A 72089-nucleotide genomic window follows, 5' to 3' on the forward strand; every position below is an offset into this window, starting at 1 on the left:
TCCCAATCACATATTCACATGTCGTATATGTTCATCAAGCTATTGGCATTAAGTACAATTTACATTTCAAGCTATTTTATGGATATTTCATAAGTTTAAGATTTGGTACTTTAATTTCTCTAATAGATTTGGCTAAGATGCAATAACAATTTGGCTATCCTTTTTTCATAAAATTTATAGGTTTATGTCTTATGTTTATTTTGGCTTTGGAATCACTCAATTTGCATGTGTAACTCAAGTTATAGTCATTTTACCAAAACTGGTCCAGCGACCAATTTCAGGTTCAGGACATTCCAGAGCAGGGCAGATTTCTGGAACTATTTTATCAAGCCATTTTGGGTAAGTTACAATCAAAATTTTACTTCATGTTCTTCATATGAATTGTTCCCCTTTGTCTCAGGGTTATAGAAGTTCAAGATTACTCAATTTGGGCTTTTGTAGAGTGAGTTATGGCTAAATTTCCAATCCTGGTTCACAAATACATTATCCTGTGATTTCTAGGTTTCTAGGTTTTTGGGTCAATTTGCACTCAACATTTAAGTGTCCTACACCCAGAATCTGGACAGAGTCTCTAAAACAAAGTTGTAGGCCTATGTTTTAGGTTTCCATATCATTTTGAATCATCTCAATTAGATTTATACAATGAAAATTATGCCCTAATTACTACACGAAGGTCACAGGGCATTTTGCTAGAATCGCAGGGAATTCCAGTTTCAACCTTACAGATATTTTCTAGGATTTTGACCTATTTATTATTAGAACTAGGCAGTTTGTTCTCCATGAAAGTTGTTCTATTACGTCTCAACTTTCCAAAAAAATAAAAATCACCTCATTTGAAGTTTCCTAGCACAAGTTATGCTCATTTTGGTGTGCATTGTTCATTTAGTCATTTCTCAAGATTCTAGATTTTCATTTCCATATTCAACTCAGAATTTAAGTGACTTCCAGTAAGTTTCAGGCCAAATGTTTTGCATAAAAAATTTAGTATTTTGTCTTATCTTTAATTTGGCTTTAGTTTCATATCATTTGGAGTAGTCTAGCTCAAGTTATGAGCAATTGAACTCACTGGACTCATGTTGTCCAAGAGTAGTCCGAATTCAGCACTTCATATTCACTCAATTGGTTTGCCATCTCATTATCATATCCCAACATTTACACATCCAATAACCATAATATATGCTCAATTTTAGTAAATAGGTCACAAGCAATAAAAACCCTAATTTAGTTGAAACCCTAACTTAATTTATCGTATACTTCAAATTCATGAGTTTCTATCGCACTAACCTTGTGCACAAGCTTCCAATCAACTTCAATCCACCTCCAAACTAGCCAAAAAGTTGATCCCCAACTTGATCCAACCTTGGCTGAAAATCTCTCCTTCAATTTCACCCATGATTCAAGTCAATTTCCATAGGAAATTTCATAATCACATTTAATTCCACTAGCTAATAGCTATTTAAGCACAAAACACATCTTACCTTGATTTGACCAAATTTTCTTTTCACAAATCCTTCCAAATTCCTCGAGTTTCTTGTTGGCTTTATTCAATTCAAGGTTCACCTTAGTGTTTTCTCTCAATTTCCTAAGGAAAACATGAAAGAAATCAAGTGGATCAAAGCTTGGAATAAACTTCAATGGTGGGAATTTGAGAGAAAGAGAGAGAGAGCAAGGGGATAGCACATTAAAGGAAGAAGATGCAGATTTTATTTCTAATTTATGGATATTTATATTATTTAAATGTATAATGGCAATTTTGTAAATAAGGGAAATGATAAAGTTGTAAATAAGTTAAAATTCCAAATCATTATAATTTGACTTTTTGTTAATCATAGTTAATTTTTCTAATCTTGATTAATTTAACTAATCTACCTTCATTAACTTATTTTATCTCACTTTTGGTTAATTTTGAACTCTTAAATTTGATTGACTAAATTTTTCCCTTATCAGGTTTATGTTCATCTTTTCCCAATGAGTTACCCATTCCTGTGACTTGTGCTCATTTAACCGATTTGTACTCCACCTTTTTTATTTTTCTTCAACCTTAATTGATTTTTATTTAATTTATTTATGACTCCTCACTCTAGTTTTAGGGTGGTTCCAGACATTCTAGCTGTCCAAAAAGACCTTAGTCAGTGAAACAATAGAACGTATGAAACTGCCTACAGTGAGGATGTTACAGCTCTTTCCCTCTAAAAAGAAATTTCTTCCTCGAAATTTACCTGAATCAAACAACTGTGGGTGCTGTTGTCTCATGATCTCTTTGCTCTCCCATGTTGCTTCCTCTGCTTTGTGATTTCTGCATAATACTTTCACTAGTGGTTTGTGATTTGTGATTTCTTGTTCCTCAGCTCCTTATTTTCATGTGCCAATGTCACACCCTACCCCTCTGTAAGGCATAACATGATCCCGTAGTATACCTCATGAATTACCAACTCCGTCTACTGATAACCCATTAAATACACTACAAGGGATTTTAAAAACTTTTCTTACTTCTTTTACAGTGGTGGGCACTATTTACAGGTGTTAAAAACCTTTTTGAACTGAAGTGATAAAACTAACACATTTGAATTATTTGGAATTTCTGTAAAAATTTTTGGTAGAGTGCCATCTATATTTTGGATAAAACAGTTCTTCAGAAAAACCTGTAAAAAACACTTCAATATATATTTCCAAATCTCAACTCCAACATGTTTCTCAACACAAATCCACAATAATTTTTCAAAGACTGAGATACAAGAAATATAATACAATTTTCACAAGTCCAAATAACTCATAATTTATTTTACAACTTTAATGTACAATTTTAATTTACAACTGCTCAAAACCAAGAACACTATATACATACAGTGAATATACATTACAATATAAAATGCAGAATATGGTATACTCAATATACTCGATGATTTCTCGCTGAATGTACTAGCAGCCTAGTCTCCGCCTGTCATCATTTCTACTGCGATAAAGAATGCAAAGCTATCGCTGAGTAAAATTTACTCAGTGGTGCACAATAACAATTTGAAATGGGATATATAAATCTTTTATTGACAGTTCACAAATCAAATGATTCACAATTCCATTTCACAATTTACAAAATTCACCTAACACAAATTTGATCAAGCAATTGAATAATACCGTTTTGCAAATCAATAACACAATTCGATCAAATAACTGAATGATACCGTTTTGCAAATCAATAACACAATTCGATCAAATAACTGAATAATACCGTTTTGCAAATCAATAACACAATTCGATCAAATAACTGAATAATACAATGTTGCCAATCGATAACATAATTTAGGCCATGACACAATTTTTCCACACATGCCGTGTTGTACACCACGACAAGACACACTCACCCCAGTAATCGAAATCAATGAGGGAGGAAGCTAGCTGAATAATGAGTACTCATCCACACTCACCTCAGACTGGCAAGTCAAAGAGGGAGGAACATAATCACACTCACCCCAGACTGATAAGTCAAAGAGGGAGGAATATATCAACAGTGTCATGCCAAATGTGAATCAAAACAATTTCAAATCACAATATTTCATACAAACCATAAATCACATTTTATCTCAAAATTTCCATTTGCAAAGTTGGCAATATAATAAGTTCCAAATAATATTCCCAAAACCAAAGCAATCAAAACTTATTCATAACTCATTTCTCTACATAAATTTGCTAGTAAAAGCAATGAATATAAAAGTATTGTGCACGAACACAATTTAAAACTATAATGTTGAATTAAATTTTTAAGTAGAAAATGAGAAGTCAAACTTATTGTGCACAAACACAATTTAAAATAATAACATAGAAATAATCATAATTTATTTCAATTGAAAAATTCAGAAGAAATACTTATTATGCACAAACCTCTAATAACTGTCTCTTGGCTCTGACTCAGTGTTTCCTTCCCCTCCCTGAGTCTTTGCTAACTGAGAAACACAATTTGAAGTGTTTCAGTACTCATTTAAACTGTCTCTAACGATAATGCTTGATAATTAATTCACTGAATTCATTTATTCGCTTAGTCAACCTACTATGTCGACCCTTGGTACATTCTAGGTAATTTAGGTTTTAATGTCATTAATATGTCACATTCGATAGTCTTTTAGGGTTGGTACATGTTACCAAATTCATTTCCGTGTATACTGCATTTTCTTGCGATTTGCTGGATTCTGGGATACTAGTTTGACCTAGTCGGACGACCTAGTTCCCTCGATTTTCGGGTTTCGGTCAAAACTCCAAACTTGTAGATCTATGTCTTACTGCACACGGGGCAAATTTCAGGTCATTCTGAGTTATGTAGACCAGGTTATGATCATTTTACTATTGCTGGTCAAATTGCACCAAAATTGGTCACTTTAGGTCACTTTAGGTCATTTTAGGTTCGGCCAGTTTTTGGACCCGAAATTGTGCAAGCTGTTTGACTTACTTATGGTCATTTCTGGGCTTTGGTGTCTTCATAAGACTTGTAGATATGGGTCTTAACTATTCATGGTTAAAATTTCAGGTTAATTAGACCTGTTTTGAGTGAGTTATGACCTAAAAACTAACTGCTTCCCAAATGGTCAATTTTCAGGCCTCATTTGCACTTAATCCGGATTTGGTCATTTTTCAAGCTACCTTGCAAGCAGAATTTTGGCAAGCTTCCTTCATGAAAGTTGGCACATTTTGTGCCTAGTTTCACCTCCAATTGGTCTCATACCAATTGGAGCCACACACTTAAAGTTATAGGCCTAAAACACAAACTGCCTTATTGCAATTCTTGCATACATATCAAACATCACTTTTAACACTCACCAAACTTAACATTCAAACTAATTCTGATTGTACCATGACCTAAACATAATTCATAACACATTATAGGTCATTTTGGCAGCTTACAATTACATTCAATGTGCACCAACAGGTGCAGAATTTGCCCAACTAAATTTACAACAATTTAACTCCATAACCAAGCTCATTCACATATCCAACCTTCACACCACTATACATACATTCAAACTGCCATAACAATCAACACATTTTAACATTATTATTCCATAAACCAAGCATGAATTTCAGCATTCTTCAAGGGTTAGCAAACTGCCACAATGGTACATTTACATTCCATTACTTTCCAAGCTTAAATTTCATTTTACATTTACATATACTAAGTATACATCACCTAAACAATTTCCTACACAATATACATTTAATCAATCATTTAATTCACCATTTACAAGCACAAATAACCTGCCTTCAAGGTATTTCCATGGCTGCCAAAATTACACATTCCCATTCAACATCAAACCTCAAAAATTTCTTCATAATTCAAACACCCATAACATGCTTACAAACTTTAACAAAGTAATATTCAAAAACTCAAACTTACCTATGGATGAGACTTCTTAAATCTTCACCAAAACTTCTTTTTCTTACTTCCTACATGCTGCCCATGATGTGTAGAACAAGTTTAATGAAGAACAATTGGAGAAATTATGGCTTGATCATTAGGAGTGGAGCTTGCATGCATGGTGTGGCCATGGTGGACAATGGAGAGAAAATTCAATTCGGCAAAGTGAGGATTTGAGAGGAAGAAGAAGACATTAGTGGAGTAATCTGCCCACTTAGTGAATTTTTAATTCCCATAGTGCTCCACTCATGCTAGGATAATCATTTAATAAGTTTTAAGTGATAATTACTCCATTTACACTCCATTTTTGTTATTTACATTAGGTACCACTAAATTAATTTTTTCATTATATTTTCCAAGTGTAATATTATTTATTTTTAATGGACATTTAGGTCAAAAGACAACTCGGGGTGTCAAATGACCACAATGCCCTGTTCGGGTTGCATTCCCGATTTTTCGGTAACACCGGGTTTTGTCCGTTTTTCGATTTCTCACTTTTCTTTGTACTAATTATTTGATTTTTCTTTAATATTTCTTATGATATTTATACTTCAATAGGTGTCTCTTTAAGTCTTAAAAATATTTTTCAGGGTTCCCCGCGATCCAGGTCTAGTCAACGGTCCACGCCGTGACTTCCCGGTGCAGTCACCCATCGCTAGGGTTCTCGGCTCGCTTAACTTAGTTGCATTTCTTTACTATTATTTTTCCTTTATTTTTCTTGTATTTTCTTTTCTTGTATTTCATTATTTAATGTTTCCTCACTCATATCGAAGTGTAGTTCTAGGCATTCTAGCTGTCCGGACAACACTGGTCACCGGAACAGTAGAACACACTACCGAACTTAGGGGTGTTACAATTCTCCCCCCTTTAAAATAAATTTCATCCACGAAATTTTTCCCAATAGCCATCTTACAATAGTCATACGTTTATTTTCTCCTTTCTATATGATCGTATAATCTTCTTTCTCTCGAATTTGTATAAGACTTTTAACAATCTAATACAACATTTAATTTGTTTGTATAACACCAATCTCCTCTTACTATTGTCCTCTCTAATATTTCGATTCATGTCCCTTCTTGAATGACCCTTGAGGTCATGTTAGAATCATTTATCTAGTCATTGGTCCTCTGACCATTCTAGTCCATAGTCTTCTTGTGACACCCCTTACCCGTGTAAGTAATGCCACACGGTGTACCGGCACACTCTAATATACCTTAATTATTTTATACCATGCTTTTGAATATAATTTGTGAAATATACTTTATTTAAGCCATTTATCAAAATTATTATTTATTTGAGGTTCCGAAAATTTTAAAGAAAATCCGGCGGAGTACCGGCTAAAAATGGAGAAAACAGTTCTTCGGAACCTGTTAAAAACACTTCCAAATAATTACCAAACAATCCCAACTTCAATTTATCAGCAAAATCTCAATATTAAGATCTCAATAACATTTCAATTCCAGTTCTCAATCATCCATCACATGTGATGATTACATATAAATCACAAGTAAACATTTACTTTTCCATTCACAAGTACAATTTTCATAATTTACATAAACATCAATATACATTACACAAGTTTAATTACATAGGAGAAAAACAAAGTTAAGTTACAAAATGTCAAAATGACACCTAATGTCCTACCAATGCACCGCAGAAGTTGAGGTGACACGGACATCGCGTGCAGTGCAGGATGGACTCACCCACCGTGGTCTACCGGGCTCACGATCTGTATCTCAGACTCTACGCGTGGCAAAAGCAACGCGTTAAGCAATAATGCTTAGTGGTGCAATAATATAATAAAAGAAAATAGCAAGAAATTAAATGTGTAGTGAATGTGTACGTTTTATTTGTTTGGTATTTGTATATCATTTACTTTGTCCACTTTTATTCATTTGGTTGCCCCAAGTAACCTACACTAGATGACTGGACTGGATAACGGGTAACCGCACTGGTATCTAGTACTCGGGCCGTCACACCATCGGTCACATATGCATCTCTCGGCAAATGTAACTAACAAGTCAGAATAATATTAGGCACGAGGCCAAGTCTCAATATAATGTCAAAATGGCTAAAAGCCATAAAATCACGGAATGGCATATTGCCATGTGCAGTACTGCTAACTGAACCCTATTGGCATGCCAAACTATCCAAACCAATCTTGTTAGGTATACTAGGGCATTCGATACTTTAAAATTCTTCAATCTTTGAATTTCAAGTTTTGGTGTTACTATTCACCTCTATGGTCAACTAAAATGTTGACTTTTAGGTAGAAATTAGGTACATTGGTTTTGGCACTCTCAACATACCACATTTTGTGTTTAAAACTTGTTGGCATTGAGCGTTAATACCATTTCTAAGCATTAAACAAAAGGAGCAGATTTTTCAGATTTTGTACCATAACTTTACTGTTCCATTTGGAACTGTTACAGTGGAAATTTGAAGAAATGGAAAACATGAAAGTTGTTCCTTATTTTGTCTAGTTGAATTTCTTTTTTTGAATCACTCCATTTGGAGTTTTGTAGCTCTAAATATGGTCCAAAAACCACAGCTGGCCGGATTTCCATTCTGCAGAAATTACCATATCTACAGTAACATGAACAGTGACTGCCACTACCATTTAGGTTAGGTTCTGGCCATAATTTGGGGTAGGTTTCTTCATGAAAGTTGTTTGTCTATGTCTTAACTTATTGCTGTAAAAATTTCAGGTCAATTGACAAAATCTACAGTGCGTTATGGCCAAATGAACAGTTACTGTTCATTTGGTCAATTCTGCAAGGGCTGTTGCAGTGTGTTCGGATTGGGGCCAAGTTTTGGTCCTCTTACTTTGGTCTTTTGGGCATGGTTTCTTCAGCAAAAATGTGCCATTATAAGCCTAGTTTCATGTACAATTGGCCAAAAATCAATTGGACCTACACAGCCAAAGTTATGGCTGTGCAAGTGGACTGAAATTTTAGTCACTCTGCTGCACTAAGAAGGCAGCCTACACATTCACTTGGCTATACTATTTTTCAGTCCAATTCATGGTCAACATACCTAAAATGGTCACTAATTGACCCTTATAATGTTATTTCACAATTTCATAAGCTAAATCCAAGTTTCACTTCTCAAAACCCTAATGTCTAATTTAAATTACCCATAAACCTCAATTAGCACACTAATTCAACATCCATGCATATTCATACCTTAAACATCATTTCTATCCATTCTAAATTCATTAAAACAATCAACCACATCCTTCCTTAGGGCTGCCAAAAATTGAAGATGCCCTAACACATATAATTTACTTCAAATTCTTACAATTTCTTAACTTAAAATGATGCTCTAACAAGGATTAAAGGAGTGAGAGTGAAAGGATAGCACTAACCTCACTTTAACCTCTTGTAGGGCAGATTTCTTCAAGCTAAAACTTCACTTTCCTTCTTCTTCTTGGCTGCCAAAAGCTTCCCCAAGTGATATGGTCAAGGTTTAATGAAAAGGGTTAGGGTTTAGTGGTGTAACAAGGTAGGAAATTAAGCTTGCTTGATTGAACATCAATGGAGGGAGGAAGAAGAGAAACTCACATTTTTGGCTGAAGAGAAGGCAGCTGGTTTTTGGTCTTCCTTGGTCTTTATTTAGCCCTTTTATTAGTTAGTCAAATGGTTACTTAATGGTGATTGGTTGGCAATTTTAAATGACATCATCAAGATGTCATAAATGAGCTTTTCTTTGATTTTTCTTTTCTTTTCATCACTACTCAATTTCAATTTAATTTCTAGTAATGTTTATTCATATTTTATGTCATATTAATTATTTACTCAACTGGAAAAGTCGGCCAAAAATCACCTCTGAAGGCGAAATGACCAAAATGCCCTCCGTTTGGCTTAACGGGTCAAAATTGTCTGTACCGATTGAAAAATTTTTCTAGGTATTTTCTTGGCATTCTAATGCCATGGGAACCTCAATAACCCTTCTCTGGAGTCCCAAAAATTATTTTATAATTTTTTCCCCGGGTCTAGGGCTCCTCGTTGCGAGAACCGTAACTTCCCTCTGGTTACCCATCGCTAGGGCACCGGCTCGTTTAACTTGGTTGTATTTTATTTCAAAAATTTTTACTAAAATTTTCTTATTAATATTTGAGTTAATTATGATTCCCGACTTTAGTTTAAATATTTTTTCGGACGTTCTAGCTGTCCGGACCGACACCGGTCACTGGAACAGTAGAATGTACGGAGTTGGTACAGGGAGGGTGTTACAACTCTTCCCCTCTAATTTAAATTTCGTCCTCAAAATTTACCTGATGCAAACAGTTGAGGGAACTGTTGCCTCATCATCTCTTCACTTTCCCAAGTTGCCTCCTCGGTGTTGTGGTGCCTCCAAAGCACTTTCACCAGTGGAATCTACTTGTTCCTCAACTCTTTTACTTCCCGAGCTAGGATTCGTAGAGGTTCTTCTTCATATGTCAAATCCGGCTGTATTTCAATTTCTTCTCTGGAGATGACATGTGAAGGATCTGAGCGGTATCTTCTGAGCATAGACACGTGGAACACATTGTGGATCTTGTCCAGCTCTGGTGGTAAAGCTAGCCTATAGGCCACTGGACCCACACGTTCAATGACTTCATATGGGCCAATGAACCTAGGGCTCAACTTACCTTTTCTTCCAAACCTCAACACTTTCTTCCACGGTGACACCTTGAGGAACACTTTTTCGCCAACCACATATTCTATTTCTTTTCTCTTCAGGTCGGCATAAGATTTCTGTCTGTCTGAGGCAACCTTTAAGTTGGCTTTGATTGATTTTACCTTCTCCTCAACCTGTTTCACCAGGTCTGGCCCTACCAGTTTGTCTTTGCCCAATTCAGTCCAGCACACTGGAGTTCTACATTTTCTCCCATACAGTGCTTCATATGGGGCCATTTGAATGCTAGCTTGGTAGCTATTGTTGTATGCAAACTCTGCCAGTGGGAGGTATCTATCCCAACTTCCCTCAAACTCAATGACACAACTCCTCAGCATATCCTCAAGGACCTGACATATATTTCATGTTATTGTTATCATTTCCATTCAATATTTGTATCAATTTCATTGGTTTCAATTGTTTACCTGGATTATTCTTTCTGATTGCCCATCCGTCTGAGGATGGAAAGCTGTGCTGAAATGGAGTTGTGTACCTAAGGACTCATGCAACTTCTTCCAGAATCTCGATGTAAACCTTGGGTCTCGATCAGATATGATGGAAAGTGGAATTCCATGTAGTCTAACTATCTCACTGATATACAATTCTGCTAACTTCTCCAGTGAGTAGTCAGTCCTAACTGGCAGAAAGTGTGCTGACTTTGTTAATCTATCAACTATCACCCATGCTGCATTATGTTTCTTCCGGGTGAGAGGTAGACCACTTACAAAATCCATGGTGACCCGATCCCATTTCCATTCAGGTATGCGTATAGGCTGTAGCAAACCTAATGGAACTTGATGTTCTACCTTGACTTGCTGACATGTCAAGCATTTAGTTATATAGTCAGCTATGTCTTTCTTCATACCAGGCCACCAATACTGAAGCTTCAGATCATGGTACATCTTTGTACTTCCTGGGTGCATAGCATATACACTGGTGTGTGCCTCTTTTAGAATACTGGCCTTCAATTCCCCATTATCTGGTACACACAGTCTTCCCTTGTAATACAGACACCCATCTGCTTTCACCTCATAGTCAGTTGCTTTTTCTTCTGAGATTTTGCTCATAACAGCCCTTAGCTTCTCATCTGCCTTTTGCCCATCTAAAATCTGCTGTAGCAGGTTTGGCCTCACTTACAACTCAGCCAAAATAGCTCCATCTCGAACCAAAGATAGACGGGCATTCAATGATCTCAAGGCTGTCATGGATTTTCTGCTCAAAGCATCTGCAACTACATTTGCCTTCCTAGGATGGTAGTCAATTACACAATCATAGTCCTTCAAGAACTCAATCCATCGCCTGCTCTAAGGTTGAGCTCCTTCCAGGTTGGCTAGTATTTCAAGCTCTTGTGGTCTGTGTAAATATAGCACTTTTCACCATACAAGTAATGCCTCCATATCTTCAGTGCGAAGATAATTGCTGCAAGCTCTAGATCATGGGTAGGGTAGTTCTGTTCATGTGGCCTTAACTGTCTGGAAGCATACGCGATCACTTTCCCCTCTTGCATCAATACACACCCTAACCCATTATGTGAGGCATCACTGTAGACCACGAAGTCTTTTCACGACACCGGCTGTTAACACCGTGCCTCTGTCAACATAGCCTTCAACTTCTCAAACTGGTCCGACACTTGTCATTCCAACAAATCGACATTCTTGTGTAACAACTTGGTCATTGGAGCACTATTAGGGAAAATCCTTCACAAATCTTCAGTAATACCCACTAGCCCCAAGAAACTTCGACTCGCTTGTATTTCGGGAGGCTTCCATTCCATCACTGCTTCTATTTTCTTGGGATCCACCCTAATCCCATCAACTGACACTATGTGTCCAAGGAATGCAATCTCATTCAGCCAAAAGTCACACTTGGACAACTTAGCATACAGCTTTTTTTCTCTCAGGGTTTGCAGAACAATCCTCAAATGCTCATCATGTTCTTCCCTGGTCTTGGAATACACCAAAATATCATCAATAAAGACCACTACGAACCGATCTAGGTATGGATGGATGATACGGTTCATAAGGTCCATGAATGCCGTTGGTGCATTAGTTAGGCCAAAGGGCATCACCAGAAACTCATAATGCCCATACCAGGTCCTGAATGCAGTCTTTGGCACATCTGCATCCTTCACCCTCAACTGATGATACCCTGATCTGAGATCAATCTTAGAAAATACTCCTGCTCCCTTCAACTGATCAAACAGATCATCAATTCTAGGCAACGGATATTTATTCTTCACCGTCACTTTATTCAACTGTCGGTAATCAATGCATAGCCTCAAAGTCCCATCCTTCTTTTTCACAAACAGCACTGGAGCTCCCCATCGTGACACACTGGGGCGTATGAACCCCTTATCAAGCAACTCTTGCAACTGAGTTTTCAACTCCCTCAATTCAGTGGGTGCCATCCTATAAGGAGCAATGGAAATGGGTGTTGTACCCGGCAGTGTCTCAATAGCAAATTCGACTTCCCTTTCTGGTGGCAATCCAGGCAACTCTTCAGGAAATACCTCTGGGAAGTCTCTTACTGTGGGTATGTCACTCAGGTTTGGCTTAGCCTGCCTAGTATCCACCACGTGTGCTAGGTAGGCTTCACACTTTTCTCATCATTCTTCTTGCAATCTGGTCGAGATGACATTGGACAAGAAATCATCCTTTCCCCACAATCGTGATCTCATTACCCTCTCAAATTTTTAGAGAAATTCTCTTCAATTTGCAATCAACTATTGCACGATGACGTGACAACCACCCATTCCCAAAATCACGCCAAACTCGTGGAAGGGCAACTCAATCAGTTCCGCCAAGAATTCATACCTGAATCCTTAACGGGCAACTCTTGTATACCTTGTTCACCACTACATCGTGACCCAATGGATTAGTGACCGTAATGTCTTGGTCACTCTCCTATTAGTATCCCCTTTCTACGGGTAAGTTGATGCAAATGTAGGAATGAGTGGATCCTGGATCCACCAATGCATGCACAGGTGTAGTGTAGAGGAAGAATGTATCCCTGATGACGTCCGGGGCATCTTGCTCCTCCTGAGCTCTCAGGGCATAATTCCTGGCAGTGGTCCGTTATCCGCCTCTCTGGCTCGGATGCGAGCCTCGTGATGGTCCCACTGCGCCGACCGCCAGATTTTCTACCTCTCGTGGTGCAGAGCGTGTCTTTCTCGCTTGTGTTGGAGCAACAGTAGTAGTTCTGCGTGGACAGTTCCTCACCGATGCTCTGTTGACCCACACCTCAAGCAGTGCACCGCCACTCTCCAACACTCCCTTATGCCATTTCTGACAGTGTGGGCACGCAGAAGATGCTGGGGCTGGTCCCCTGAACCCCATCCCTGGAGAGCTGCCCACTGATGGTGTGGACTGGACTCTCCTAGGGGTGAACTGTGGCCTAGGCCCCGAGACCGACCACTCGTGGCTGAACCGAACTCTGTGCAGGAGGACCCTTGAACTTCTTCCCAAATACAGGAGCTGAACTAGACTGACCCGGGCCCCTCTTCTGCTATCTATCCCTTCTGGTCTGCTCACTGATTCTCACTTTTTCCACCTTTATTGCAGCTTCCACTAACTTGGTAAATTCTGTGATTCCCAAGGCAGTGAGCTGGATATTGATGTTGTCATTTAGTCACTCTACAAATCTCTTGCAACTTACATCTTCTTTATGGACAATATCCCTTCCATAGCGGGTCAATCTTACGAATTCCTTCTCATATTCGCCACCGACACCGTCGCCTCAGGTTAATAAACTCTCTTCTTCTCTCTTCCAGGTATACAGTACCCACATATTTCTTCTTGAATTCAGAGAGGAAGAAGTCCCAAGTTACAGCTTCTGGTTGCACTTCACTGGACACAGTGTCCCACTACTCATATGCATCATCTTGCAAAGAAAGATATGGCGACTTCGTGTTTTGCTCGAGTGCGGTGGAGTTGTTTTAGGACTCACTGCCTGCTCAACCAATTCTACCGCAATGCAGTCATCTTCTCTCTTGCCATAGAAATCCACCGCCCCAAACTTTCTTAGCCTTTCCAGTGTGATTTACTGTGGAGCCGGTGGTGGTGGTGTCAGCCGGCATTACCCGGCCATTTGTCTAAAGAAGTCGGCCATTTGTGAAACATGGCTCGTGGAGGCCGAAAGGTGCTCGCTGAGTCGGGAGCAGATTCTCTCATGCCCCAGCCTCACCGCCGCAGTGGAGCATGACTCTCCACTTCCTCCTCAACGGCTCTCTGAGATGAAGGGTCCATATCCTATTCAAAATAAGAAAGATAAACAGATCTGCGTTAGTGTCACCTCGACTCTTACAAATGCAATGCATGGTATGGACTCAATCTAGGCCCAAAAACGCCTAAACCAGGCTCTGATACCACTAAATGTGACACCCCTTACCCGTGTACAGTATACCCGAGTAAGTAATGCCACACGATGTACCGGCACACTCTAATATACCTTAATTATTTTATACCATGCTTTTGAATATAATTTGTGAAATATACTTTATTTAAGCCATTTATCAAAATTATTATTTATTTGAGGTTCCGAAAATTTTAAAGAAAATCCGGCGGAGTACCGGCTAAAAATGGAGAAAACAGTTCTTCGGAACCTGTTAAAAACACTTCCAAATAATTACCAAACAATCCCAACTTCAATTTATCAGCAAAATCTCAATATTAAGATCTCAACAACATTTCAATTCCAGTTCTCAATCATCCATCACATGAGATGATCACATATAAATCACAAGTAAACATTTACTTTTCCATTCACAAGTACAATTTTCATAATTTACATAAACATCAATATACATTACACAAGTTTAATTACATAGGAGAAAAACAAAGTTAAGTTACAAAATGTCAAAATGACACCTAATGTCCTACCAATGCACCGCAGAAGTTGAGGTGACACGGACACTGTGCAGAGCTGCAGGATGAACTCACCCAGTCTGTGGTCTACTGGGCTCACGATCTGTATCTCCAGTACCTACGCGTGGCAAAAGTAACGTGCTAAGCAATAATGCTTAGTGGTGTAATAATATAATAAAAGAAAATAGCAAGAAATTAAATGTGTAGTGAATGTGTACGTTTTATTTGTTTGGTATTTGTATATCATTTACTTTGTCCACTTTTATTCATTTGGTTGCCCCAAGTAACCTACACTAGACGCATCGGATCGATAACGGGTAAACCGCACCGGGTATCTAGTACTCGGCCGCCACACACCATCGGTCACATATGCATCTCCCGGTGTAAAATGCGGCTAACAAGTCAGAATAATATTAGGCACGAGGCCAAGTCTCAATATAATGTCAAAATGGCTAAAAGCCATAAAATCATGGAATGGCATATTGCCATGTGCAGTACTGCTAACTGAACCCTATTGGCATGCCAAACTATCCAAACCAATCTTGTTAGGTATACTAGGGCATTCGATACTTTAAAATTCTTCAATCTTTGAATTTCAAGTTTTGGTATTACTATTCACCTCTATGGTCAACTAAAATGTTGACTTTTAGGTAGAAATTAGGTACATTGGTTTTGGCACTCCCAACATACCACATTTTGTGTTTAAAACTTGTTGGCATTGAGCGTTAATACCATTTCTAAGCATTAAACAAAAGGAGCAGATTTTTCAGATTTTGTACCATAAATTTACTGTTCTATTTGGAACTGTTACAGTGGAAATTTGAAGAAATGGCAAACATGAAAGTTGTTCCTTATTTTGTCTAGTTGAATTTCTTTTTTTGAATCACTCCATTTGGAGTTTTGTAGCTCCAAATATGGTCCAAAAACCACAGCTGGCCGGATTTCCATTCTGCAGAAATTACCATATCTACAGTAACATGAACAGTGACTGCCAGTGCCATTTAGGTTAGGTTTTGGCCATAATTTGGGGTAGGTTTCTTCATGAAAGTTGTTTGTCTATGTCTTAACTTGTTGCTGTAAAAATTTCAGGTCAATTGACCAAATCTACAGTGAGTTATGGCCAAATGAACAGTTACTGTTCATTTGGTCAATTCTGCAGGGGCTGTTGCAGTGTGTCCGGATTGGGGCCAAGTTTTGGTCCTCTTGCTTTGGTCTTTTGGGCATGGTTTCTTCAGCAAAAATGTGCCATTATAAGCCTAGTTTCATGTCCAATTGGCCAAAAATCAATTGGACCTACACAGCCAAAGTTATGGCTGTGCAAGTGGACTGAAATTTTAGTCACTCTGCTGTACTAAGAAGGTAGCCTACACATTCACTTGGCTATACTATTTTTCAGTCCAATTCATGGTCAACATACCTAAAATGGTCACTAATTGACCCTTATAATGTTCTTTCACAATTTCATAAGCTAAATCCAAGTTTCACTTCTCAAAACCCTAATGTCCAATTTAAATTACCCATAAACCTCAATTAGCACACTAATTCAACATCCATGCATATTCATACCTTAAACATCATTTCTATCCATTCTAAATTCATTAAAACAATCAACCACATCCTTCCTTAGGGCTGCCAAAAATTGAAGATGCCCTAACACATATAATTTACTTCAAATTCTTACAATTTCTTAACTTAAAATGATGCTCTAACAAGGATTAAAGGAGTGAGAGTGAAAGGATAGCACTAACCTCACTTTAACCTCTTGTAGGGCAGATTTCTTCAAGCTAAAACTTCACTTTCCTTCTTCTTCTTGGCTGCCAAAAGCTTCCCCAAGTGATATGGTCAAGGTTTAATGAAAGGGGTTAGGGTTTAGTGGTGTAACAAGGTAGGAAATTAAGCTTGCTTGATTGAACATCAATGGAGGGAGGAAGAAGAGAAACTCACATTTTTGGCTGAAGAGAAGGCAGCTGGTTTTTGGTCTTCCTTGGTCTTTATTTAGCTCTTTTATTAGTTAGTCAAATGGTTACTTAATGGTGATTGGTTGGCAATTTTAAATGACATCATCAAGATGTCATAAATGAGCTTTTCTTTGATTTTTCTTTTCTTTTCATCACTACTCAATTTCAATTTAATTTCTAGTAATGTTTATTCATATTTTATGTCATATTAATTATTTAATCAACTGGACAAGTCGGCCAAAAATACCTCTGAAGGCGAAATGACCAAAATGCCCTCCGTTTGGCTTAACGGGTCAAAATTGTCTGTACCGATTGAAAAATTTTTCTAGGTATTTTCTTGGAATTCTAATGCCATGGGAACCTCAATAACCCTTCTCTGGAGTCCCAAAAATTATTTTATAATTTTTCCCCCGGGTCTAGGGCTCCTCATTGCGAGAACCGCAACTTCCCTCTGGTTACCCATCGTTAGGGCACCGGCTCGTTTAACTTGGTTGTATTTTATTTCAAAAATTTTTACTAAATTTTTCTTATTAATATTTGAGTTAATTATGATTCTCGACTTTAGTTTAAATATTTTTCTGGACGTTCTAGCTGTCCGGACCAACACCGGTCACCGGAACAGTAGAATGTACGGAGTTGGTACAGGGAGGGTGTTACACTTCCTCACATTCGTAATATTTCTTTGTTATATTTGAACCAACTGTTCGAATTTTTACTTCTATAACTCTTTTTATTTGTCAATATTCTATAACTTACTTTCTTTTGTACTAAACTATAACCTTTCGATATTCTAACCTTTGAGTTTTAGATCCCTAAGTAGGATTTTCAAACTTATTTCTAACAATTAAATTCTGTCATGGCATAACTATACCAAAAAAGATGCCGTTGGCAACTATTCTTATCTAGGTGTACTATCAGGTGGTACGTAGCTCTACACAATAATCTCAAGTCGATCAGAATCTGCGACTACGGATAAACATCAAGAACATTGCATAGTTACTACGATACATCCCAATAGATCAAATTTTCCTATCTTTTATCCTTTTCCAATTTACTAATATCCCGAACTTATTATGATTACAATATCCATTAACAATTACTAACAGTGACATTCTTGCCCTCATCTAGAGCAATTCCATTACTGCATCTTACTTTTACGTCCTCTTGCCTTACATTAAGTAGGCTCGCCAATTAGCTTTATAATTTATGGTGTGTTAGAAAATACTTTTCGCCAATAAACTCTTTCAAAACTAATTTCACTTATTATCACAATCCTTATTTTAAAGGGCTAATCACTAATGCATCAAAATTTATTCCCCTGTAAAGGAATAACAATAGAACATATAGTTTTAACACTAACATAAAAGTATGCAGACCCCAGGTCAAACAATACATATATATATCTTAGTTACTATTTGAGAAAGTACCAACAACAATATCAAAAGTCTAAGTCTCTTCTCTCTACCGTATAGCGTATACTCCAGCTGGAGCATCACCCTGTTTTGGCTGATTCACAATACTCTGACTTCTAAGTGTACTACCCCTACCTCTACCTTTGCCTCTACTAACTGATGGTGAACTCTTTGGGGTAGAAACTTGGGTTGATCCCTTTGGTGTAGTAAATGATCCAGAACGACCTGGATTTACACAATCCCTAGCAAAATGGCCAGTCTCTCCACAGTTAAAACATGCTCCTACGGCTCTATAACATACCCCACTATGTGGTTTACCACAAGTTTCACAAAGTCGATCCGATTGCATTCACTGGTTTCTGTTGAGTTTCCGATCGGATCGAGGTGGTTTCATCCGGATGATCTATCTCTCTGGACTTCTTACTATCTCTGTTGTATCCCCAAAGTTTGCCTCTTTCCAGTAAGACCACTAGAACTCTGTTCTACTGACTTTCCCTCTTTTTCTGTCTTCTCTGATTTCTTTTTCTCAGAAGCTGCTTCAGATTCAATTCTTTCTAATTCTAGTGCTTGAGAAATAAGTTCAGAGAAGTTGTTATGTTTGAATCCGACCACTTGTAATCTGATACTAGGCTTCAAGCCGGTTTCAAACCTCTTACATCTCTCCCTACTGGTAGAAAGTAGACTTACTGCATAATGGCTCAGGCGGAAAAATTCCCTTTCATATTCAGCCACCGATCTACTCCCCTGTTTCAGACTTAGGAACTCTTGCAGTTTCTAATCTACATAAGCATCAGGGACATATTTTTGTCTGAATTCCCTGAGAAAGTCACTCCAGGTTAGCACTGCAGGTTCTACCAAACTGTGGGGAATGGTTTTCCACCAGTCATAAGCATCCCCCTGTAGCAAAGATACTGAGTATTAAAATCTGAGCTCTCTGTGCAGTGCAGTTTCTTGAATACCCTATCCATCCTTTCTAACCACTATTCTGCCTCTAGAGGATCTACTGTCCCCTTGAACTCTGTAGGCCCATATTTCATCAATTTGTCATATTGTCTAGTAAAAGACTGTGGTTGTACCACTGGTGTCTGTATTGGGGCTTGAGTAGGCACATTACCAGCCATTTGTTGGAACATTGCAGCCATCTGCTGAGCGAACTGAGCAGGGAATTGCGGCAATGCGGGGGCTGGTGCTGCTGAACCATTGACATTATGTAGGGCTGGGGCATCCCCTTGCACCTCATCCTCTATAGATTGATCGATTGAACGATCACCCTCTTCCATAGTCAATGCGAGGATCTTAGACCTCCTAAACAAATAACACAAGTAGATTTCCTCCCGTTAGTGAATATTTATAATGTAATGTACTGTATGTATCAGACAATGATATTGAGCAGTTGTACTATGAAGAAAGAATATTCAAGTAACATGTGAAAATAGAATTTAAAAAAAAACTAGCTCTGATACCACTAAAACATGTCACACCCTACCCCTCTGTAAGGCATAACATGATCCATAGTATATCTAATGAATTACCAACTCCGTCTACTGATAACCCATTAAATACACTACAAGGGATTTTAAAAACTTTTCTTACTTCTTTTACAGTGGTGGGCACTATTTACAGGTGTTAAAAACCTTTTTGAACTGAAGTGATAGAACTAACACATTTGAATTATTTGGAATTTCTGTAAAAATTTTTGGCAGAGTGCCATCTATATTTTGGATAAAACAGTTCTTCAGAAAAACCTGTAAAAAGCACTTCAATATATATTTCCAAATCTCAACTCCAACATGTTTCTCAACACAAATCCACAATAATTTTTCAAAGACTGAGATACAAGAAATATAATACAATTTTCACAAGTCCAAATAACTCATAATTTATTTTACAACTTTAATGTACAATTTTAATTTACAACTGCTCAAAACCAAGAACACTATATACATACAGTGAACATACATTACAATATAAAATGCAGAATATGGTATACTCAATATACTCGATGATTTCTCGCTGAATGTACTAGCAGCCTAGTCTGCTGCCCTGTCAGTCTGTCTACCTGCGACAGCAATGAAAAGCTATCGCTGAGTAAAATTTACTCAGTGGTGCACAATAACAATTTGAAATGCGATATATAAATCTTTTATTGATAGTTCACAAATCAAATGATTCACAATTCCATTTCACAATTTACAAAATTCACCTAACACAAATTTGATCAAGTAATTGAATAATACCGTTTTGCAAATCAATAACACAATTCGATCAAATAACTGAATAATACCATTTTGCAAATCAATAACACAATTCGATCAAATAACTGAATAATACCGTTTTGCAAATCAATAACACAATTCGATCAAATAACTGAATAATACAATGTTGCCAATCGATAACACAATTTAGGCCATGACACAATTTTTCCACACATGCCGTGTTGTACACCACGACAAAACACACTCACCCCAATAATCGAAATCAATGAGGGAGGAAGCTAGCTGAATAATGAGTACTCATCCATACTCACCTCAGACTGGCAAGTCAAAGAGGGAGGAACATAATCACACTCACCCTAGACTGATAAGTCAAAGAGGGAGGAATATATCAACAGTGTCATGCCAAATGTGAATCAAAACAATTTCAAATCACAATATTTCATACAAACCATAAATCACATTTTATCTCAAAATTTCCATTTGCAAAGTTGGCAATACAATAAGTTCCAAATAATATTCCCAAAACCAAAGTAATCAAAACTTATTCATAACTCATTTCTCTACATAAATTTGCTAGTAAAAGAAGTGAATATAAAAGTATTGTGCACGGACACAATTTAAATCTATAATTAGGGGTGAGCATTCGGTCGGTTCGGTTCCGAACCGAACCGAACCGAAATAACCGATAATCGAAAATCCCATAAATTGTAAACCGAACTGAACCGTTTATTGGAGAAAAACCGAACCGAACCGAACCAATTATTATCGGTTCGGTTCGGTTCGGTTAATGAAAAACCGAAATTTCAATTTTTTTTCAAATGCCAAACAGACCTGCTTGACCTGTAAATTGTACATTTGCATTTGTTCACACTTCATGGTATACAATTCATATAAAATCAATTGTGTAGCATCAAATAAACAATCAATTTAATAAAATGTCACTATGCCAAATAAACCATAAAATAAATAAAAGTATAAAACCACTAAACCAAATAATAATCCAAGCATCAAATGCCAAACCATAAAACAAAACATAATTGAAATAAAAGCTAAAATAACCACAACCATACTCTAAATACAATCCAGTTCAGTTATTATTAAAATCCATAAAACAACATAATAATAAAATACTAAATCTCCAACAAGATAAAAGCTAAATACAGTCCATATTAAAATCCATCAAATAACAACAGAATTAAACATAATATTAAAATCCATCAAATCTCCAATAATTTGATTTTGAGCGATCCAACCAAATCCAAAAACATGCTCTAATGAAGATGCAACCGTCAATAGCATTGGGAACCTACACACAAAAAATAATAAAAAAAAGACAATTGATATATAATAATTAATGAAAGCATAAAATAATGTAAAACTTTAAACAATCAAACTTACATCTAAGAGTTAAGGGTAGGGGTTGAACAACTTGATCCCCCTAATTGAGTTAGGCCAACACTTGGCAGTACTGAAAATTGAATTATATAAGGGGAAAAAAAATCAATCCATATTGAAATAAAAATATTAAAAGATAAAAATTATCTAAATACATGTATTTATTACATACCCTCTTCAAACTTTTCAAGTTCCTCTAAATCTTCCTCAATATTTATTGGACAATTTGAGGAACGTGTCCAATCTTGTGCACATATCAAAGCTTCCACAGTGCAGGAGTTAAAGAACTCCTAAAGGGATCTAGTACTCTCCCACGATTACTAAAAGCATTCTCTGATGCAACGATTGAAACTGGACTGCCAATATATCTCTTGCCATTTTTCCAAGGATGGGAAATCTCTCAGAATTGATTTTCCACCATTTTAAGATATCAAAATCTTCCTTGTCCTCTTGAATTGCCTCATTGAGATACACTTCCAACTCTGTTTTTGAATCTAAACCTCCATTTTTTTCTAACTTTTGCTTCTTGTAGTGATGCTTCAAGTACAATTTGGGCTTTAGACTTATTATACTACCACTACCACTTGAGAGCTGTGAGCTAGTGTTATCACTTATTTGCTCACAATCAGTTTGATATTTTTTCTTATACTCATTAAATAAGTCAATCAAAGATGACTTCACCTTCTGGAACAACTGCTCACCCTTTTCTTCACCATGCATTTGGCAAAATTGAAACTCCATATATTCAAACTTATCACGAGGGTCAAGAACAGTAGCAAAATAAATCAATTTATTCATTTTATCTATATCCCCCCAGTACTTGTCAAATTTTTTCTTCATTCTGTCCCCCATATTTTTCACCTCAACATTAGTACTATCCACCCATTGATTTAAAATAAAAGCCAAGTCACTTATCTCACCAAAAAACATGTTAGATGTGATATACCGAGAACCAGAAATACGCAAAGTAAGCTCATAAAAATGAGATAACATTTCAGCCATTTTCCTACATTCAGACCAATCATGAAAATCAGGCACTCCATTCTCTCCCAATTCAAGCCTAAACATAGGTTCTTGTGACTCATACCTCTCGAACGCCCTTTCATATTTTTGAGCTATATTCAACATCAAGTAAGTTGAATTCCACCTAGTTGGCACATCTAAACACAAAGAAGACTTGCCATCAATTTTTTCATATTCAACACACTCCTTAAACTTTTTCAACCTAGCTGGAGAACTCCTAATGTATCTCACTGCATTCCTTACTTTCAGCACTGACTCACCAACATCTTTTAAGCCATCCATGACAACCAAATTAACTATGTGTGCCATACACCTCATATGAAGGTAATCAGAATTAGAAACAGTGACACCCCAATTTGCAAGCTTTTTTTTCAAATAAGAAATGGCTATATCATTTGAACTAGCATTGTCAACTGTAATGGTGAATATCTTATCTAGCCCCCACTCTAGCAAACAAGTTTCAATAGCTCTACCAATTGCATCACCTTTATGACTTGTAATAGGACAAAAATTAATGATTTTCTTATGTAACTTCCAATCATTATCAATGAAATGAGTAGTGATACACATATAATTAATTCATTGTAATGATGTCCATGTATCCGTAGTAAGACTCACCTTTTGACAATTTCTCTTCAAATAAGACTTCAATTTTGACCTCTCCTCAACATACACTAAATAACAATCTCGTGAAATAGTCCAACGAGAGGGAATCTTAAACTTGGGACATATAGCTCTCATAAATTTTCGAAATCCCTCACCTTCTACAAATTTAAATGTCAACTCATCAATGATAATCATGGAAACAAGAGCCTCCCTAATTGCATTTTCATCATATTTCCAAGTAGTAAGTGTGCCTACTTCACCCTCTACATTGTTTGAATTTGGTTGCAAATCCAATAGTGCTTGCCTAGTCTCAATGGCATGTGGATGCTTTTTGCAAGTATTCATATGATTCCTAAGTGCAGTGGTTCCATTTCTCTTAGGATCACAACAAAATTCTTTATTACAATAATTACACTTGCCTTTGGTGTCACCATTATCAGTTTTAAACTTGGTGAAGTGATCCCAAACTGTAGACCTTGGCATGACTGGCTTTCTTTTCACTTTTGATTTTGAACTTGTTGCAGTTTCTTGTTCACTTTGAGTGGAATCAGTTGTATTTGTTGGATCATTTTGCCCGCTGGAACTAGAATCCATGTTCAGCTGCTACAAGAGTACACAAATAATTAACATTAGAACTCTAATCAATATTATTGTGGAGCACAAGCTACCATAGAAAGAGCAATTTCAATTCACATTAATAATATAAATTATTAGTATATTGAAACCTCAATGCGATTTTTAAGTTGTCTAAACCTCGGAATTAGAAGATAACTGCTGTATTCAAGCTAAGAAATTAAATGCTGGATAATGAATACAGCATACTAAAATGATCTCTTTGATGAATATAATAAAAATATGTAGATTAAATTTAATCTAATTATATAACAAAATCAATTAGATGAAGATAATTTACATAGAGGTTACTCAAGGCCAGTGTCCCAAAATTTAACATAGTCATATCAATTTGCCTGTCCCACATTCCTTTAAATATTCTACTTTCTACTCCATTCCATCCACAAATATGCACACCATAAAATTCAAGCACATATCTCCTGAATAACTAGAGAAAAAAAAAAAGAATTGATGTTGCCACCAGAAACTACATATTTTGCAATCACTGCGATACAAAGAGAACAACCATGCTATGAATGACACATCACATAATATCATTTGAATCATTGCCAAGTGCCAACCTGTAAAGCTACAAATAAAAATTCTAATAATGATTTCTAGTGCACATACAGAACTCAAGCTTATAAAAAGTAGCTAGAATATAATAACATTACTCATCCATAAGGGGTGCCAACAACCATCATGATCTCATTTGGATACTAGGTAAATAATAGCTAATTTCACTGGTCTAAAGCAAGGAAAGGAGGCCACACATGACTGGAATTGAAGGTGCAAATTTGAAAATTAGTTCACATACAAATGAACAAGAAGGCAATATTTGGGATTAAATAAACAAAAAGTGCACCACTCTATATTCATAAGATTTCAAACTGTACAGAATGGAAACATATGATAATGATCAAGACACAATTAATCAAGATAAAATCATCACCACACAAGTTTCTCACATAACAAGATAGGCTTCCATAGAAAAGTAAAGCCATCACAGGAACTTGGGAGAATAAAATCTAACAAACATCCAACAAATAATATATTCATACTCTTAAATAGAAAAAAGAAATTTATTTGAGACATGCTATATTAGATATACTAGATAACAAGACGAGCAAAACAAGTAAAGAGCAATAAGTGTAAACGAAATCATAAGCGAAAAACCAACCTTGGCACTGCAGTAAACCACTAGTTACCAAGGCGCCTCAACCTCACAAGCATTAAGATATCTATAACAATTGATAATAGTCAACAAACTTAACCATGCAATTTATGAGATTGACCAATCACCAATTCTAGCAAATAGCCCACAAATTAAGATCATAATAAAATAAGAGAACCTAACAGACACTTCTTTTAAAATCATAACCACAAAGACACCGGATGAACACATGGGCCACACAAAATCAGAAATCACATTTTTAGCACGATATCACATAACTGTCAAACTCATGGTCAACATTAGTCAAGCCAAACCATGAGGTACAACTATCCTTCTACTACATATCATTGTAAATGAAAAACACACTAAAATCAAGCAGAGAACAGACTCAAAAGCTTCCTTATGTATTAGAAACAATATAATAATGGAACTCGATATCAATCCCACAAGCAAGAGGCTAACTTCATAAATTGAGGAAAAGAAAGTAATATACATCACATTTCTCAACACCCGATGGCAAATAATCATCATATCCATGCTCAAGAAAAAAGATCGAAACCATTAACTCCAAATTACAAGCATCCTGCCTAGATTTACCAATAAAACACAAGCTTCACATTCCCATTCAAGCACTAGAACTAACTCAACCAACGCTGTGGATAATAAAAAACTAAATACACAACATCCATCCCACAATCAAGGCATTCACAATTTCGAACGCAGCTTTAAAGAACATACAACCCACAATCACCAAGTTGATTAATCCAGTAACCAACCATATAAGACAAACCATCTAACTCTCAATCCATCTCACATCAAGTTGACCGAGAGACTGAATATAGATTGAATGAAGATTAAACGAAAAACCACCAAATTAAATAGATAACGAATGCTCACCTCGAATGAAGATTGAAGAAGATGCACACCACACACAAGCAAGGAAGAAGAGAGATGAAGAGGAAGCTTGGGATTTTAGTTTTAGGAGGTTGAGCGTGCATCGCATGACAAATGGAAAGAAAGGTTAGGGTTAAGGATTTTAGTTTTAGTTTTAGGATTCTGAGAAGCAATTATGAAATTTTGAAATTTGTGTGTGAAAGAAATTTGGGTTGAGTGTGTGAAAGAAATTTGTGTTGATTTCGGTTTTATTGGGTTCTTCGGTTATAACCGATAACCGAACTGAAATAACTGATAACCGAAAAATTTTAAAAGTATTAACCGAACCGGACCGGTTAAACCGATTAACCGAACCGAACCACTAATTTCGGTTCGGTTCGGTTCGGTTAATCGGTTTAACCCGTAAACTGCTCACCCCTAACTATAATGTTGAATTAAATTTTTAAGTAGAAAATGAGAAGTCAAACTTATTGTGCACAAACACAATTTAAAATAATAACATATAAATAATCATAATTTATTTCAATTGAAAAATTCAGAAGAAATACTTATTATGCACAAACCTCTAATAACTGTCTCTTGGCTCTGACTCAGTGTTTCCTTCCCCTCCCTGAGTCTTTGCTAACTGAGAAATACAATTTGAAGTGTTTCAGTACTCATTTAAACTGTCTCTAACGATAATGCTTGATAATTAATTCACTGAATTCATTTATTCGCTTAGTCAACCTACTATGTTGACCCTTGGTACATTCTAGGTAATTTAGATTTTAATGTCATTAATATGTCACATTCGATAGTCTTTTAAGGTTGGTAGATGTTACTAAATTCATTTCCGTGTATACTGCATTTTCTTGTGATTTGCTGGATTCTGGGATACTAGTTTGACCTAGCCGGACGACCTAGTTTCCTTGGTTTTCGGGTTTCGATCAAAACTACAAACTTGTAGATCTATGTCTTATTGCATGCGGGACAAAATTTCAGGTCATTCTGAGTTTTTTAGACCAAGTTATGGTCATTTTACTATTGCTGGTCAAATTGCACCAAAATTGGTCACTTTAGGTCACTTTAGGTCATTTTAGGTTCGGCCAGTTTTTGGACCCAAACTTGTGCAAGCTGTTTGACTTACTTATGGTCATTTCTGGGCTTTGATGTCTTCATAAGACTTGTAGATATGGGTCTTAACTATTCATGGTTAAAATTTCATGTCAATTAGACCTGTTTTGAGTGAGTTATGGCCTAAAAACTAACTGCTTCCCAAATGGTCAATTTTCAGGCCTCATTTGCACTTAATCCGGATTTGGTCATTTTTCAAGCTACCTTGCAAGCAGAATTTTGGCAAGCTTCCTTCATGAAAGTTGGCACATTTTATGCCTAGTTTCACCTCCAATTGGTCTCATACCAATTGGAGCCACACACTTAAAGTTATAGGCCTAAAACACAAACTGCCTTATTACAATTCTTGCATACATATCAAACATCACTTTTAACACTCACCAAACTTAACATTCAAACTAATTCTGGTTGTACCATGACCTAAACATAATTCACAACACATTATAGGTCATTTTGGCAGCTTACAATTACATTCAATGTGCACCAATAAGTGCAGAATTTGCCCAACTAAATTTACAACAATTTAACTCCATAACCAAGCTCATTCACATAACCAACCTTCACACCACTATACATACATTCAAACTGCCATAACAACCAACACATTTTAACATCATTATTCCATAAACCAAGCATGAATTCCAGCATTCTTCAAGGGTTAGCAAACTGCCACAATGGTACACTTACATTCCATTACTTTCCAAGCTTTAAATTTCATTTTACATTTACATATACTAAGTATACATCACCTAAACAATTTCCTACACAATATACATTTAATCAATCATATAATTCACCATTTACAAGAACAAATAACCTGCCTTCAAGGTATTTCCATGGCTGCCAAAATTACACATTCCCATTCAACATCAAACCTCAAAAATTTCTTCATAATTCAAACACCCATAACATGCTTACAAACTTTAACAAAGCAATATTCAAAAACTCAAACTTACCTATGGATGAGACTTCTTAAATCTTCACCAAAACTTCTTTTTCTTGCTTCCTACATGCTACCCATGATGTGTAGAACAAGTTTAATGAAGAACAATTGGAGAAATTGTGGCTTGATCATTAGGAGTGGAGCTTGCATGCAAGGTGTGGCCATGGTGGACAATGGAGAGAAAATTCAATTCGGCAAAGTGAGGATTTGAGAGGAAGAAGAAGACATTAGTGGAGTAATCTGCCCACTTAGTGAATTTTTAATTCCCATAGTGCTCCACTCATGCTAGGATAATCATTTAATAAGTTTTAAGTGATAATTACTCCATTTACACTCCATTTTTTTTATTTACATTAGGTACCACTAAATTAATTTTTTCATTATATTTTCCAAGTGTAATATTATTTATTTTTAATGGACATTTAGGTCAAAAGACAACTCGGGGTGTCAAATGACCACAATGCCCCTGTTCGGGTTGCATTCCCGATTTTTTGGTAACACCGGGTTTTGTCCGTTTTTCGATTTCTTACTTTTCTTTGTACTAATTATTTAATTTTTCTTTAATATTTCTTATGATATTTATACTTCAATAGGTGTCTCTTTAAGTCTTAAAAATATTTTCCAGAGTTTCCCGCGGTCCAGGGCTAGTCAACGGTCCACACCGTGACTTCCCGGTGCGGTCACCCATCGCTAGGGTTCTCGGCTCGCTTAACTTAGTTGCATTTCTTTACTATTATTTTTCCTTTATTTTTCTTGTATTTTCTTTTCTTGTATTTCATTATTTAATGTTTCCTCACTCATATCGAAGTGTAGTTCTAGGCATTCTAGCTGTCCGGACAACACTGGTCACCGGAACAGTAGAACGCACTATCGAACTTAGGGGTGTTACAGCCAAGATCTGTACTGGTTCCTCCTCATATGTCAAATCAGATTGTACATCAATAGTCTCTGCTGACAAGACATGTGAGGGATCTTATTTATATCTCCTCAGCATTGATACGTGAAACACATTGTATATCTTGTCCAGCTCTGGTGGTAAAGCTAGTCTATAGGTTATCGGACCCACACGTTCGATGATTTCATATGGAACGATAAACCTTGGGCTTAACTTACCATTCTTTCCAAATCTTAGGACTTTCTTCCACGATGCTACTTTCAAAATTACCTTATCACTGACCTCATATTCAATGTCTTTCCTTTTTAAATCTGCATACGACTTCTATTTATCTGAGGCAGCTTTCAATCTATCCTTGATAATCTTTATTTTCTCCTCTGTTTATCTCACCAATTCTGGCCCTATTAACTTATCTTTGCCAAGTTCAGTCCAACACAAAGGCATTCTTCATTTTCTTCCATATAAAGCCTCATATGGTGCCATCTTTATGCTTGATTGATAATTGTTGTTATATGCAAATTCCATCAATGGAAGATATCTATCCCAGCTTCCTCCAAAATCCATGATGCAGCTTCTAAGCATATCCTCCAATATCTGTATCACCCTTTCTGATGGCCCATCCATCTGTGGATGGAAAGCAGTACTGAAATACAATTGTGTACCCAAGGCCTCTTGTAACTTCTTCTGTAACACCTCCGTTTGCATAGCCTGGTAGATTTCACTGTTCCGGTGACCGGTGTCGATCCGGACAATTAATAGGATTAGGGCCACACTTAAGACAACTTGAGAAGCCATAAACATAAATAATTAGTAATGTTTAATTAGTTAACTACAAATAAGAAAAACAGAACATAAGAGGTTAAACGAGCCGAGAGTCACAGCGATGAGTGACCTCCTCGGGAACGACTGCGAAGTCGTTTTAAACTCAAATTTCGAACCGTAAAAAGTGACGCTGCGGTCCTTAGGACCCTCATGAACACAGTGGAAAAGAGAAAACCACGAAAAAGAACTGTTAAGCTACCAAATAATTAGGTCAGGGAGCCGGAAGAAATATTGGATTATTTGCAAACCGGGATGAACCGGCGAGGGGCAATTTGGTTAATTGACCCCGAGAGCTGACTCCTGACCTAACTGTCAAATAAAATCGGAGAAAAGAAAATTTCAGAATCGAGAATTAAATTAAAGAAATAATAGAAAAAAAAATAAATAAATAAAAAAAAAAAAAAAAAGGAAAGAGGTTGGAAAAGTCAAAAGTTATGACATCATGTATGATGTCATAACTAAATTAATAAATTGAATTAATTAATTTGGAATTAGTGGTCTTTCATAAGCAAAAACGTGTAAGGGAAAAACAAAAGAAAATCTCTTCTTCTTTCATCTTCCTTGCCACCCCATCTTCCTCCCAAGTTCCTCCATGAGTGGACTTCCATGTAAGCTTACTTTTAAGCTTAGTTTTCTTCACTTAATTCAAATAACTCCATTAAAAACCTCCCTAGAGCTTATTGTTACAACTTGAGAAGAGGATTACAAGAAGAAGGAAGAGTTAAAGATAGGGTTTTGAAGCTTTAACAAAAGGTTAGTATGTTAAATTGTTACTTTTCCATTCAAATGCATGTTTAGGTAATTAAGTGAGCTAATAACTTGATTTAAATGAAACAAATATGGGGAAAGAATTAAATTGAAATTTTGGGCAGCTTGAGAGGAGTGTGGTTTGCATGAATATGATGCAATTGAGTGAGTTTAGAAGCTTTACTTGGTGAAATGATTAACATTAAAATTATTAGAAGTAGTTAAATGCAAGAGTTAGTGAGATTAAGGTTTCAATGCTAGGGTTTATGGACTAAAATTTGGAGAAATGCATAAATGGCATGTTTAACCTATTGTGACATGAAATAATGATCAATTAGGACCAAATAAATTGGATGGGAATGGTGGAAAAATTAGCTAAATTCGTAGGTCAATGCAGCATGACCAAACCCACTTTGAAGGACCAAAACTCAAATTTTACAAGTCCAATTGATATTCCACCAATTGGAGATGAAAATAGACATAAAAGAGCACAATTTTCATTAAGGAACCATGACCAAAAACTGACCAAAACTTGGTGAAACAATTGACCAAAGTGAATTGATTGCAGGCTGCCCTGCACCAAAACTGACCAAATGAACAGTAACTGTTCATTTGGTCATAACTCGAGCTAGGTAGGTCAAATTGACCTGAAATTTTACCAGCAATTAGATATGATATAGACCTAAAACTTTCATGAAGAACACCAACCCAAATTAGGCCATTAACACATTCAAATCATTGAGCAAAGTTAAAATTACTGTACTGAAATTCTGCAGAATTTTCATTGAGCAGCAATGTTTGGAGGGCTATAACTCTCTCTAGAAAACTCGGATTTAGGCGATTCTTGAACCGATGGAAACCTAAGACATAGTACAACATTTCATATGAAGAAAGTGAGACCGAATTATGAACTTAACTTGATCAAACAATTGACCAAAGTTGGACCAAAAATCTGCCAGCACCTAAATTGCAGTATGAACAGTGCACGTGAACAGTAAACTTATTTTGGCCATAACTTGAGCTACAAAACTCCGATTGAGGTGATCCAAAAATGAGAATACACTTAAGACAATAAGGAACATTTTCTATGAAGGAAGTTTTGTCAAATTCCAACAGTAGATCGACCAATGGAATAGTGCAACTTCGAAAAACCAAAACCGAAAATTGGCAATTTTGCCAAAATGACCTAAGCTTTAAACAAATGACCAAAACCAACAAGTTTGGTGACCAAAATGTGGTATGTGGGTGAAGTTGGAGTTCCCATACCCATTAAGCCTTAGAAAGTCAATAATTTGACTTGAATAGTGCAGTGAATAGTAACCCGAAACACAAAATTTCGAGAACGTCGAATTTAACACGTTAGAGCTAGCTAAATGTGAAGTTAAGTTTATTTTGGATTTATTTTAAGTTCTAGTACTGAAACATTATAAAATTGTGTGTTTCAGTTGAAAAGAATATCGGGAAGGAACCCGAGGAACCGAGTCGAGGCTAAAGGACGACTCGTTTGAGGTTTGTGCACAACATATACTTTTATAATCATCTTTTGCATATCGTTTTAAATAATGTGAAATATTGGATTATGACATTCTTATGATGTTGATCTAAATTGTTGAAAGTTATTATGTATATTTGAAAAGAAAATGTTTAGCAAATTGTTAAGATAAGTTTTGAAACCACAATGTCATGACCACATATTTGAACACCTCACTAGCACGACTAGTGGGGTAATTAGTTTCAATTTTGATTCCTTCTCGGAGAAGTGTTGAGGTGTGCCAAGAGAAGAGGATGTGAATTGATATCCATATATTTGAGCTAGCTAGCCTTGTGATGTGATTTCTCTTTAGCCTCTGGCTATTGAGATTCTATTTGTTTCGAATGGCATGATTTAATTGTGGGTTTTATGAAATGTGTTTTGATACTTTGAAATAAACTTGGTTTACATGTAAAATCTTACAATGCATGATTGTATTTAATTTTCATGTTTAATCAAATTTTTGAATGAATGTGCTTTAAGTTTTGCATAAAGATTATTTTAGTATATTGTGCACCACTGAGTCTTAGTACTCAGCGATAGCTTTTATTGCTGTCGCAGATACAGAGATTAGAGGAGCAGCAGATCGAGTCACGAGGTGTGTGAAGTCATCATTTGAAGCCTTCTGTATAATTTATACCCTAACAGTAAATACTTCTTTTGATGTATATATTGCACATAAATGTATGGACATGTAAAAATGGGTCTTGAGCAGCTTGTACACAAATTTGTATGAAGTTTGTAATAAAGTTTAGTTTGTGTTTCTTTTGATATAAATTTGTAAGGTTATGTATAAATTATTTTGTTTTTAATGAAATATGAATGATATTGATTGATGATTTTGAGAATTATTGAACTTGTGAATTTTGATAAATTGATTGAGTTTGATTGTGAAACCAAGTAGTGGTTGAGAAAATCTTTTAGAAGTGCTTTTACAGTATTCAAGAACGGTTTTCTCAAAATACAGAGGAAACTCACAAAATTTTTATCAAATTTATGGAAAACTAAAATGGCCAAAAATATTAATTAGTTTTAATTTCAACTAAATGTTTTAAATACTCATTAGAAATGCTCACCACTTGTCAAAGATAAGAAAATTGTTTTAAAATCCCTTGTAGGGTACTTAATGAGTTATCGGTAGGTGAAGTTCGGTAGTTCATTAGGTATTCTACGGGATCATGTTATGCCTTACAGAGGGGTAAGGTGTGACATGTTTTAGTGGTATCAGAGCAAGTTTTTGAATTATGTTTTCAATTGTGAATTTGTGTCTTTTCTTTGTTAAGTACAACTGCTCAATGTCCATATTTGTTACATACAGTGCATTACATCATGAATATGAACTAACGGAGGGAAATCTCCTTGTGTTACTTGTTCAGGAGATACCCTAACTTCAGCTTGAAATGGAAGAAGGATCGCTCATTGAGCAAATTGCTGAAGCCGAGGCACAAGGGGAAGCCCCACTTTACCGAATGTCGGTGGGTCAAGAAGACTACCCACAAATGCCGCAAATTCCTCGCACCGCATGCCAGATAGCGGCAATGTTTCAACAAATGGTCAGTATGCCTGCTCAAGCTCCACCCCAACCACCTGTGGCACAACCACTGCCTCCAGCCAGACAATATGATAAATTATTGAAGTATGGGGCTGCAGAATTTAAGGGTACAGTAGACCCACTTGAGGCAGAGCAATGGCTTGAAAGAATGGACAGAGTATTTAAGAAGCTGCACTGCCAAGATGAATTAAAGTTTGAGTATTCTGTGTCTCTACTGCAAGGGGATGCGTATGATCGTGGAAGACCATCCCCACGCCTTGCTGAACCACGTGCTAACACAGGATGACTTTATCAGAGAGTTCGCATGTAAATACATCCTGCACGCATATGTTGATCAGAAGTTACAAGAGTTTTTGAGTCTAAAACAAGGGAATAGATCAGTGGCAGAGTATGAGAGGGAGTTCTCCCGCCTGAGTCACTATGCGGAGAGTCTCCTTACTACCAGTAAAGCAAGATGCAAGAGATTTGAGACGGGTTTGAAGCCCAGCATACGGATGCAAGTTGTAGGATTTCGACACAGCAACTTCTCAGAACTTATGTCTCAAGCACTTGAACTGGAGAGAGTTGAAGCAGAAGCAAACCCAGTGAAGGAAAAAGTCGAGAAATTAGAAAAAGACAAGGGGGAAAAATCAGTTGAGCAGAGTTCTGGTGCTACCTCCGGAAAGAAAAAGAAGTTTAGTGGACCCAGCAGGGGTCGAGGTGGCAGATTTGGCAGAGGCAGATTTTCTGGTCAGAGACCCCCTAGGTCTGGTCAGCAGTCAAGCAGGGGTTCACATTCTGCCCGCCCCTGTGAGACTTGTGGCAAGATTCATGGGGGGGAATGTTATTGGGCCACTGGAGCCTGCTTTAACTGTGGAGGCAAGGGCCATATAGCTAAAGATTGTACTAGTGCTCCGAGATATGGTCCAGCTCCTACTACTGCCGAGGGATCTATTCAGAGTCCTGCTCCTAGAGGTTCACAGTCTGTTGGCAGAGGAAGAGGCAGAGGTAGAGGCACTGCTTCAGGCAGTCAGGGCACAGTTGGTCAGTCTGCACAAGGAAGTGCGTCAGCCAGAGTCTACACGATGAGACAGCGAGAAGAGGCTGAGACTTCCGATGTGGTAGCTGGTACATTCTCTATCTCTGGTCAAGATGTATTTGTGTTGTTTGATCCGGGTTCAACCCATTCATATGTTAGTGCTAGCATAGTCAATTCACTTGCTGTTCTATGTGTGCAAATGGGTTTTGAAGTGCTAGTAACTAGTCCGTTAGGACAAGAGGTCCGGGTCAACAGAATCTATAGAGACTGTCCTTTGGTGATCCAAGGACATGTTTTCCTGTCAGACTTGATTGAAATGCCCTTCAGAGAGTATGATATCATCTTGGGCATGGATTGGTTAGCCAGGCATCACGCCATGATTGACTGTAGACTGAAGACAGTCACTTTTGGTCTCCCTTTGTACGGTGATGTGGTAATACATGGGGAGAGGCATTTACTGCCATCAAACATCATTTCGGCTGCACTAGCCAGAAGAATGATCAGAAAGGGGTGTGAAGCATACTTGGCACATGTGATAGACACCCAAGTGGGGAGTCCAGCACTAAGGGACATCCCTACGATATGTGACTTTCCGGATGTGTTTCCTGATGAATCGCCGGATTACCTCCAGAAAGAGAGGTGCAGTTTGAGATTAATGTTATGCCTGGTGTGGACCCAATCTCCATAACGCCATATAGAATGGCACCTGCAGAATTGAAAGAGTTGAAAGTGCAGTTGCAAGAACTGCTTGAGAAGGGCTTCATCCGCCCTAGTGTGTCACCTTGGGGAGCGCCAGTATTGTTTGTAAAGAAGAAGGATGGCACTCTCCGGTTATGCATTGATTATCGGCAGTTGAATAAGGTGACAATAAAGAATAGATATCCATTACCCCGCATTGATGACTTATTTGATCAGTTGAGGGGTGCAGCTGTGTTTTCCAAAATTGACCTGAGATCAGGTTATTATCAGCTGAAAGTACAAGAGCAAAGTATTTCTAAAATCGCTTCGTAACCCGCTATGGCCATTATGAGTTCCTAGTTATGCCATTCGGGTTAACTAATGCTCCTACGCTTTTATGGATCGATGAACACTATCTTCGCACCATACCTCACCGATTTGTTGTGGTATTCATAGATGATATATTGGTCTATTCGAGGAATGCGTAAGAGCATGATAGACATCTCATGATTGTAATCGCAGACTTTAAGAGAGAAACAATATATGCCAAATTGTCGAAGTGTGAATTTTGGCTGAAAGAAATATCTTTCTTGGGGCATGTAGTATCGTAAGAGGGCATTAAGGTAGATCCAAGTAAGATTGAAGTCGCCCTTAATTGGAGGCCACCTAAATGTCACGTAAATTTGTAGTTTTCTGGTTTAGCCGATACTACCGTAGATTTGTGAAGGATTCTCCATGTTGGCATCTCCATTGACCAAGCCGCTTAGAAAAGATGTAAAATTTCAAAGGACGGACAAATGCTAGCAAAGCTTTAATGAATTGAAGAGATGTTTGACAGAGGCTCCAGTCTTGACTTTACCTACACCGGGTAAAGAATATACAGTTTACAGCGATGCTTCTCATAATGGGTTAGGTTGTGTGTTGATGCAAGATCGAAATGTCATTGCCTATGCATCACGCCAGCTAAAACCGCATGAGAGGAATTATCCGACACATGACTTGGAGCTTGCAGCTATAGTGTTTGCTCTTAAGATCCGAGACATTATTTGTATGGGGAGAAATGTTACATCTACAGATCATAAGAGTTTGAAGTATTTGGGCACCCGTAAAGAGTTGAATTTGAGACAGAGGAGATGGTTAGAGTTGATAAAAGACTATGATTGTCTGATAGACTATCAGCCAGGGAAAGCTAATGTTGTGGCTGACGCCCTAAGTCGCAAGACTATGGCGAGTCTACAGGTTACTCCTTTGTCTTTGGTACATGAGTTAAGATCATTGCATGCCAGCTTAGAGATTAATGATGAGGGGCAGACAGCAGTTGCATGGCATGTACAGCCAGTATTGATTGATCAGATCAGAATGGCTGCTCAGAATGATCAGAAATATCAGAAGCTGATGGAAGAAGTCCGACAGGGCAAGAAACCAGAATTCTCACTCAGAGATGATGGTCTATTGCTACACCAGGGCAGAATGTGTGTTCCTAATGATGTTGAATTGAGGAGGATCATTTTAAAGGAAGCACATGAGTCTCCTTTTGCCATGCACCCTGGTGGTACAAAAATGTATAGAGGGCTAAAGGAGCATTACTGGTGGATGGGTATGAAGAGAGATGTGGCAGAGTTTGTATCCAAATGCCTAACTTGTCAGCAAGTGAAGGCAGAGCATCAAGTACCCGCTGGGTTGTTACATCCACTACCGCACTGCAGTGGAAATGGGAGAGAATAACGATGGATTTTGTGATGGGACTTCCGAGGACACAAAAGAGTCATGATGCAGTTTGGGTCATTGTTGACAGACTGACTAAATCTGCTCATTTTCTGCCAGTTCGGATGGACTACAATTTGGACAGATTGGCCAGGTTGTACATCGATGAGATTGTGAGATTGCATGGAGTGCCAGTATCTATTGTATCGCAGAGATCCAAGGTTCACTTCTAGACTCTGGGGTAGTCTTCAGAGAGCCCTAGGAACTAGATTGAACTTCAGTACTGCATTCCATCCACAGACAGATGGCCAGTCTGAGAGGGTAATTCAGATCTTGGAGGATATGCTACGGGCTTGTGTTATTGAGTTTGAGGGTAGTTGGGATACACACTTGCCTTTGATTGAGTTTGCTTACAACAACAGCTACCAATCAAGCATTGGGATGCCTCCATATGAAGCTTTGTATGGCAGAAAATGTAGAACCCGTTGTGTTGGGATGACGTGGGTGAAAGAAAGATGATTGGACCCGAAATTGTTCAACAAATTGAAGAGAAAATCAAGGTGATCCGAGATCGACTTAAGACTGCATCAGACCGTCAGAAGTCCTATATTGATTTGAAAAGAAGGGATATTGAGTATGCAGTGGGTGAGAAAGTTTTCCTCAAAGTTTCTCCTTGGAAGAGAATTATGAGATTCGGCAGAAAGGGGAAACTGAGTCCTCGTTTCATTGGGCCATATGAGGTTCTGGAAAGAGTGGGTCCTTTGGCATATCGGTTGGCACTACCTCCAGAGTTGGAAAAGATACATAATGTCTTCCATGTGTCTATGTTGAGGAGGTATCGATCAGACCCATCTCATGTACTACCAGTAGAAGAAATAGAAGTGAATCCAGACCTCACATATGAAGAAGAACCCATAAAGATTCTGGCTTATGAGGTGAAGCAGCTACGGAATAAGCAGATACCGTTGGTAAAAGTGCTGTGGAACCATCATTCGGGCCAAGAAGCTACTTGGGAACGAGAGGAGGACATGAGGAGACAACACCCACAGCTGTTCAGAGATTGATACCAGGTAAAATTTCGAGACGAAATTTATTTAAGAGGGGGAGAATTGTAACACCCCCGTTTGCATAGCCTGGTAGATTTCACTGTTCCGGTGACCGGTGTCGGTCCGGACAATTAATAGGATTAGGGCCACACTTAAGACAACTTGAGAAGCCATAAACATAAATAATTAGTAATGTTTAATTAGTTAACTACAAATAAGAAAAACAGAACATAAGAGGTTAAACGAGCCGAGAGTCACAGCGATGAGTGACCTCCTCGGGAACGACTGCGAAGTCGTTTTAAACTCAAATTTCGAACCGTAAAAAGTGACGCTGCGGTCCTTAGGACCCTCATGAACACAGTGGAAAAGAGAAAACCACGAAAAAGAACTGTTAAGCCAGTCAAATAATTAGGTCGTGAGCCAAGAAATATTGGATTATTTGCAAACCGGATGAACCGTGGAGGGTCAATTTGGTTAATTGACCCCGAGAGCTGACTCCTGACCTAACTGTCAAATAAAATCGGAGAAAAGAAAATTTCAGAATCGAGAATTAAATTAAAGAAATAATAGAAAAAAAATAAATAAATAAATAAAAAAAAAAAAAAAAGGAAAGAGGTTGGAAAAGTCAAAAGTTATGACATCATGTATGATGTCATAACTAAATTAATAAATTGAATTAATTAATTTGGAATTAGTGGTCTTTCATAAGCAAAAACGTGTAAGGGAAAAACAAAAGAAAATCTCTTCTTCTTTCATCTTCCTTGCCACCCCATCTTCCTCCCAAGTTCCTCCATGAGTGGACTTCCATGTAAGCTTACTTTTAAGCTTAGTTTTCTTCACTTAATTCAAATAACTCCATTAAAAACCTCCCTAGAGCTTATTGTTACAACTTGAGAAGAGGATTACAAGAAGAAGGAAGAGTTAAAGATAGGGTTTTGAAGCTTTAACAAAAGGTTAGTATGTTAAATTGTTACTTTTCCATTCAAATGCATGTTTAGGTAATTAAGTGAGCTAATAACTTGATTTAAATGAAACAAATATGGGGAAAGAATTAAATTGAAATTTTGGGCAGCTTGAGAGGAGTGTGGTTTGCATGAATATGATGCAATTGAGTGAGTTTAGAAGCTTTACTTGGTGAAATGATTAACATTAAAATTATTAGAAGTAGTTAAATGCAAGAGTTAGTGAGATTAAGGTTTCAATGCTAGGGTTTATGGACTAAAATTTGGAGAAATGCATAAATGGCATGTTTAACCTATTGTGACATGAAATAATGATCAATTAGGACCAAATAAATTGGATGGGAATGGTGGAAAAATTAGCTAAATTCGTAGGTCAATGCAGCATGACCAAACCCACTTTGAAGGACCAAAACTCAAATTTTACAAGTCCAATTGATATTCCACCAATTGGAGATGAAAATAGACATAAAAGAGCACAATTTTCATTAAGGAACCATGACCAAAAACTGACCAAAACTTGGTGAAACAATTGACCAAAGTGAATTGATTGCAGGCTGCCCTGCACCAAAACTGACCAAATGAACAGTAACTGTTCATTTGGTCATAACTCGAGCTAGGTAGGTCAAATTGACCTGAAATTTTACCAGCAATTAGATATGATATAGACCTAAAACTTTCATGAAGAACACCAACCCAAATTAGGCCATTAACACATTCAAATCATTGAGCAAAGTTAAAATTACTGTACTGAAATTCTGCAGAATTTTCATTGAGCAGCAATGTTTGGAGGGCTATAACTCTCTCTAGAAAACTCGGATTTAGGCGATTCTTGAACCGATGGAAACCTAAGACATAGTACAACATTTCATATGAAGAAAGTGAGACCGAATTATGAACTTAACTTGATCAAACAATTGACCAAAGTTGGACCAAAAATCTGCCAGCACCTAAATTGCAGTATGAACAGTGCACGTGAACAGTAAACTTATTTTGGCCATAACTTGAGCTACAAAACTCCGATTGAGGTGATCCAAAAATGAGAATACACTTAAGACAATAAGGAACATTTTCTATGAAGGAAGTTTTGTCAAATTCCAACAGTAGATCGACCAATGGAATAGTGCAACTTCGGAAAACCAACAACCTAAATTGGCAATTTTGCCAAAATGACCTAAGCTTTAAACAAATGACCAAAACCAACAAGTTTGGTGACCAAAATGTGGTATGTGGGTGAAGTTGGAGTTCCCATACCTATTAAGCCTTAGAAAGTCAATAATTTGACTTGAATAGTGCAGTGAATAGTAACCCGAAACACAAAATTTCGAGAACGTCGAATTTAACACGTTAGAGCTAGCTAAATGTGAAGTTAAGTTTATTTTGGATTTATTTTAAGTTCTAGTACTGAAACATTGTAAAATTGTGTGTTTCAGTTGAAAAGAATATCGGGAAGGAACCCGAGGAACCGAGTCGAGGCTAAAGGACGACTCGTTTGAGGTTTGTGCACAACATATACTTTTATAATCATCTTTTGCATATCGTTTTAAATAATGTGAAATATTGGATTATGACATTCTTATGATGTTGATCTAAATTGTTGAAAGTTATTATGTATATTTGAAAAGAAAATGTTTAGCAAATTGTTAAGATAAGTTTTGAAACCACAGTGTCATGACCACATATTTGAACACCTCACTAGCACGACTAGTGGGGGTAATTAGTTTCGAATTTTGATTCCTTCTCTGGAGAAGTGTTGAGGTGTGCCAGTAGAAGAGGATGTGAATGGATATCCATATATTTGAGCTAGCTAGCCTTGTGATGTGATTTCTCTTTAGCCTCTGGCTATTGAGATTCTATTTGTTTCGAATGGCATGATTTAACTGTGGGTTTTATGAAATGTGTTTTGATACTTTGAAATAAACTTGGTTTACATGTAAAATCTTACAATGCATGATTGTATTTAATTTTCATGTTTAATCAAATTTTTGAATGAATGTGCTTTAAGTTTTGCATAAAGATTATTTTAGTATATTGTGCACTGCTTGAGTCTTAGTACTCGTGATAGCTTTATTCTTTGTCGCAGATCTGAGAGATTAGAGGAGCAGCAGATCTTGAGGTGTGTGAAGTCATCGATTTGAAGCCTTCGGGAATAATTTATACCCTAACAGTAAATACTTCTTTTGATGTATATATTGCACATAAATGTATGGACATGTAAAAATGGGTCTTGAGCAGCTTGTACACAAATTTGTATGAAGTTTGTAATAAAGTTTAGTTTGTGTTTCTTTTGATATAAATTTGTAAGGTTATGTATAAATTATTTTGTTTTTAATGAAATATGAATGATATTGATTGACAGTATTTTGAGAATTATTGAACTTGTGAATTTTGATAAATTGATTGAGTTTGATTGTGAAACCGAAGTAGTGGTTGAGAAAATCTTTTAGAAGTGCTTTTTACAGGTATTCGAAGAACGGTTTTCTCAAAATACAGAGGAAACTCTGTCAAAATTTTTATCAAATTTGCGGAAAACTAAAATGGCCAAAAATATTAATTAGTTTTAATTTCAACTAAATGTTTTAAATACTCATTAGAAATGCTCACCACTTGTCAAAGATAAGAAAATTGTTTTAAAATCCCTTGTAGGGTACTTAATGAGTTATCGGTAGGTGAAGTTCGGTAGTTCATTAGGTATTCTACGGGATCATGTTATGCCTTACAGAGGGGTAAGGTGTGACATCTTCTAAAGCCTGGATGTGAACCTCGGGTCTCTATCTGAAATGATGGATACTGACACCGCATGTAACTGAACTTTCTCACTTATGTACAATTTTGCTAACTTCTCCAGTGAGTAGTCGATTCTAACTTGTAGAAAATAAGTGGACTTAGTCAATCCGTCTGTTATCACCCACACTGCATCATGCTTCTTCTGTGTAAGAGGGAAACCAATAACAAAGTCCATGGTGATGCGATCCCATTTCAACTCTGGTATTGTTATTGGTTGTAATAACCCTAATGGGACTTGGTGCTTTGCTTTAATTTGCTAGCATATCAAGCATTTTGCCATATAATTCACAATTTCCTTTTTCATCCCAGACCACCAATACTGAGTTTTCAAATCCTAGTACATCTTTGTGCTCCCTGGATGTATAGCATGAAAGCTGCTATGCACTTCTTTAAGTATGCTCTTTTTAATTTACCCATTATCAGGTACACATATTCTCCCTTTATAGTACAAATAACCGTCTCCCTTGATCTCACATTCACTTTCCTTCTCCTCTTGTATTTGCCCCACAATTGTCATCAACTTCATATCTAGTTTCTGCCCTTCTTACACCTGCTGTAAGAGACTGAGCTTTACTTGCAATTCAGCCATAAATAGCTCCATCTTGTGCTAAAGACAAGTAAGCATTCAAAGTCCTTAAGGCCACTAATGACTTTCTGCTAAGTGCATTTGCCACCACATTTGCCTTCCCAGGATGATAATCAATAACACAATCATAATCCTTTAAGAACTCAATCCATCTTCTCTACCTTGGGTTAAGTTCCTTTTGAGTTGACAAATATTTAAAACTCTTGTGAATTGTGTAAATGTAACACTTCTCACCATACAAATAATGCCTCCATGTCTTTAATAAAAAGACTATTGCTACCACTTCTAAATCATGAGTAGGGTAGTTCTTTTCATATGGCTTAAGTTGCCTAGAAGCATAAGCAATTACTTTTCTTTCTTGCATTAGCACACACCCTAACCCATTATTTGAGACATCATTATTTATCATAAAGTCTTTTCCCTGTTACTGGTTGTGTCAACACTAGCGCTTTAGTAAGCATAGCCTTCAATTTCTCAAAACTGGCTTGACATTTATCATTCCATTCAAACTTGATGTTCTTGTGCAATAACTTAGTTAATGGCGAGGCTATAAGGGAAAATCCCTTTACAAATCTCCTGTAATAGCTAGCCAATCCTAAGAAGCTTCTAATTTCAGTCACATTCTTTAGTGGTTTCCAACTGTCACACCTTACCCCTCAGTAAGGCATAACATGATCTCGTAAAATACCTAATGAACTACCGAACTTCACCTACCGATAACTCATTAAGTACCCTACAAGAGATTTTAAAACAATTTTCTTACTTTTGTTAAGTGGTGAGCATTTTCTAATAGGTATTAAAACATTTAATTAAAGTTGGAAACTAGTTAAAATTTTTGGCCCATTTTATTTTTCTGCAAATTTTATAAAAATTTTGGCAGAGTTCCATCTGTATTTTGAGAAAACAGTTCTTCAAATACCTAAAAAAAACACTTCCAATAATTTTTCTCAACCACTTCTTCAATTTCATAATCAATCTCAACCAATTTATCTTCTTTCAAAATTCAACAATTCTCATTTCTCAATTTCCAAAAATTCCAATAATTGTAAAAATAATATCAATTAATTTCATTAAAGATAGACAGTCTACATACATCATACTAAAATTTACATTAAGAAAACCCAAACTAAAATTTATTACAAATTTTATACAAACTTTGTACAAGCTGCTTAAGATCAATTTTACATGTCCATACATTTATGTACATTACATACATCAAAATAAATTTTTACAATCAGGTAGTTCCTCTGTCCTCAGCAGCTCACTTTGCTGCTCTTCTAGTCTCTATATCTGCAACAGCAATAACAGCTATCGCTGAGTACTAGGACTCAGTGGTGCACAACATACTAAAATAATCTTTATGCAGAATTTAAATCACATTTATTCAAAAATTGAACTGAACATAAGAATTAAATATAAAATATGAATTATGAGATTTTAATCCAAACAAGTTCATTTTGAAGTGCCAAAACACAATTCATAAAACCCACAGTTATATCATACCATTCGAAACAAATATAATCTCAATAGCTAGAGGCTAAGGAGAAGTCACATCACAAGGCTAGCTAGCTCAAATATATGGATATCTATTCAATTTCTTCTTCTACTGGCACACACCTCAACACTTCAGCCAGAGAAGGAATCAAAATTCGAAACTGATTACCCCCACTAGTCATGCTAGTGAGGTGTTCAAATATATGGTCATGACACTGTGATTTCAAAACTTATCTTAATAATTTGCTAAACATTGCCATTTCAAATATACACAATTAACTTTCAACAATTTAAATCAAAGGCATCATAAGAATGTCATAATTCAATATTTCACATTATTCAAAACAATATGCAGAAGATAATTTACAAAAATTATACGTTGTGCACAAACCTTAAGCGAGTCACCTCTTGGCCTTGACTCGATTCCTCAGGTTCTTTCCCAGTGTTCTTTTCCACTGAAACACACAATTTCACAGTGTTTCATTATCATAACTCATCATTAGTCCAAAAATAAATTTATATTCACTTATACCTAGCTCTAATGTGCTAAACTTGGCGTTCTTTAAATTTTGTGTTTCGGGGTTACTATTCACTACACTATTCAAGTCAATTTGTTGACTTTCTAAGGCTTAATAGGTATAGGAATTCCAACTTCACCCACATACCACATTTTGGTCACTAAATTTGTTGGTTTTGGTTGTGTACTCAAATTCTAAGTCTTTTCGGCAAATTTGCAAATTTTTAGTTTTGGTGTCTTAAGTTGCACTGTTCCATTGGTCATTTTACTGTTAGAATTTGACAAAACTTTCAGCATAGAAAATGTTTCCTATTGTCTTAAGTTTATTCTCCTTTTTGAATAACTCCAATTGGAGTTTTGTAACTCAAGTTATAGCCATTTGAATCATGGCTACCGGATTGGACTTAACCTAGATTTTCTGGGCAAATTTTGGTTCTAGCAGTTTTAGGTCACTAACTTTGGGTGGCCAAATAACTTGGTTAATGGCATAATTTGGGTGTTTGTTCTTCATGAAAGTTTTAGGTGTATATCTCATCTATCCATTGGTAAAATTTCAGGTCATTTAGACCTGCCTAGCTCAAGTTATGGTCAAATGAACAAATTCATTTGGTCAGTTTGTACAGGTCAGACTGAGAATTTCTGGATTTGGTTAATTTGTTCACTAGATTTTAGTCACTTTTTGGGCATGGTTACTCAATGAAAATTGTGTCATTTTGTGTCTATTTTCATTCCCAATTGGTCTCATACCAATTGGACTTGTAAATTTTCAGTTTTGGTCCCTTAAAGGGACCTTGGTCCTGCTGCCAATAGCATGACCACATTGAATCCGAATTTGCTTTTGGTTCAAACACTTCTAACACACTTCATTTGGTCACAAATGACAATTTCTCACCTCAAACTAGGTCAAAGACATCATTTACAAATTTCTCACATTTTTGTCTCTAAGCCCTAAGTGCCCAAAACCCTAGTTCACCAATTCTTTGCATTTAGCTAATTCAAAGCCTTTAACCATAGTCATTCAACTCCTTAATGTTTATATTCCCTTCTAATTCAATCAAACCATGCAATAATACCCCTACAAACATGCTGGCCAAAATTCACTTTGGTCCTCCACAAATGTTTTTATTTCATTTTAAGTTTATTTCCAAGTTCAATAAGTTAAAAATGTAGAAATCAAACTAAAAGTGTCAAGTTTGTTTACTAACCTTTCTTAGAACTTCAAATCCTTTAATTCTCTATCTTTTGCCCTTTCTTTCCTCTTTCAATCTTCTTCTTAGGTTGTGGTACAAGCTTTGATGAGGTGTTTATGGAAAATATTAAGGTTAAGGGAGGGAATTTAAGCTTGAGTGCAAGCTTCAATAGAGGACAACCATGGAGATGAGAGGGAGAGATGGACGGCCACTTGAAGAAGATAAATGTTTTTTTTTTTCTTTTCTTTTCTTTTCTTTTTCTTTTATGAGTTTATCTCTTAGGAAGACCAAAATTTATTTAAATTAAATAAATTTTAATTATAATATTTATGGCATTCTGCTTATGTTACCACATGATGTCATTACCTTTTTAACTTTTTCATTTTCCCTTTTTTTTTTGCATTAGTTCTTTTATTTAATTCTCAATTTCAAAATTTTCTTTCCTCCGATTTTATTTGACAGTTAGGTCAGGAGTCAACTCTCGGGGTCAATTGACCAAATTGCCCCTCGCCGGTTCAACCCGGTTTGCAAATAATTCAATATTTTTTTTGGCTCCCTGACCTAATTATTGGACTGACTTAACAATTCTTTTTCATGATTTTCTCTTTTCCACTGTGTTTGTAATGGTCTTAAGAACTGCGGCGTCACATTTTATGGTTCGAAATTTGACTTTAAATCGACTTCGCAGTCGTTCTTAAGAAGGTCACCCATCGCTGTGACTCTCGGCTTGTTTAACTTCTTATATTCTATTTTTCTTATTTATACTTAACTAATTTATAATTACTAATTATTTGTGTTTATGGCTTATCTAGTTGTCTTAAGTGCGGTTCTAATCTCTTTAGTTATCCGGACCGACTCCGGTCACCGAAATAGTGAAACATACCAGGCTATGCAAATAGGGTTGTTACAATTCTCCCTCTTTTAAAATAAATTTCGTCTCGAAATTTTACCTGGTATTAATCTCTGAATAGCTGTGGGTGCTGTCTCCTCATGTCCTCCTCTCATTCGCAAGTAGCTTATTAGCCCGAATGATGGTTCCACAGCACTTTTACTAACGGGATTTGCTTGTTCCGTAGCTGCTTCACCTCATAAGCCAGAATCTCTATGGGTTCTTCTTCATATGTGAGGTCTGGATTCACTTCAATTTCTTATACTGGTAGCACATGAGATGGGTCTGATCGATACCTCCTCAACATAGACACAAGGAAAACATTATGTATCTTCTCCAACTCTGGAGATAGTGCCAATCGATATGCCAAAGGACCCACTTTTTCCAGAACCTCATATGGCCCAATAAAACGAGGACTTAGTTTCCCCTTTATGCCGAATCTCATAATTCTCTTCCAAGGAGAAACCTTGAGGAATACTTTCTCACCCACTGCATACTCAATATCCCTTCTCTTCAGATCAATGTAGGACTTCTGACGGTCTGATGTAGTTTTAAGTCGATCTCTGATCAGTCTGATTTTCTCTTCAGTTTACTGAATAATTTCGGGTCCAATCATCTTTCTTTCACCCACGTCATCCCAACACAATGGGGTTCTACATTTTCTGCCATACAAAGCTTCATATAGAGGCATCCCAATGCTTGATTGGTAGCTGTTGTTGTAAGCAAACTTAATCAAAGGTAAGTGTGTGTCCCAACTGCCCTCAAACTCAACCACACAAGCCCGTAGCATGTCCTCCAAGATCTGAATTACCCTCTCAGATTGGGCATCTGTCTGTGGGTGGAATGTTGTACTGAAGTTCAATCTAGTTCCTAGGGCTCTCTGAAGACTACCTCAGAATCTAGAAGTGAACCTAGGATCTCTGTCTAATACGATGGATACTGGCACTCCATGTGTTCTTATAATCTCATCAATGTACAACCTAGCCAATCTTTCTAAACTGTAGTCCATCCAAACTGGCAGAAAATGAGCAGACTTGGTCAGTCCCATCACAAAATCCATCGTTATTCTCTCCCATTTCCATTCTGGTACTGGTAGTGGATGTAACAACCCAGCGGGTACTTGATGCTCTGCCTTCACATGCTGACAAGTTAGGCATTTGGAAATAAACTCTGCTACATCTCTTTTCATACCCATCCACCAGTAATGCTCCTTTAGCCCTCTATACATTTTCGTGCCACCAGGGTGCATGGCAAAAGGAGACTCATGTGCTTCCTTCAAAATGATCTGTCTCAAATCAGCATTATTAGGAATACATATTCTGCCCTGGTGTAGCAGTAGACCATCATCTCTTATTGAGAATTCTGGTTTCTTACCCCGCCTGACTTCTTCCAATAGCTTTTGATACCTTTCATCATTTTGAGCAGCCATTTTGATCTGATTAATCAACACTGGCTGTACATGCCATGCAACTGTTGTCTGCCCCTCATCATTAATCTCTAAGCTGGCATATAATGATCTCAACTCATGTACCATAGACAAAGGAGTAACCCGTAGACTTGCCATAGTCTTACGACTTAAGGCGTCAACCACCACATTAGCTTTCCCTAGCTGATAGTCTATCAGACAATCATAGTCTTTTATCAACTCTAACCATCTCCTCTGTCTCAAATTCAATTCTTTTTGGGTGCCCTTCAATTAAGGACAGCTTCAATCTTACTTGGATCTACCTTGATGCCCTCTACTGATACTACATGCCCCAAGAAAGATATTTCTTTCAGCCAAAATTCACATTTCGACAATTTAGCATATAGTTGTTTCTCGCTCAAAGTCTGCAGTATAATCCGCAGATGTCTATCATGCTCTTCTGCACTCCTCGAATAACAATATATCATTTATGAATACCACAACAAACTGGTCGAGGTATGGTTTGAAGGTAGTGTTCATCAGATCCATAAAAGCAGCCGGAGCATTAGTTAACCCGAATGGCATAACCAAGAACTCATAATGGCAATAACGAGTTCTGATGGCAGTTTTAGGAATACTCTACTCTTGTACTTTCAGTTGATAATAATCTGATCTCAGGTCAATTTTGGAGAACACAGCTGCACCCCTCAATTGATCAAATAAGTCATCAATACGGGGCAATGGGTATCTGTTCTTTATTATCACCTTATTCAACTGTCGATAGTCAATGCATAATCGGGGAGTGCCATCCTTCTTCTTCCATTTCAGTCTGAAGTTAGGGTATCTCCTGAATAAATAACACAAGGAGATTTCCCTCCGTTAATTCATATTCATGATGTAATGCACTATATGTAACAAATATGGACATTGAGCAGTTGTACTTAACAAGGAAAGACACAAATTCTCAAGTTAAAACATACTTAAAAAATTTTGCTCTGATACCACTAAAACATGTCACACCTTATCCCTCAGTAAGGCATAACATGATCCCGTAGAATACCTAATGAACTACCGAACTTCACCTACCGATAACACATTAGGTACCCTACAAGGGATTTTAAAACAATTTTCTTACTTTTGTTAAGTGGTGAGCATTTTCTAATAGGTATTAAAACATTTAATTAAAGTTGGAAACTAGTTAAAATTTTTAGCCCATTTTATTTTTTTGCAAATTTTATAAAAATTTTGGCAGAGTTTCGTCTGTATTTTGAGAAAACAGTTCTTCAAATACCTGGAAAAAACACATCCAATAATTTTTCTCAACCACTTCTTCAATTTCACAATCAATCTCAACCAATTTCTCATCTTTCACAATCAACTACACATGTTGCACACAATTTAACACTATTATATTTTATTAATAAACTTCATATTCACACACAAATTCATGATAGTATAGGTTGCCAAACATGGCAGTTTGCCAAAGTATCAAGGTCCCATTTCTAACCCTTAAATCAAGTGCTGACATGCACATACTTGAATATTAACCTAATACAACTTCCATTTGAGTTAATCAACCTTAATTCCCATCCATTAAATATAAGAATAAGTCACTAATCATGCATTTTCATGGTTACCAAAACTAAGGTTCACCAATACTCAATCATTTCCTCAATTTTTCTTCGCAATTCAACTTACCCAAAGCTCAACACAAGGATTATTGAAGGAAAATGGAAAGATTAAGCACTAACCTCAACTTGAGCTTCACAAATCCATAGAATTTCCTCTCTTTTTTGCTGCCACATATAGCCCATGGTGTGAGGACCACTTTTAATGAAGGGAGTTTGAAGAAATATGGCTTGAATCATGGTAGATTTGAGCTTATACATGCATGGCCATGGAGGAAGCTTGGAAGAACATTTGGCCATGGAAGAACTTGAGAAAGCAATTCGGCAAAGTGACAAAAATTGAGGAAGAAAGTGAATTTGCATGTTGTCCACTTGGTTTTATATGTCCACTAATCCCACTTAGTGGAGCACTAACCATAAATTAATTATTTATTTAGTTAAAGTTCCATAATTTGCACATTTGCTTCATTTCTTTCACTATTTAAATAATGTACCACATTTTTATTTTTCATAACATTTTCAAAGTGTAATACCACTTATTTTTAATGGACATTGAGGTCAAAAGTCAACTTTAGGTGTCAAATGACCAAAATGCCCCTCTTCAGATTGTATTTTGGATTTTTCGGTACTACCGATTTACTCCTTATACCGCCTATTTCTTTAATTTTTGTTTTTTATTTGTACTAATTTACTAAATTTTCTTTGACATTTTCAATATCAATTACACCTCAGTAGACCTTTAATTAGGTCCCGAAAATATTTCCTCGAGTTCCCCGCGGTCCTGGGCTAGTCAACGGTCCTCGCCGTAACTTCTCGGTGTGGTCACCCATCGCTACGAGTTTGGCTCACTTAACTTAATCACATCTTATCTCTTTTATTTTTCCTTAATTTTTCTCATCACATATTTCATTATTTTATGCTTCCTCACTGTCAATTAAGTATAGTTCCAGGCATTCTGACTTTCTAGGGTAGGCATTAGCCATCGGAACGGTAGGACGTATGGACTATGAAATTGAGGATGTTACAGGGTAGACCCTAAACCAGCTTCTCAAGCCTTGCCAACCAATTAGAAATTAGGGATTTTCCTTTAAGAGTGGTTGTAGATGTATACAGGACACTAGAAACAATCTCTAGCAATTTTAATTCAAGAGAATATGGGCAATTCTCTTTGAATTGATGAGAGAAGAAGAAGAAGAAGAAGAAGAGAGGAGAGCTTTTGGGTGGTGGCACCTCTTTAGAAAAATCAGAAAGTGTGTTTTATTCTTTCATTCTTTCCCTTTTATAATTAGGTCATCATTTAAAACCCTTGCCAGATGCCATCTTCTGATTGCATCTTAATTTTAATTGACCTAATCACATTAAGCCAAGTGTCAAAGCTAAGTTTAATCTTGACTTTGATCATCATGCATGATAGGAAGACAAATAACAAACCATGATGCCATGTGTCACTATCTCATGGTGTCACATGTCACCCTGTGAAATGACCAAATTACCTTTGTGTTGTAATTTTGAGTTCTTAGCCTAAAATAATTATTTCTCCTCTTCTAATTAATTTATATCAAATATAAATTAATTAATTAATATCTATTAATTAATTTCTCATAATTAAATTCATATTTAAACACTTTAAGTATAAATTTAACTTATACTATACATCTAATAACCTAGATTTGCTTTCAAGCCGTGCTAGAGACTTTGCAATCTAATTGCAAACTAAACCTATTTAATTAATCAATTAAACTCTTTAACTAATTAATTAAATCACATTTAACTTGGTGATTACTTGTGTATGTGTGTGACTCACTAGGCTCATCACTAAGTGACAATGAGATATGATATCAACTCTTAATATCATTAGAACTTTTTTCTTACCATAAATGATTTCTCTAAATCATTTTAGGCACCTCATAGACCATGGTTAACACCTAGCATAGCATGCCATGGCCAACCAATCAGTAATAAGGAATGCCTTAAATGAACCTATAATCATATGTTACCATGCATTAGAATCTCTCTGCTACAAAATCCCAATTCGAGCTGGAGTCACGGTTTATGTCAAACCCCATTTGCTATGAATATATGTCCTTTTTAATTTCAATTCTTAATTAAAAAGATTTTCTCATTAGAAACTCTTTTCTGGTTAAATCTATCTGTTCTGGCCAGGAACTTGAAACATCAAGAACAATTAAATGAATGTAGGATTTTATCCCTATTTACTTAGGGTAACAGATTCCATCTTGATCAACACTTATCTCCATATATAACTGGTAAGAGCCAACACATACCCATATACCCATACACAGTATAAATATGAAAGCAGTATCAAACTCAAACCACAAATATACAAGATAACTATTTTATCTCAGGTCTAAAGATTATATGCACTGATATGATTTATGATAATGCGTTGACAAGAGTAAACTCCATGTGCTTATCACAAGTGTCACTGGTTCGGCCTACTTATCATGCATAAGTGCCTATCATGTTTGTTATATGGCATGAGACTCACCATTCCATCTTATTTACATCTCATATATATAACTTGGGAAAAAACATGATTACAATCTTTCTGGATAAGTCATGTCCTTATTGTGAAGTATCCTTGATTGTGAACCAATTTATGATACTTTGTGCTAGAAATACTTCACTCATATTTTTAACAACTTAAGAATAGAATTTCTAACAAAATATCAATGCACCTTTTCTATTACACATAAATATATTATGTAAACGGAAAAGTGAAATTGCCTTTTTATTAATAAAACATGTACAAGATACATACTAAATGATATGCTCTAGGGCATATTATTAATAGTGATGCCTTTTGGCCTAAAGAACGTAGGGGCCATTTACCAGCGTGCCTTGGTCACGTTATTTCAAGACATGATGGATAAAGAGTAGAAGTTTATGTGGATGTGTAACACCCCTCTCCCGTCTACAGTATAGCTGAGCAAGGCGTGCAACACGGCGTGCCAGAACACCTAGTCTATGATTATTTCATTTCCTAAGCTCAATTTGATTTTAAGAAGTCTTTTATGTAATATTCATATCATGCTGATACTATTTTCATACTTTGATAAAATCAATTTTTCAAGATTGGTAATAAAAATTTGGCAAGGTGCCGTCTGTATTTCGGACAAATTGTCCTTCCAAACCTGTTTAAAACAGTTTAATATGATAAGATTAAAATATCAAATATTTCACAGTGTCTATTTCTCAGTAAAGTCAATAGACTTTTACAGTCATTAAACAGTTCCATAATACAGTCTATAATAATTTAACTATATTCAGAAAATCTCTATGTTATTTAATATGTATAAGATATTATAAACTTTAGAGCTTTCATAATATTACAAAATACAAGACCGAATTTCAAAAATACAACAAAAGTACAAAATACATGATATCCTAAGTCCTACCATATATGCAATGCAGTGCAGATGACTCTGGACTCCTGTGCAGATTTGATGTCTCACCCGGTCATAGGTCTGCTGGGCTCCCCAGTTGTGTCTCCAATACCTATGCGTTACAAAAGCAACGCGCTAAGCAATTTTGCTTAGTGGTGCCAAATGTAAAGAAATATACACTAAAATAAAGTAAATAAAGTGTTTACAAATTTTTGGTGGTGCTATATGTCAGTAGACTGGATTTAGCTATTTGAATTTAATAGTACTTGAATTACTGCCCGTGTAGCCTATATACTGACCAAACTGGATAAACGGATATACTGGCACGGGTACCTAGTACCTTAGGCCGTCACACCATCGGTCACAAAGTGTCTCCCGGTGTGCAAACAATGTAGCTAAAAAGCCATATAGTCAATCTGGCAATAAGCCAATAATAAATATATAATATGTATAGCCGTAGGCTATTAAAGTCACAGTGCGGCATAATAAATCGTAAAAACACAATATGGCATGAAGCCATTTACAGAACAGTTGTCAGAATCTTATTTTCATGCCAACCTATCCAAACTAGTCAACTAGGCAAACTAGGGCACATTATAAATTAATTGTTTAATTCTTCAATTTTTAGAGTTTACTAACTATTATGTAATTCATAAGTCAATGCATATGTTGACCTTTTTAGGCACTATGGATAAGTGGTTTCTAGCATCAACATGTCACATATTGTAATTCAATATGCTGCCAATATAGTGCAATTTACCATTTTTACAAGTTGGCATTCATTGCCAAAGTACTTCAAGCATCATTGTATGTAAATGTCAAATTCTCAATTTTTGGTGTGCTAGATTGGTCTAGCTTAAAGTCCTATTTCTCTTAGTTTTTAGCTTCTGGTCAAAGAAGCAAAATTGTAGCTCTATGTCTTATTACATGCAGGGCAAAATTTCAGGTCATTCTAAGTTATATAGACCAAGATATGGTCAATTTACTAAAGCTGGACAGATTACACATTTAGTGCAAAATTTAGTCAATTTTTGGTCACTTTTAGTCCTGGCAGTTTTGGCACCCGAACTTGTGCAAGCTATTTGACTTGGTTCTGGTCATTTCTGGGCTTTGGTGTCTTCATAAGAAATTTAGCTCTATATCTAAACTATCCATGGGAAAAAAATTTAGGTCAATTGGACCTATTTTGAGTGAGTTATGGTCATCCTAATGATTACTGTTCATATGGTCAAAAATTTGGGTTGCAAGGTTGCTATTCCGGATTTGGTCATTTTGAAGGTCAGTTTCTAGGCAGAATTTTGGCAACATTTCTACATGAAATTTGGCCTATTTGGTGTCTAGTTTCACTTTCCATTGGCCTCATACCAATTGGGTTCATAGTTTGGCACTTATGACCTAATTTAGGTACTGCCTTCAATACACAACCTGCACAAAGCACATATACTTCCAATTTGATATTCCTTCTCCTCCTCATTACTTCAATATTCAATCAATGACACTTCCATATATATATTGCACACAATTCTAGCAACAATTTTGGGTAGAACATTCAAGTGCTCAATGCACACAATTCACCATTAAGCTCAACATTCACTTCCACCAAAATTTAACATATCTCAATGTCAATATTACACATACACTTCAAACATGGCAGTTTGCCCAAAGCATTAAGGTTCCATTTCACACCCTTAATTCAAGCACTACATGCACATACTTAGATTTTAACTTACTACATCCTCCATTTGAGTTAATCAACCATAATTTCTATCCATTAGAGGTAAGAAAAACTCATATACAACACATAATCATTGCTGCCGAAAATGGACCATTTCATTTCTCAAGATTTTCTTCATTTCTCTTCACCAAAATACTCACCTCAACCTAAACACAAGGTTTAATAAAGTAAGGGAGAGGTTTTGGACACTTACCACTTTTGAAGCTTATCAAAACTTCACCAAATCTTATTTTTCTTGTTGCCAATATCTTCCCTAAGGTAAGTAGGGAAGCTTTAATGAAGGAACTAAGTAGAAATGGTGGCTTGATCATGCACCCATGGAGGTTGCATGTGGGGCGGCCATGGTGATTTCCATGGTGAACTTCATTTTGGCAAGGTGAAGTGGGATGAAGAAAAAGATGATAATGAGTGCTATCTGCTGTCTCAAGGCTTAGATAAGTGTCCCAATATCCAAGTTAGTGGAGCACTATGTTCTTTTTAATGTTTAATTAGTTAAAGTTTCCTTATTTGCTCATTTAGCTCCATTCTTTTACTATTTATACATTGCATCCTATTTTAATTTTTCATGACATTTTCTAAGTGCAATATCATTTATTCTTAATGGAAATTGAGGTCCAAAGGCAGCTTTTGGTGTCAAATGACCAAAATGCCCCACTTCGGGTTATATTCTCGATTTTTCGGTAACACCGATTTTTGTCTGTTTCTCGATTTTGCGTTTTTCTTTGATAATTCTAGTGTCAATTATATTTCAATATACCTTTACTTACGTCTCAAAATTAAATTTTGAGAGTTCCCCGCGGTCATAGGGTCGGCAACGGCCTTCTCAGTGCGGTCACCCATTGCTGCGGTGCCGGCTCATTTAACTTAGTTTTATTCTCTCTTTCATTTTTTTTTATTTTTCTTGTATTTTCTTTTTATTTATTTCATCATTATATGTCTGTTCACTATCACCAAAGTGTAGTTCCAGACATCCTGACTTGCCTGGACTATTATTTGGCCATTGAAGCAATAGAACGTACAGAATACATGCAGTGGGGATGTTACAGGATGACATGATCATTAAATTAAGGGGGACTGAAAGCCATGTACAGGTATTAAGAAAAGTGTTCGAAAGGCTCAGGAAATATAAGCTAAAGTTGAACCTGGCTAAATGTGTGTTTGGAGCAAAATCAGGAAAGCTGTTGGGATTTATAATAAGTGAGAAGGGAATAGAGGTAGATCCGAATAAAATTTGAGCCATCTGAGAAATGCCCTCCCCAAAAATGGAAAGGGATGTGCATAGTTTCCTGGGGAAGTTGAACTACATCTCAGATTCATCTCTAACCTCACCGCCAAGGCTAAACCCATTTTCAAGTTACTTAGAAAGAATAATACTGCCAAATGGGACCAAGCTTATCGAAAGGCTTTCGAAAGTATTAAGCAGTACTTGTTAAATCCGCCAATGCTTGTTCCTCCAGTGACGGGTAGGCAATTAATTCTGTATATGGCAGTTCAGCAGAGCTCGATGGGTTGTGTTCTAGGACAGCATGATGATACTGGGAGGAAAGAAAGAGCTATTTACTATTTGAGCAAGAAATTCAATGACTGCGAGTCAAGATACTCATCCCTGGAAAAGACTTGTTGTGCGTTGGCTTGGACAGCGAATCAGCTCAAACATTACATGTTGAATCATAAGACATGGCTTATCTCCAAGATGGATCCCATCAAGTATGTATTTCAAAGCCTTTTCGTACCTGATAGATTAGTAAAATGGCAAGTCATACTTTCTTAGTACGACATAGTGTATATGATAAAAAAGGCAGTGAAAGGGAGTGTGATAGCTGACCTCCTGGCTGAGAACCCAATCAATGATTATGAAGCCCTAGATTTTGAATTGCCATACGAATATATTAACACAGTGAGCAATGATGCTGAATGCCTAAATGACGTGTGAGAAATGCATTTTGATGGAGCCGTCAATTTAACTGGTAATGAGATTGGAGTAGTACTTGTTTCCCCAGATGGGAGACATTTTCCAATAGCCATTAAGCTAAGGTTTGGTTACACAGCCAACGTAGCAGAGTATGAAGCCTACGTGAGTGGTTTACAAGCAGTCATTGAAATGAAGATAAAGAAATTAGAGGTGTATGGGTATTTAGCTTTGATCATTCACCAAGTTAAAGGAGAATGGCAGACTAAAGACCCGAAACTGATCCCATATCAAAAATATCTCCACGAACTAATCAAGGAATTTGAGGAGATCTCTTTCACTCACTTGAGTCAGGACAAGAACAATTTTGCTGATGTCTTAGCTACCCTAGTAGTAATGACTCAGATGGAGGAAGGGCAAATAACGTAGTTATTGCAAATCAAAGCAAGAAGCGAGCCGGCATACTGTTTTATGATCGAAGAAGAAACAAATGGCAAACCCTGGTGTTATGATGTCCAGGTTTACATCAAAAATAGGGAATATCCTCCTGGGGCAAGCAAGAATGAAAGGAGAATGGTCAGAAGATTAGCAATGGGATACTTCCCTAGCGGAGAAGTCTTATACAAAAGAAGCTCCAATGGTGAATTGTTGAGGTACGTAAATGCCAAAGAAGCAAGAAGAATTCTATTCGAAACTCACGAGGGGAACTGCGCTACTCATAGCAATGGGTATATGATGGCAAAGCAAATCTTAAGGCGGGGTTACTTTTGGACCACCTTGGAGAAGGATTGCATTGAGTATTTCCAAAAGTGTCACAAATGCCAAGTTTATTCTAACCAGATAAATGTCCCACCTCATCAGCTCTACAATCTCGCCTCACCATAGCCGTTTGCAATGTGGGGTATTGATGTGATTGGTATGATTAATCCAAAAGCATCCAATGGGCACAGATTCATTTTAGTAGCCATCAACTACTTCACTAAATGGGTGGAAGCTACTTCATATGCTCACATCTAGTGTATATGATAAGAAAGGCAGTGAAAGGGAGTGTGATAGCTGACCTCCTGGCTGAGAATCCAATCAATGATTATGAAGCCCTAGATTTTGAATTCCCATACGAATATATTAACACAGTGAGCAATGATGCTGAATGCCTAAATGACGTGTGAGAAATGTATTTTGATGGAGCCATCAATTTAACTGGTAATGGGATTGGAGTAGTACTTGTTTCCCTAGATGGGAGACATTTTCCAATAGCCATTAAGCTAAGGTTTGGTTACACAACCAACGTAGCAGAGTATGAAGCCTATGTGAGTGGCTTACAAGCAGTCATTGAAATGAAGATAAAGAAATTAAAGGTGTATGGGTATTCAACTTTGATCATTCACCAAGTTAAAGGAGAATGGCAGACTAAAGACCCGAAACTGATCCCATATCAAAAATATCTCCACGAACTAATCAAGGAATTTGAGGAGATCTCTTTCACTCACTTGAGTCGGGACAAGAACCAATTTGCTGATGTCTTAGCTACCCTAGTAGTAATGACTCAGATGGAAGAAGGGCAAATAACGCAGTTATTGCAAATCAAAACAAGAAGCGAGCCAGCATACTGCTTTATGATCGAAGAAGAAACAAATGGCAAACCCTGGTGTCATGATGTCCAGGTTTACATCAAAAATAGGGAATATCCTCTTGGGGCAAGCAAGAATGAAAGGAGAATGGTCAGAAGATTAGCAATGGGATACTTCCCTAGCGGAGAAGTCTTATACAAAAGAAGCTCCAATAGTGAATTATTGAGGTACGTAAATGCCAAAGAAGCAAGAAGAATTCTATTCGAAACTCACGAGGGGAACTGCGCTACTCATAGCAATGAGTATATGATGGCAAAGCAAATCTTAAGGTGGGGTTACTTTTGCACCACCTTGGAGAAGGATTGCATTGAGTATTTCCGAAAGTGTCACAAATGCCAAGTTTATTCTAACCAGATAAATGTCCCACCTCATCAGCTCTACAATCTCGCCTCACCATAGCCGTTTGCAATGTGGGGTATTGATGTGATTGGTCTGATTAATCCAAAAGCATCCAATGGGCACAGATTCATTTTAGTAGCCATCAACTACTTCACTAAATGGTTGAAAGCTACTTCATATGCTCACATCACTCAGAATACCTTTCTGAAGTTCTTTAAAAATAATATTATTTGTCGATATGGTTTTCCGGGGGAGTTTGTCACCGATAATGCTAAGAATCGGAATGGTCTAAAGGTTCAGAAGTTGTGCGATCAATACAAGATGCGACATCTCAATTCATTGCCATATCTACCCCAGATGAATGGAGCTATAGAAGTGGCCAATAAAAATCTGAAGTGGTTAATTGGAAAGATGACAGTCACTTATAAAGATTGGCATGACATGCTTCCCTTTGAACTTCATGCCTACCAAACTACGGTATGAACATCAACTACCATATTCGCTGGTCTATGGGATGGAAGCTGTCCTGCCAATTGAGGTAGAAATTCCTTCTTTAAGGATTCTAAAAGAGGCAGAACTAGATGAGACAGAATGGGTTCAATCAAGGTTAGACCAGTTGGATTTGATGGATGAGAAAAGACTAACGGCGATATGCCACAGTCAGCTGTACCAAAGGAGGATGGCCAGAGCATTCGATAAGAATGTACACCCATGCGAATTCAAATCAGGAGATCTAGTTCTAAGAAAGATCCTCCCAAATCAGAGTGATCCCCAGGGTAAATGGTCACCAACTAATGAAGGGCCTTATATTGTTAAAAAGGCATTTTTTTGTGGTGCACTCATCTTAACTCATATGGATGGGGAAAAATTACTGAGGTTGGTGAATTCGGATGCCGTTGAAAGATATTATGCATAAAAAAAAGATAAAAAAAAAGGTAAGAATGAAAACCCGAAAGGGCGTTCTTAGCAAAATTAGGGAAAGAAGGCGAAAACCTGAAAATGCGCTTTCTGCAAAATGAGCGAAGGGTGAAAATCTAAAAGGATGCTCTGAAAAAGGAAGTCAAAAAAAAAAAAAAAAAGAAGAGGGGAAGCCAGGAGTGAAAACCCAAAAGGGCAATTCTAGCCAAAGATGACAAAGAAACAAAAAGGATTCCAGGATCTGGGGATGGTAAAATGCATAGCACACTTTGCGGAAGGTCACATGAAATGATGGCAATTGCGAGACTTCAAAGTTAACTAAGGGCATTTGTGAGATTTATCCTTGTATCCTTTTCCATAAAGTTGTACCCTCATACTTTTTATTGAAAAACCATAGTATAATTATCTTCTTCCACCACGAATAAATTTGTGCATGTTTTATCCACTTTGGTTTATGCGCTATTAATTTATTAAGAGCTTTTTATATAAGAAGAATTGAAACACGAGTAACTTTATATACTTTACTTTGAGATTTACAGGGGGGCAAATAATCATTGAGCAGCTGGTGCGTATAAGAAGCAGAAACCTCTAAAGATGCTACAAAAAAAAAAAGGGGTAAGAGTGAAAACCCGAAAGGATGCTCTTAGCAAAATGAGGGAAAGGAGGCGAAAACCTGAAAAGGTGCTTTCTACAAAATGAGCGAAGGGTGAAAATTCGAAAGGACGCCCTGAGAAAGGGAGTCAAAAAAAAAAAAAAAAAAAAAACAAGGAGTGAAAACCCAAAAGGGGCACATTTAGTCAAGAACAGTAAGAAGTAGAAGCCAAAAAGGGATGTTGGAGAAAATCATGGGCTAAGCCTCGTAAATTGTCCTGACCTTTTCCATCAATCATTTTTCTTTAGGATCTTATTAAGTAAACTTCGTTTGTGATAACTGTAACACCCTTACTGTAGCAATTCCGTACATTCTACTGTTCTGGTGACTGGTATCGGTTTGGACAGCTAGAACATCTGGAAAAATATTAAGACTAGAGTGAGGAATCATAAATAACTCAAATAAAAATAAGAAAAATTTAGGAAAAATTTTAAAAATAAAATACAATGGGAAGTTAAATGAGCTAGTGCCCTAGCGATGGGTAACCTAGTGGAAAGTTACGATTTTTGCAGCTAGAAGGCCTAAACTCGGGAGAAAATTCATAAAATAATTTTTGAGACTCTAGAGAAGAATCATTGAGGTTTTGATGGCATTAGAATGCTAAGAAAATACTTAGAAAAATTTTTAGATTGGTACAGATAATTTTAGCTAAATAAGCCAAACGGAGGGCATTTTGGTCATTTCGTCTTCAGAGATGATTTTTGGCCAACTTGTCCAGTTAAGTAAATAATTATTATGACATAAAATATGAATAAATATTGCTAAAAATTTAATTGAAAATGAGTAGAAAAGAAAAAAAAAAGAAAAATGAAGAAAATTAGAATTATGACATCATGATGATGTCATTTAAATTCTACCCTCCAATCACCATTCAACAAATATATTTAAAACACATAAAAGAGGATAAAAAACCACCCAAAAATATGCTTCTTCATTTCTTTCCTTCCATGGCTGGGATTTGTTTTTCTCGCCTCCATTTTCTTCATTTTTCAAGCTTACTTCCCTTGATAAGTGTCCATAAAAACCCGAATCCCCAAAACAAAAACTTAATTCTAGAGCTTGCCTAAGAGATTTGAAGCAAAAGGGAGAGGAAAAAGTGGATTTGGTAAGCTTGAGAATTTCTTAAATGGAGGTTAGTGCATATTAACCTTTAAATCTTGTTTATTCCTTGAAAGTTAGCTTAAATATGAGCAAATGATTAAGAGATTGAAAGAAATCATGTATAAAAGTGAGAGGTAAAATTTGGGCAGCAACCATAAGAGGAGGAATTGATGTGTTTTGTTGAATTAAAACTTGAATACCAGCTTAGATAAGGATATATATATGATTGATAACCTTGGTTGGTATGAATTTACATGAGAGTTGATTTTGGAAATTGGAGTTAGGGTTTGGGGCACAAATTTGAGATTTGCTCATGTACTGGTGAAAGGAAGTTCTAATGGTCAATTAGTGACCATTTAGCTATGTATGATTAGGAAGTGAAGTGATTTGTACCATGGGAATTAGGTTAGGTATGCTGTCCAATGTACCCTGTATGTCTGGATGGGAGTCCAGCAAGGTTGGACAGCTATAACTTGACTTTTGTAGGTTCAATTGGTCCAAGGCCAATTGGACATGAAATTAAACACATAATGGCACAACTTTGATGGAGAAACCCTATCCAGAAACCAAACTTAGGATGCCCTAAAAATTGACCAAATCCGAGTAACATACATTCTGCCTGGGCAAAATGACCAAATGAACAGTGTTCATTCATTTAGTCATAACTCAGTGTAGAAAGGTCTAATTGACCTGAAATTTATGTCAATGAAATGCTTAGACAATTTAGAACAACTTTTATGTTGAACACAAAATCTAATTCTGGACTTAACCAAATGAAATTATTGGCCAAAATTAAACTACCAAATCTGGCAGAATGGTATTCTGCCCAGAATTTCTGGGTAGATACCATTCTGGCTAGCCTTGCTCAAAGTGGCATATCTTGAGCTAGAAAACTCCAAATGGAGTGATTCAAAAAGGAAGTTAAAGAAGACACATAAAGGAACAACTTTCATGAAGACAATATTGCCAAATTCTCTCTGAAAAATTTATCGATGGAATAGTAGACCAAGTATATGAAATCTTAAAATTTTAAATAACCAATCCTAAGCTTTGAAATGGAATCGACAACCAATGCCAACAACTTTAGAATGCAAAATGTGGTAAGTTGGTGATATTAGAACCAATATACCTATTGTCTATGAAAAAGTCAACATTTTAGTTGAATAATAAAATGAATAGTAGCCATAAAATTTCAATTTCAAAGAATTACATAAATTAAAAGTGTTAAATGCCCTAGTAGGCCTAGTGTGATTGGTTTGGATAGGTTGGCATGCCAATAGGGTTTTGTTAGTAGTACTGCACATGGCATCATGCCATTCTGTGATATGATAGCTTATGGCTATACTAATTATGATGTTATACTTGGCTTTATGCCTTATTGCTTTTATGGCCTATTAGTCATTCTGTCTGCACACCAGGAGACACATTGTGACCGATGGTGTAACGGCTCGAGATTCCTGGTACCCAGTGCTAGTTTACCCGTTTATCCAATCCTATTAATTTGTATAGGTTACTTAGGCATGGAAAAGTATTAATAAAAATAAAATTAAGTTTAAAGGTAACAAATTGATGAAATATTAAGTTAAGAAATAAGAATGATTCCAATAAAAATAAATATTCTTAAGGGTCAGAAAATGAAGATAAATAGATACATGAGGCTTAAAATCATTATGAGATCGATAAATAACATGATAGGAAGAGTTAATATCATAAGATTTAATTAGCCTTAAACAAAACAAAAATTTGGAAATTATTTATTATTCTTATAAGCACAATAACTAAGAAATTATTATTTTTATTTGTATATTATATTTTCTTGTATTATTGGCACCACTAAACTTTATGCTTAGCGCGTCACTGTTTGCAATGCGTAGGTACTAAAGATTTGGCCAGAGAACCCAGTAGACTGCAGACTGAGATTTTGGAGTCTGGATCTGTAGAAGTGTAAGAAGTGTATAAGGTTGTCACCTCCTCAGCAATGCATGTAGATAGTGCTCACATTAGTCATATTATGTAATTTGTGCATTGTAATGAAAATTAGGAAATTATATGTAATATGCACCTGATGTAAATTATGAATTTATGCAATTAGTTTGCAAATTATGTAAACTAATGAAATTGAGAATTTTGATATATGTAATAATCATGAATGAATTTGTACAAATGAGTATGGATTTGAATTACATAATGATTTTTGAAATGATGATATGAGTATGGATGAATTATTGTATGGAAAATATTATTGAGACTTTAAAATAGGTAAATATTGAAATACACCAAATGATAATAAAATAGGAGAAACTCTGTTAGTTTCTCCGTCGAAAAATAATTGATATTAAAATATAACGAGAACAAAATTATTAAAGGAATAAAGTAAGATAAGATAGGGTGCTCCGGCACCGACTGTAGCACGCCTTGCTCGGCTACATTGTAGTTAGGTGAGAGGTGTCACAATAACACCAAGCATCAGATTTGCTTTATGAGCATTTGAGGTATAAACGCAAAATTTATTTACGATAGTTGTCTAAGTTAGATTTAAATTGATTTTAATTTTCAGCATTTAATTTCTCGTCATCAACCTCTAGGTTCAAAATCCAAGTTGATTTTAATTTTCAGCGTTTAATTTTTTGTCATCAACCTCTGGATTTAAGATCCAAGTTGATTTCAATTTTCAGCGTTTAAATTCCTATCATCAACCTCTAGATTCAAGATCCATGTTGATTTTAATTTTCAGCGTTTAATTTCCCGTTATCAACCTCTTGGTTCATGATTCAAGTTGATTTTAATTTTCAGCGTTTAATTTCCCATCATCAATCTCTGGGTTCAAGATTCAAGTTAATTATAATTTTTAGCATTTAAATTCCCGTCATCAACCTCTGGGTTCAAGATTCAACTTGATTTTAATTTTCAGCGTTTAAATTCCTGTCATCAACCTCTGGGTTCAAGATCCAAGTTGATTTTAATTTTTAGCGTTTAAATTCCTGTCATCAATCACTGGGTTCAAGATCCAAGTTTATTTTAATTTTTAGTATTTAGTTTCTTTTTATCAACCTTTGGCTTCAAGATCCAAGTAGATTTTAATTTTCAGCATTTAATTTCCTGTCATCAACCTCTGGATTCAAGATCTAAGTTGATTTTAATTTTCAGCATTTAATTTCCTGTTATCAACCTCCGAGTTCACGATTCAAGTTGATTTTAATTTTCCGCATTTAATTTCCTGTCATCAACCTCTGGATTCAAGATCCAAGTTGATTTTAATTTTCAGCATTTAATTTCCTGTTATCAACCTCTGGGTTCAATATCCAAGTTGATTTTAATTTTCAGCATTTAATTTCTCATCATCAACCTCTGGACTCAATATCCAAATTGATTTTAATTTTCACCATTTATTTTCCTGTTATCAACCTCTGGGTTCAAGATCTAAGTTGATTTTAATTTTCAGCATTTAATTTCCTATCATCAACCTCTGGGTTCAAGATCCAAATTGATTTCAATTTTCAGTGTTTAAATTCTCGTCATCAACCTCTGGGTACAAGATCCAAGTTGATTTCAATTTTCAGCGTTTAAATTCCTGTCATCAACCTTTGGATTCAAGATCCAAGTTGATTTTAATTTTCAGCGTTTAATTTCCTGTCATCAACCTCCGGATTCAAGATTCAAGTTGATTTCAATTTTTCAGCGTTTAAATTCCTGCCACGAACCTCGGGATTCAATATCCAAGTTGATTTTAATTTTCAGCGTTTAAATTCCTGTCATCAACCTATGAGTTCAAGATCCAAGTTGATTTTAATTTTTAGCATTTAATTTCCTGTCATCAACCTCTGGGTTCAAGATCCAAGTTGATTTTAATTTTAAGCATTTAATTTTCTATCATCAACCTCTGGGTTCAAGATCCAAGTTGATTTTAATTTTCAGTATTTAATTTCCTGTCATCAACCTCTGGGTTCAAGATTCAACTTGATTTTAATTTTCAGCGTTTAATTTCCTGTCATCAACCTCTGGGTTCAAGATCCAAGTTGATTTTAATTTTTAGCGTTTAAATTCCTGTCATCAACCACAGGGTTCAAGATCCAAGTTTATTTTAATTTTTAGTATTTAATTTCCTGTTATCAACCTTTGGCTTCAAGATCCAAGTAGATTTTAATTTTCAGCATTTAATTTCCTGTCATCAACCTCTGGACTCAAGATCTAAGTTGATTTTAATTTTCAGCATTTAATTTCCTGTCATCAACCTCCGAGTTTAAGATTCAAGTTGATTTTAATTTTCAGCATTTAATTTCCTGTCATCAACCTCTGGATTCAAGATCCAAGTTGATTTTAATTTTTAGCATTTAATTTCCTGTTATCAACCTCTGGGTTCAATATCCAAGTTGATTTTAATTTTCAGCATTTAAATTCCCATCATCAATCTCTGGACTCAATATCCAAATTGATTTTAATTTTCAGCATTTATTTTCCTGTTATCAACCTCCGGGTTCAAGATCTAAGTTGATTTTAATTTTCAGCATTTAATTTCCTGTCATCAACCTTTGGGTTCAAGATCCAAGTTGATTTCAATTTTCAGCGTTTAAATTCTCATCATCAACCTCTGGGTTCAAGATCCAAGTTGATTTCAATTTTCAGAGTTTAAATTCCTGTCATCAACCTCGGGATTCAAGATCCAAGTTGATTTTAATTTTCAGCATTTAATTTCCTGTCATCAACCTCTGGATTCAAGTTTCAAGTTGATTTTAATTTTCAGCATTTAAATTCCTGTCACGAACCTCTGGATTCAAGATCCAAGTTGATTTTAATTTTCAGCGTTTAAATTCCTGTCATCAACCTCTGAGTTCAAGATCCAAGTTGAATTTAATTTTTAGCATTTAATTTCCTGTCATCAACCTCTAGGTTCAAGATCCAAGTTGATTTTAATTTTAAGCATTTAATTTTCTATCATCAACCTCTGGGTTCAAGATCCAAGTTGATTTTAATTTTCAGTATTTAATTTCCTGTCATCAATCTCTGGGTTCAAGATCCAAGTTGATTTTAATTTTCACAATTTAATTTCCTGTCATCAACCTCAGAATTCAAGATCCAAGTTGATTTTAATTTTCAGCATTTATTTTCCTGTTATCAACCTCTGGGTTCAATTTCCAAGTTGATTTTAATTTTCAGCATTTCATTTCCCGTCATCAACCTCTGGGTTCAAGATCCAAATTGATTTTAATTTTCAGCATTTAATTTCCTGTTATCAACCCTGGGTTCAAGATCTAAGTTGATTGTAATTTTCAACATTTATTTTCCTGTCCTCAACCTTTAGGTTCAAGATCCAAGTTGATTTCAATTTTCAGCGTTTAAATTCTCATCATCAACCACTGGGATCAAGATCCAAGTTGATTTCAATTTTCAGCGTTTAAATTCCTGTCATCAACCTCTGGATTCAAGATCCAAGTTGATTTTAATTTTCAGCATTTAATTTCCTGTCATCAACCTCTGGATTCAAGTTTCAAGTTGATTTTAATTTTCAGCATTTAAATTCCTGTCATGAACCTCTGGATTCAAGATCCAAGTTGATTTTAATTTTCATCTTTCAAATTTCTGTCATCAACCTCTGAGTTCAAGATCTAAGTTGATTTTAATTTTTAGCATTTAATTTCCTGTCATCAATTTCTGGGTTCAAGATCCAAGTTGATTTTAATTTTAAGCATTTAATTTTCTATCATCAACCTCTGGGTTCAAGATCCAAGTTGATTTTAATTTTCAGTATTTAATTTCCTGTCATCAACCTCTGAGTTCAAGATCCAAGTTGATTTTAATTTTCATAATTTAATTTCCTATTGTCAACCTCTGAATTCAATATCCAAGTTGATTTTAATTTTCAGCATTTATTTTCCTGTTATCAACCCCTGGGTTCAAAATCCAAGTTGATTTTAATTTTCAGCATTTCATATTTTGTCATCAACCTCTGGGTTCAAGATCCAAGTTAATTTTAATTTTCAGCATTTAATTTCCTGTCATCAACCTCTGGGTTCAAGATCCAAGTTGATTTTAATTTTTAGCGCTTAAATTCCTGTCATCAACCACTGGGTTCAAGATCCAAGTTTATTTTAATTTTTAGTATTTAGTTTCCTGTTATCAACCTTTGGCTTTAAGATCTAGTAGATTTTAAATTTCAGCATTTAATTTCCTGTCATCAACCTCTGGATTCAAGATCTAAGTTGATTTTAATTTTCAGCATTTAATTTCCTATTATCAACCTCCGAGTTCACGATTTAAGTTGATTTTAATTTTCAACATTTAATTTCCTGTCATCAACCTCTGGATTCAAGATCCAAGTTGATTTTAATTTTCAGAATTTAATTTCCTGTTATCAACCTCTGGGTTCAATATCCAAGTTGATTTTAATTTCAGCATTTAATTTCCCATCATCAACCTCTGGACTCAATATCCAAATTGATTTTAATTTTCAGCATTTATTTTCCTGTTATCAACCTCTGGGTTCAAGATCCAAGTTGATTTTAATTTTCAGCATTTAATTTCCTGTCATCAACCTCTGGGTTCAAGATTCAAGTTGATTTCAATTTTCAGCATTTAAATTCACGTAATCAACCTCTAGGTACAAGATCCAAGTTGATTTCAATTTTCAGCGTTTAAATTCCTGTCATCAACCTCTGGATTCAAGATCCAAGTTGATTTTAATTTTCACCGTTTAATTTCCTGTCATCAACCTTCGGATTCAAGATTCAAGTTAATTTTAATTTTCAGCGTTTAAATTCCTGCCACGAACCTCCGGATTCAAGATCCAAGTTGATTTTAATTTTCAGCGTTTAAATTCCTATCATTAACCTCTGAGTTCAAGATCCAAGTTGATTTTAATTTTTAGAATTTAATTTCCTGTCATCAACCTCTGGGTTCAAGATCCAAGTTGATTTCAATTTTCAGTATTTAATTTCTTGTCATCAACCTCTGGGTTCAAGATTCAACTTGATTTTAATTTTCAGCGTTTAAATTCCTGTCATCAACCTTTGGGTTCAAGATCCAAGTTAATTTTAATTTTTAGCATTTAAATTCCTGTCATCAACCACTGGGTTCAAGATCCAAGTTTATTTTAATTTTTAGTATTTAATTTCCTGTTATCAACCTTTGGCTTCAAGATCCAAGTAGATTTTAATTTTCAGCATTTAATTTCCTGTCATCAACCTCTGGATTCAAGATCTAAGTTGATTTTAATTTTCAGCATTTAATTTCCTGTCATCAACCTCCGAGTTCAAGATTCAAGTTGATTTTAATTTTCAGCATTTAATTTCCTGTCATCAACCTCTGGATTCAAGATCCAAGTTGATTTTAATTTTCAGCATTTAATTTCCTGTTATCAACCTCCGGATTCAAGTTACAAGTTGATTTTAATTTTTAGCATTTAATTTCCTGTTATCAACCTCTGGGTTTAATATCCAAGTTGATTTTAATTTTCAGCATTTAATTTCCCATCATCAACCTCTAGACTCAATATCCAAATTGATTTTAATTTTCAGCATTTATTTTCCTGTTATCAACCTCTGGGTTCAAGATCTAAGTTGATTTTAATTTTCAGCATTTAATTTCCTGTCATCAACCTCTGGGTTCAAGATCCAAGTTGATTTCAATTTTCAGCGTTTAAATTCTCATCATCAACCTCTGGGTACAAGATCCAAGTTGATTTCAATTTTCAGAGTTTAAATTCCGGTCATCAACCTCTGGATTCAAGATCCAAGTTGATTTTAATTTTCAGATTTTAAATTCCTGTCATCAACCTCTGAGTTCAAGATCCAAGTTGATTTTAATTTTTAGCATTTAATTTCCTGTCATCAACCTCTGGGTTCAAGATCCAAGTTAATTTTAATTTTAAGCATGTAATTTTCTATTATCAACCTCTGGATTCAAGATCCAAGTTGATTTTAATTTTCAGTATTTAATTTCCTGTCATCAGCCTCTGAGTTCAAGATCCAAGTTGATTTTAATTTTCAGAATTTAAATTCCTGTCATCAACCTCTGGATTCAAGATCCAAGTTGATTTTAATTTTTAGCATTTATTTTCCTGTCATCAACCTCTGGGTTCAAGATCCAAGTTGATTTTAATTTTTAGCCCTGAATTTCCCGTTATCAACCTCTGGGTTCAAAATCTAAGTTGATTTTAATTTTCAGCATTTATTTTCCTGTCATCAACCTCTGGGTTCAAGATCCAAGTTGAATTTAATTTTTAGAATTTATTTTCCTGTTATCAACCTCTGGGTTCGAGATCTAAGTAGATTTAAATTTTCAGTATTTAATTTCTCTTCATCAACCTCTAGATTCAAGATCCAAGTTGATTTTAATTTTCAACATTTATTTTTTTGTTATCAACAAGTTGATTTTAATTTTCAGCATTTATTTTCCTGTTATCATCCTCTGGGTTCGAGATCCAAGTTGATTTTAATTTTCAGCATTGAATTTTCCGTCATCAACCTCTAGGTTCAAGATCCAAGTTGATTTTGATTTTCAGCATTTAATTTCTTATCATCAACCTCTGGGTTCAAAATCCAAGTTGATTTTAATTTTTAGCATTTAAATTTCTTGCTATCGACCTTTGGTTTTAATATCCCAGCCGCCCAAAATATGGTTCTGAATCTTTACATGATTCCTATGCAAGTGAATTTCATTCTCTTTAATAGAAATTATGTGAAGAGGGGCAATTGTAGACACCATATTTTGGTCGACCTTCAAATGCAAGGTTCTTTTAAAATTGAAACTTGTGTTATCCGTTCTCAATCGATGACCTTATCACAGGTAGCTTTTCTGAACTCACCAATGGTTTGTCTCTAGAACAAATCGATCTCACGTTAAAGTTAGATTGCTTTCCGATCCCCTGGTCTTTATCCAATGAGTTCGAGTCAATATTGAATCTCTGGACTGTTAGTAGTATGCCCTAGAGCATATCATTTAGTGTGTATCTTGCACATGTTTTTATTAATAAAAGGCATTTTCACTTTTTCATTTACATAATATATTTATGTGTAATAGAAAATGTCCATTGATATTTTATTAGAAATTCTATTCTTAAGTTGTTAAGAATATGAGTGACAGTATTTCTAGCACAAGGTATCATAAATAGGTTCACAATCGAGGATACTTCACAATAAGGACATGACTTATCCAGAAAGATTGTAATCATGTTTGTTCCCAAGTTATTTATATGAGATGTAAATAAGATGGAATGGTGAGTCCCATGCCATATGACAAACATGATAGGCACTTATACATGATAAGTAGGCCGAACTAGTGACATTTATGATAAGCACATGGAGTTTACTCTTGTCAATGTATTGTCATAAATCATATCTGTGCATATAATCTTTAGACCTGAGATAGCACAGTTATCTTATATATAGGTGGTTTGAGTTTGATACTGCTTTCATACTTGTACTGTGTATGGGTATATGAGCATGTGTTGGCTCCTACTAGTTATATATGGAGGAAGGTGTTGATCAAGATGGAATCTATTCCTCTAAGTAAATAGGGATAAAATCCTATGTTCATTTAATTGTTCTTGATGTTTCAAGTTCCTAGCCAGGTGAAATCAATGCGAAAGAATTGCTCAAGTTTCGTCAAAGTAAAACTCAAATTTCTAATAATTATGAAACATTGGCTATGAGGATCAAGTATATCTTGCTCGGTCGACATACTCTATGTTATGAGACTAGCAACGGTCTCATAACAGTGATAACTGTGTCATGTGAAAAATAAGTGTATCTTGCTCCGTTGATACACTCTGCGTTATGAGACTAGCTACGGTCTCATAACAGTGATAACTGTGTCATGTGAAAATTGAGTGCATCTTGCTCTGTCGATACACTCTGTGTCATGAGACTAGCTACGGTCTCATGATAATGGCAATTGTGTGATTTGAAATGTTGTGGATTCGTATTTATGACCACAGTCCTAAACTACCTACGTATCCCCCTCATTATCCTGAGGAAGAATCAGACCCACTCGTAGTTCGACACTTGAAACTGTGGTGATGCATGTTCTTCTATGCCTTACACACCTACAGGTGACATGTTGATGCGTGTTCTTCTATGCCTTACACAACTATGCCATATGCCCTAAACAACGTCTAAGGACTTACTTAAAAATATTTGTCATGAAATGTTGTGGGTTCGTATTTAGGACTGCGGTCCTAAACTACCTACGTATCCCCCTCGCTATCCTGAGGAAGAATCAGACCCCCTCGTAGTTCGATAATTGAAGTTGTGGATTCGTATTTATGACCACAGTCCTAAACTACCTACGTATCCCCCTCATTATCCTGAGGAAGAATCAGACCCACTCGTAGTTCGACACTTGAAACTGTGGTGATGCATGTTCTTCTATGCCTTACACACCTACAGGTGACATGTTGATGCGTGTTCTTCTACGCCTTACACAACTATGCCATATGCCCTAAACAACGTCTAAGGACTTACTTAAAAATATCTGTCATGAAATGTTGTGGGTTCGTATTTAGGACTGCGGTCCTAAACTACCTACGTATCCCCCTCGCTATCCTGAGGAAGAATCAGACCCCCTCGTAGTTCGATAATTGAAACTGTGGTGATGCATGTTATTCTATGCCTTACACACCCACAGGTGACACGTTGATGCATGTTCTTCTATGCCTTACACAACTATGTCATGTGTCCTAAACAAC

General features: G+C 36.1%; 3 protein-coding genes across 3 annotated transcripts; 2 read left to right on the forward strand and 1 right to left on the reverse strand.

Moving 5' to 3' along the window:
- Positions 1-22203: 22203 nt before the first annotated feature.
- On the reverse strand, positions 22204-24126 carry LOC110666540 (zinc finger BED domain-containing protein RICESLEEPER 3-like). Its single transcript, XM_058129307.1, has 2 exons — positions 23545-24126; positions 22204-23457 (listed from the first exon to the last, which is right to left on the reverse strand). The coding sequence occupies exons 1-2, from the start codon at positions 24124-24126 to the stop codon at positions 22204-22206; spliced, it is 1836 nt and encodes a 611-aa protein (XP_057985290.1).
- Positions 24127-34179: 10053 nt separating this feature from the next.
- On the forward strand, positions 34180-41213 carry LOC131170601 (cold shock domain-containing protein 4-like). Its single transcript, XM_058130036.1, has 2 exons — positions 34180-34922; positions 40654-41213. Exons 1-2 carry the CDS (start codon positions 34310-34312, stop codon positions 40698-40700), a joined length of 660 nt encoding a protein of 219 aa, XP_057986019.1. The 5' UTR covers positions 34180-34309; the 3' UTR covers positions 40701-41213.
- A 15581-nt stretch (positions 41214-56794) lies between these two features.
- On the forward strand, positions 56795-57936 carry LOC131170243 (uncharacterized). The gene is made up of 3 exons (XM_058129308.1): positions 56795-57192; positions 57304-57420; positions 57798-57936. Exons 1-3 carry the CDS (start codon positions 56795-56797, stop codon positions 57934-57936), a joined length of 654 nt encoding a protein of 217 aa, XP_057985291.1.
- Positions 57937-72089: the final 14153 nt, after the last annotated feature.

Source organism: Hevea brasiliensis, chromosome 11 (assembly GCF_030052815.1).
Source record: "Hevea brasiliensis isolate MT/VB/25A 57/8 chromosome 11, ASM3005281v1, whole genome shotgun sequence".
Taxonomy (NCBI): domain Eukaryota; kingdom Viridiplantae; phylum Streptophyta; class Magnoliopsida; order Malpighiales; family Euphorbiaceae; genus Hevea; species Hevea brasiliensis.

Coding starts and splice junctions, on each gene's coding strand:
- LOC110666540 (XM_058129307.1), bottom strand. CDS start 24,126: ATGGATTCTAGTTCCAGCGGGCAAAATGATCCAACAAATACAACTGAT. Junction 23,458..23,544: donor TGAAGAGAAATTGTCAAAAG/GTGAGTCTTACT, acceptor AATGATTGGAAG/TTACATAAGAAAATCATTAA.
- LOC131170243 (XM_058129308.1), top strand. CDS start 56,795: ATGCATTTTGATGGAGCCGTCAATTTAACTGGTAATGAGATTGGAGTA. Junction 57,193..57,303: donor ATGGAGGAAGGGCAAATAAC/GTAGTTATTGCA, acceptor CATCAAAAATAG/GGAATATCCTCCTGGGGCAA. Junction 57,421..57,797: donor TCCAATGGTGAATTGTTGAG/GTACGTAAATGC, acceptor GTATATGATAAG/AAAGGCAGTGAAAGGGAGTG.
- LOC131170601 (XM_058130036.1), top strand. CDS start 34,310: ATGCAAGTTGTAGGATTTCGACACAGCAACTTCTCAGAACTTATGTCT. Junction 34,923..40,653: donor GACTTCCGATGTGGTAGCTG/GTACATTCTCTA, acceptor TGTGTGTTTCAG/TTGAAAAGAATATCGGGAAG.